The following is a 72,089-nucleotide window of genomic DNA, read 5'->3' as shown; positions in this document are numbered from 1 at the left end:
GTTAAAAGATAAACCTAAATGGATGGGAGCATCTAATGAAAATTCTTTCAAAAGAACAAAAACTTCAACTAGTGGAGCATACTCATCATCGCCTAACCCTGATACATATTCCAGTTATGAATATAACTCAACATCTGCACTGGAGCATCTGATGGGACAAAAGGCGACAAAAGGAAGGGAAACATGAAGGAAAATGCAACTACAATTGAACAATTGTCTACGTCGGTGCATGGAACAAGGGGTAAAAGAGTACCAGTCATGGAAAAAATAGCACAATTTAGGGGGGAAGAAAACATGTTAAAGAAGGAAGAGAAAGAGCATAAGGCAAGGAAATTCATCAATTGAGACACATCCAAGATGAATGAGAGTCAACGTCAGGTTCATGAAAAATATTGTCATATTATAGTATGATTAAAATTAATATTATGTACTACATATTATGTATCAACTTTTTTGTAAAATGGTCATTAGTATCACTTTAGTTCATAATAAATATAGTCGTTATTCAAACTAGTCGCTAGTCAAATTAGCCGTTAATCAAACGAATCGCTATTCAAACTAGTCGTTAGTCAAACTAGTCATTATTAAAACTAGCCGTTAGTCAAGCTAGCTGTTAGTCAAGTATCTTTATATACATTATCATTCTTAAGAGTTTATTCTCTCATTATAACAATCTCTTCTCACTTTAATGGATCCAAATAATTCAGATGATCTCAACAGATTGTTTTAGGAGTTGATTAAATATGAGTTTATGGATGAAACTGATGAGCAATTATTATTAATAATGCTCGAGAAGGAAGAACAGTCTGGAAGTTTGGATATGGATCGTCTCCAATTTATTCTCAACTGCCTTAGGAACAACACTAATTGTAGCCTTTAGATTACTTTCTGATTTTATCTTTCTCCTAAATCAATAGTATTTTATTATTTCTTAACCATTAGATTTGGAACAGCGGGGAAAGCTGAAGACAATGGCAGGAGAAGATCCAAACACGAAAGTTCTACTAGGCCTAAAAGAAGAAGAGTAGTGATAGATCAAAGTCATGAAGAAGGGCATAGACTGTTATTCAATGACTATTTCTCTAATAATCGAGTATACACAGATGCCCAATTCCGACAAAGGTTTCAAAAGCATAGGCATAAGTTTCTTCGAATTGTAACCGCCAATGGAAACCATGAAGGGTATTTCCAAATAAGGAACAATTCAATTGGTAAAATGGGCCTTTTTTCATTGCAAAAATGCACAACTGTTATTCGTATGTTAGTAGATGGATCTCCTATTGACATTGTAGAAGAATATGTTCACATTGGTGAAAACACAACGGTTGAGTGCTTAAAAGATATCCGTAAGGGGTATGAACGAGGTATTTGGAGATACGTATCTGAGAAGGCCAAACAAAAATGATGTTGATCTTCTATTACAAATAGGGAGGCACGTGGATTTCCAGATATATTAGTTTCCATTGATTGTATGCATTGGGAATGGAAAAATTGTCCAGTTGCATGGAAATGTCAGTTTTTTGAGGTGATCATGGTAAACCCATGATCATGCTAGAAGCAATGGCATCACAAGATTTATGGATTTGGCATGCATTTTTTAGTATTTCAGATTCAAACAATGACATTAACGTGCTAAACCAATCAAATGTGTTTAACGATGTCTTGGAAGGACAAGCACCCACAGTACAATATACTATTAATGGAACTCCATATAATATGGGGTATTATCTAGCTGATGTTATATATCTTGAGTGGGACACATTTGTCAAGATCATTCCAATGCCTCAAGGAGAAAATTGAAAATTATTTTCCCAACTTCAAAAATCATCCGAAAAGGATGCAGAGTGGGTATTTGGAGTGTTTTAGTCTCAATTTGCAATTATATGTGGTACAGAGCATGCTTGGCACATGGAAACCCTAAAACTTACAATATATGCTTGCATCATATTATACAACATGATTGTTTAAGATGAGAGACACACACATATATATATATATATATATATATATATATATATATATTTGATTTTGATTACGCTTTATGATAATATGGATAACAACATTTCACCAAATGAAACATTTAATAATCCTCATCCTAATCTCACAACAAGGCTATAAAGAAGAGCACGTCTTCCTTAGAAATGAGTTCGTGGAAAACTTCAAGCAGAATTAGTGGAGTATATTTGCAAACGTTTTGGATTCAGGCATGATGAAGTTTAATTTTTACTAATTATGTGATGTTATTTATTTGGCTTAAATGCACTTTTAGTCCCCCTATTTTTATGTTTTTGAAGTTTTAATCCCTCTATTTTAAAAGTCATCTTTGTGGTCCCTAAACTTCAAGGCACTTGGGATTTTCATGGTCCCCTTCATGCGGTTGCCTCAATAATGATGCGGCATGATGATTAGGATAAAAAAATATAATTACTTGACAATATTAATTAGGATAGTTAATTTATCAATATTTTTAATTAATTAAATATTATTTTAATTAAGTTTTCTTAGAATTTTGTTTAGAAATTTATTTAGAGGATTTCAAGATCATAAATTTGGGCCTCTAGACCATTCATTTGCAAAGTCTCTTCACTGCAGTCCACAACCATTTTAGTTACAGTGTTTGTTTAATCAATATATACACCAAATGTTCCAAGAAATTTTGTTTGGGAAGAGCTGTTAATACTCATGGATGAAACAGCAAACTCGAGTGAACCTTTGTAAGTTTTGTTGTCATAGATAATTTGGTTAATGTATGATCCTTAGTATTTGAAGAAATAATAATAATTGATTTGCAAATTGTTTAGCAGCTTAGATTTGATCGGTAATTGTCTTAGCTGCGTGATTTTCTATCAAGTGATAGGTTAGAAAGAAAATATTGATACTGGTTCATTTGAGGTTTTATAGATACACCATGAAGGTACTCTAAAATTTGCATTTCATTTCATGTTTCTAAACATTTGCATTTCATTTCAAGTTTCCAAAATTTGCATTTTAACTCAAGCTTCTAAATTTTGCATTTCATTTTAAGTTTCTAAATATTTGCATTTCATTTCAAACTAACTGCTAACCAACTCAACAAACTTTGGCTCCACTTTTCATCTATAAAAACCATTCATCAACTTCATTCACCTTCATGGAATCTATCTTCAACCATAATTCACCAACTTCACTTCACAACTTTGAGATTCACCACAACCTTCACTCCCAAAAATCATTCTTCATCTTCAATCTTTCACCATATTCTTCATTCACATCCATCTTCATCATTCATCAATCTTTCAACAAACTTCATACTTCACTATCTAATCTTCATCTTCATTCATCAATTTTTCAATCAACTCCACCTTCATTCAATATTTTTCAACCACCCGAACCTGCTCTAAAGTTGTCTGAAAAAATCTGTTTTAATTGAGTTTGAGTTTTTCCTAATTACAAAATATGGAGACGGTTAGGTAATTGAGACACTAATACCCACCACAAACCTGTCCTCGGATCCGTCCCATTTATTTTATTATGTATATTAGTATTATTTATTTTTGATAATTTATAATATTAAATAAGTGATCAATATTTTAATAATTTGATTTGTATTTATTATTTAAAATATTTTAAATGTATGTATGAAATTGTTTTATTTTATTATTTAAAATATAATTTTATTTTGGAAAAATAAATATTTTTATTAAAAAAATTGATTTCACTAAATGGATGGTGGCGGGGCGGGAATATCCGAACTCGTTTGGGTCAAATTTGAGTTTTCGTTTTCCATCTACATTTGGGTTTGGGACGGAGAACGGAAATTGTTTAGAGACTCGAATTTGGATTTGGGAAGGTAATAATCGTCTCTGACTCGCCCCGTTGTCATTCCTAAAGTGAATTTGGTATTTTAAGCCCATGCTCATTGCAACCCCTGTATTATATGCTGTTGGGCCTTAAGCCCACAAATTCATAACGCCATAAGAATTACTCAACATATTTCACATTTCTCCATTTACACTCCATTTGCACTCCATGTTTACTTGTTATATTTGCTTCTCTTTATTTTTGTTTTTCGTTATTTTTTTACTCATTCATATATTTGATTCTACTCTATTTGAATTAATTTTTGTAATTCTAATTATGGACTTTGGAGAGTTTGGGATGAGTCGTGTATGTCCATTTGGGCTCATTATTTGCTTTATCATGTATACTTGCTTGTTAGAATTAGACATGGCACAAGAAAAATCTCAAATCAATCAATTAGTTAGATTTATCCCATGAACGATTCGAGCACTTTGAGTGTCGCTTTCTTCTTTATTTTTTAAGCTAAATATTATATAAAAAAGGTTGATCGGATATACATATGTTTTGTCCTCAAATAACCGAATGTAAGGTGTACACTTTGTTTAAAGTTAATTATTTGTCTTCCGTTTAAGAATCATTAATCAAAACTTTGATGAAATACGATAGTTTGATGTACATCCGTTTTGTCCTCAAATAATCAGATACAAGGTGTACACCTTATTTAAGGCCGATTATTCGTCTTCCACCAAAAGCATTTTAATTAAAACTCTGACGGAAAAGGGTAATCATATGTACATCCGCTTTGTCCTCGAATAATAGGACGCAAAGTGTACACCTTGTTTAAGGTCGATTATTCGTCTTCCACCAAAAGTGTTTTAATTAAAACTCGAATGGAAAAAGATAATCAGATGTACATCTGCTTTGTCATTGAATAATCATACGTAAGGTGTAAACCTTGTTTAAGGTCGATTATTCGTCTTCCACCTAAAAATAATTTGAATCCATAAAAATCTATTTTCCGCCTGTGCGCGACCAAGAAATTTCTCAAGCAAGCGTTTACTTCCCAAGTGCGAATCTTTTATCAACAAGCATTTATCACTTAAGTACGAGTTTTTTTTATAATAGATGAGTCTTTTTTACCGCCCAAACACACCTAAATTCATTTTCACAATTAAAATCAACCAAAAAAATAAACTTTTTCTACCCAGAAGTACGTAGCTTTGAGTTCCCATTGCATTTGGGGATACGTAGGAGCGAAATCTAACATCTCGTGAAGCACCCTAATTAAAAACTTATTTTTTCCCTTTACTCTTTTCTATAAATAAGTCGTAATAAGTTAGAAGAAATTCAAATACCTTAGGCTAACACTATTATTCGCAAAACTAATTTGACGGTTCTCGTAGGTTATAACGGATGTTGCGGGATGCTAATACCTTCCCCGCGCATAATTGATTCCTGAACTTGAATTTTGTTGCGATGACCATATGTTTATTCTTTTAGGGTTTTGACATTTTCCCTTTTAAATAAACTTCGGTGGCGACTTCATTGAATTTCAGGCGTTCATTAGCTCGAGTATTTTTCGTGCCTCGACACCTTCAAATACTCCATCCATCTTCGCTGATGCTTGCTCAATTTTTTCTAATCAAATAGATATTCCAGACTCTTGCCATCACTAAACATCTCAAAATATACTCCATTTAAGTAATGTCGCCACACCTTGAGTGCAAAGATAATTGCAGTCAATTCAAGATCATGTGTTGGATAATTTTCTTCACGGGGCTTCAACTACCAAGATGCAGAGCTACGACTTGGCTATTCTGTATAAACACACATCATAATCCTTTCTTCGAAGCATCACAAAACACCTTATATGGCTTATTAGGATCATGAATTATTAAAACGAGAGCCGTTTTAAATTTTTCTCTAAACTTCTAAAAACACCATTCGCACTCTGAATACCAACGGAAAAGGAGCTTTCGTTCAAGTGAGTTGAGTCAATGACAACTCCAACTGAAAAAATCCCCTGATAAAATTTTGATAATACCTAGTTAACCCTAAGAAGTTTCTAACCTAATACGCGTTCTTAGTCTTTCCTAATAATTCACAACTTCCACTTCGAAGGGTCCACCGTCACACCTCCTTGGGATATAACATGACCAATGAACTTCACTTTTGACATCCCGAACTCAAACTTATTGAATTTTACGAAAAGATGCTTTTCTCACAGAACTGATAGCATAATTCTCAAATGCTCCTCGTGCTCTGGTGGAGTACGAGAGCAAATTAGGATATTGTCTATAAAGATTACCACCAACTGATCAAGATATGGTTGGAAAATTCGGTTCATGCAATCCATAAATAAAGCAGGAGTACTGGTCACTCTGAAGGGCATATTACTAGAAATTCATAATGATCATATTGAGTCATGAATGCAGTTTTTGGTGCATTAGAATTTTTCACTCGAATTTGATGGTACCCTTATTATAAATCAATCTTTGAGAACATGCATGTTTCTTTCAATTGATCTAGGAGGTTAGGATTCATAACTATTTAATTGATATTTTTATTTTTAATATTAATAAATATTTTTTATTAAAAAAATTATAAATATTAAAAAAAATCTAAAATAAAATTTTGTAAATGTATGTGACCCTCACATATCTTCAAGTCTGATGTACTGTCATTAAAATTTGGTATCAAATCTTATTAATTAAAGTTGTTAAATCTCTTAAAAAAAAAATTTGGAGCCAAAATTAATGATGAATTTGTAATTTTATGAATTATTTAATTATTAATTTATTGTTATTTCTTTCAATTTCATAAATTTATAAGATTATATTTGAGAAAAGGGGTGATGCACTGACACTGTCAACCAATCACCGCCCATGTATCCAATTAAACCATTTTTTTATTTAAAAAACACTTAATGACATGGCATATTTATAATTTTCTATTGGATGACAGTGTAAAATTATTTTACACTGTCAGTGCACTACCTTTTAACTCATTATATTTTATTAATTATCTAGATTCATTTTATCCCACTAACTTCTAATTTTATTAGTCTTTTTTAATTTTTCTTAAAACTAACTTTATTCCACTAACTCACTATTTTATTTTATTTTTAATTTTTCTTACCCACGTTTTCAAATTAACTCTCTCTTTATTCCACTAACTTATTATTTTATTTTATTTTTAATTTTCTTAACCCACGTTTTCAAATTAACTCCCTCTTTTTTCTATGTAATTAATTATTTAAAATGATAATTTATCCCACTAATTCAATTTAGTTAATTAAATAATTAAAAGAAAATTTCTTTGGCCACCTCCCTATGGGGGTCACCCCCGAAAATACCAAAATACCCCTGCTTCGGAAGTTCATTTCCGAAAGCGTTTTTTTTTGAAAAAATTGACTTATTTCGGAAGTTCATTTCCGAAAACATTATTTCGGAAGTGAACTTCCGAAATACTGCGATTTCTGCAGATTTATCAAAACACTCCCCCTCCCCCAATCATTTACCCTAAATCAAAACAAAAAGTGGCAAAGGCGAAAATTTGTGCAAACAGAATTCCAAAGCTGCATCAAGGCTCCAATCACACTGCTAAACAACATTCAAAAGCCCTCAATCCTAACACTTTGTAAGTTTTGAAATTTTTAGATCTATTATTGAAATGCATGTTATTTAGGGTTTTAATTGCATAAATGATATATGGTTAGGTTGTTAGTAGTATTTAGGTTGTTTAGAAGCATTTTGATTTGGTTTGAAGTTTGGTTTAGGGGTCTGCCATGGAAGTTGCAGAAAAGTGCATCGCAGGGGTGTTTCGGAAGTTCATTTCCGAAAACACCTCCCTCCCAGTTTTCGGAAATGAACTTCCGAATTGTATCAGAAGTTCAAATTTTTTTGTTTTTTATTTTGTCTCGCATATTAATCGATTTCAACTGTTTACAGGAACATGTCAGACAACCAACAAGCACGCAGGACTGCGTCTTCTAAAGAGGGCGCTAAGGGAAGAAAGGGTTCTTCAAAGAAGGAGGTGAAAGAGGTGAAGGAGGTGAAGGAGAAGAAGAAGCTTTTGACTGGTTCTGCTTCTCGTCCCCTGGGAGTCCATGGCTCGGACGCGCAGGCTCAGCCTTCAGGCGTGAACAACGCTGATGGTTCTGATACTGAGTGGGATGAAGATTGGTATAATTATCTTCATTCGGAGGAGTTCGCTCGTCGAGAAGAATAACGTGTTTTTATTTTGTTTGATGTGTATTTTGTAACGCTCGTCGGGCAGAATAACATGTTTTTGTTTTGTTTGACGTGTTTTGTTTTGTTTTGTTCGGATTTCGGATTGTATCGCACAATGTTTTTGTATTGGATTTATCATGTTAATAAAAATACGTACTACTGTAAGTAACAAATGACGGAGGAGGTGTAACCGGGGCCGGAACATATGACGGAGGAGGTGGATGTCCGGAGGAAGAAGAACCGGAGGTACGTCCACCGCGAGACAAAGGAGCCAATCATTGTAAGCTATAGTTTATCATTATCATCTGGGGACGTCATTTCTAAAAAATCAAGATTAAAAATAATAAGATGTTTTTCCCAATTTTTTGTAATGACGTCCCCTGATGATAATGATAAATTATAGCTTACATTGATTGGCTCCTTTGTCTCGCGGTGGACGTACCTCCGGTTCTTCTTCCTCCGGACATCCACCTCCTCCGTTATATGTTCCGGCCCCGGTTACACCTCCTCCGTCATTTGTTACTTACAGTAGTACACCTTTTGAAATTTGGAAGCTTTTTTTTCTCCCCACCACTCTCTCATCCCCACCTACCCGTGTTCAACAATATGTAACTTTAATTTTATGTAATATTATCGTTGTAATATTCACCCGATTAAATAAAGCGAATTGTTGTTGTTTTTCATTTTATTCTGTCCAGACATATTTTCGGAGGTTCATTTCCGAATTCTCCAAGGGGGGTGCGTTCGGAAATGAACTTCCGAAACACCACATTTTCTGAAAAGTAACTTTATTTCCGAGATGCATCTCCGAAATCAATATTTTATATTAAAAAAAACACGTTTTCGGAGATACATTTCCGAAAACACCTTTTTTAAGAAAAAAAGTATAGTTTCAGAAATGAACTTCCGAAACAAGGGGTATTGTGGTAAATTCACCAGGGGTGGGCAAGAAGGTTAGGAGGTGGGTGAAGAAAAATTCTAATTAAAATTAGGGTAATGCTAACATGTGCACTAAGGGCACATGTTAAGAGCTAAATGTAGAAATTTTTTATTGGAAATTGTGTAATATTTTTATTAAAAGTTTATAATTAATATTTTCATTGCTTTGTTTCAATACAAACTTTCTATTAATGTGTTTCTTAACATGTGCCCTAAGGGCACATGTTAGCTTTACCCTTAAAATTATATTTGTTTAAGAAACCCACACGTTTGTGAGGAAAACCGTTCAACACCTCAAATGCAAGTAGCGTAACATGTATCACGTTCATCCCTCCCACTATTTACAACTCAAATTAAATGAATTTTATGGGAGAAAACATATTGGAATTTCCTTGAAGTTTTAAACAAAAGATTATCACATGCTCTTCACCTATTGAAATGGTAAAACCGCCCTCCACTATTTTCTATACCTTTTCTTATGCTTTAATTTTTATTATTGTTTGTTAATTCTTAATTGAATTTGTTTTAGATGTGAATTTAAATCATTGTCAAAAGAGATTTTTAGAATTAGAACATAGAAGATGGTGGGTTAAAAGAAGTATTTTCTTCTTTAAATATGTTTTTTATTTTCTCTTCATGTGTTTTTAAGTTTTTCTCTCTTCAAATTTATGATTTTATAATTTGTATTTTCTCTATTTTTTTGTGTTATGTATTTTAAATTAGATTATCGGTGAATTTCTCTCCTTCGTTTTACTTTCTTTCTTAATTTCTAATTCTCTTTCATGTAAAAAAAAATTAAATGACAACCGAAATGCTAAAAGTGTGCTCCACCATTTTCTATATCTCTCCATATGTTTTAATTTACGAAAATTCTTAACCCACCTCTCAACCTTCTAGGTCACCTCTGGTGAAAAATCACTTATACCCCTGACTTCGAAAATGCATTTCCGAAATGCAAGAAAAAGGTGTTTTCGGAGATGCATCTCCGAAAGCGCCTTTTTTTTTAAAAAAATTTGACTTATTTCGGAAATGCATTTCCAAAAACACCATTTCGGAAGTTCATTTCCGCAATATTGCGCGTTTTGCAGATTTAGCAAAACAACCCCCTCCCCCAATTCATTTACCCTAAATCAACTTCAAACTCAACCCCAAAGAGATTTTTCTGCAAACCACTTCCAAGGCTACATTATATTCCACATCAAGTTGCTCTACTACATTCAAAAGCTCTCCAATCTATTGAATCAGTAAGCATTTTGATTTTAAGATCTATGATTAAAATTTATATTAGGGTGTTTACAAATAGAAAAAATGTATTAGGTTAGGTTTGTACTATTATTTAGGATGTTTAGAATGTGTAAGCATAGGTTTGAAGTAGGATTTTGGGGTCTGCCATGGAAGTTGCAGAAAACTTCCTCGTAGGGGTGTTTCGGAAGTTCATTTCCGAAAACACCTCCATTCCCAGTTTCGGAAATGAACTTCCGAATTGTATCAGAAGTGCAATTTTTTTAGTTCTTTATGTTGTCTCGCATATTAATCGATTTCAATTGCTTACAGGAACATGTCAGGCAACCAACCAGCACGCATCAGACAGGGTAGAGAGACTCAGACTGCGTCGGCTAGACGCGAGCGGGCGGCGGTGCAGCTGGCGTCGACACAGGGACGGGGGCAGGGCCGGGGACGACGTGTGCGAGTTCCCGTGGAGATGGGCGAGGGTACCTCTACATCTGAATCGAGGAGTCGACTGGCTCGGGTATCTTCTTCCCGCCAGCGAGAGGAGGAGGAGGAGGAGGTGGCAGTGCCATACCACGAGGCGGAGGGGGTACTGGATGTTGACCCTCCACTCGGGGAGGAGGATGAGCAGGAGGACAGCTACCCGGGAGGGCCCATTGACACTTCCGTGCTGATTACCTACCACGATCACGTCGCTCGGCGTATTTGTGAGGGAGAGGTATTTTTTATAATTTGCCCGACTACATTATTTAACTATTTATAATTTAGACGTTTATTCGATATTTTCTTAACGGTCTATTTAACATACGCTTTTATTTGTTTTTTTTGTAACAGGAGAGAGATCCGTTGAAAATGGTGAACCACACCCGAAAGATTTTCAGTCTGTTTAAACCGACTGCTGAGTGGTTTAACGACTTGGTGAGAGCTTCAGGGCTTAGTGGGCTCTGCATGACGGGGTACACCACCATCAGCCACGGCATGCAGGGGGCCTTTGTGGAGCGCTGGCACAAGGAGACGTCTTCTTTCCACTTGCCGGTTGGGGAGATGACGATCACCTTGCATGACGTGCAGTGTCTTCTCCACCTGCCGATCAGGGGTCCGATGTTGACCCACTCCCGCATCCAGAGGGTCGAAGCCAGTCAGTGGATGGCGCTCTATTTGAGCGTGGAGCCCGAAGCTGCTGACTACGAGTGCATCACGACATCTGGGTCTTATATCCGGTTCACCACACTGAGCCGCTATTTCGAGCACCACCTGGACGCGGCGGCCGATGCCGAGGAGGCGGGTGACGAGCTATTTACACAGTATCACAGTGGCTGCGCTCTCCGGTGCTGGTACATGCATGTGGTAGGCGCTGCAGTCTTTGTGGACAAGAGTGTGAGGTACGTCGACGTGACCTACCTCCGCTACTTCATGGACCTCACTACCGTTCACCAGTGGAACTGGGGGGCAGCTACTCTGGCATACCTATACCAGAAGCTGAATGAGGCCTCCAACTGGAGGACGAGGCAGTTGGTCGGATCCTGCACACTACTTACGGTACGTTTCATTTTAATTGTTTTGTATTTATTTATGTTTCGTATTTATTTTTAATACATTATCGTGTTTGTGTTTCAGAGCTGGATCATCTCCTACTTCTCCCGCATCCACGGCTTCCACATCGATCCTGCGCACGTTGACGCCATGCCCAGGGCCGCCAGATACGTTCTCCAGAGGGGGAACAATGCGGTGGGACCATACTGTGGGTACTTGGACCGCACGATGCACGATGACGTCACCTGGAGGCCGTTCAGCGACTACACTCATATTGTCCCCTTTGACGGCATATCTCTATATTCTGGCTGGTTGGCATGCGGGACTACCATCATGGTCCGGTATCTCCCTGAGCGGTGCATGCGGCAGTTCGGATTTGTGCAGATGATACCCAGGTCACCCTTTGAGGCTGCTCCCGACACAGTGATCCGAGTGGAGCTCACTGCCATATGGGAGGATTGGGAGCGTCATGTGGTACCGGAGGAGTACCGTCGCACTCGGGTCACCCAGGACTGGCATAATGTGGAGGCATATGTCACATGGTTCTACCGGGTGTCACATCCTCTGCTGAGACCCGACGTTCCCGGCGCTCCTAGGCCAGCACACGAGGAGATCCTGGAGAACCAGCAGGCCGAGGATGACCACGCCATTGATCTCCTGCCGATCTGCCAACGGATAGAGATGCTTGGGCGGGACGCGTTGGATCGAGTTGTCGTTCATCAGGGCGGTCCAGAGGCAGTCGCCGTGATGGAGATGATTGTCACTGATGCGGGCCGTGCGGCGGCATACAAGCGGCAGAGGAGGTCCCAGGGAGAAAGGGTTAGGCATACCCAGTAGTGGTCGGGTTTATTTTTTTTTTGTTTTCGGATTGTATCTTTAGCACACTATTATTATTTGGATTTGGATCGGTTTGTATATATTACTATTTTTATCATATTAGTAGAATTCTGTTTATATGCGCTTATTTTATTTCCCGGCTTCCTTTAATTAAAAATACGAGACTATTTCCAAAAACATAAAAAAAACACAGTTTCTGCATAATTCGGAAGTTCATTTCCGAAACCCCCCAAAATCTGAAAAAAGGTGTTTTCGGAAGTGCATCTCCGAAAACATCCCCCATGAGGGGTTTTCGGAGATGCACTTCCGAAGTCTGAATTTTTTTTTAAAAAAAAAAAACTTCGAAAATGAACTTCCGAAGCAGGAGTAATCTGGGGTTTTCGCCGGGGGTGACCCCCCATAGGGAGGTGGGTAAAGAAATTTTCTTTAATTTATTATTGTTTAGTAATTTTCTGCTATATATACATATTTTTTTAGATGTGGATTTAAAGCATCCCAAAAAAAGGTTTTTAGAAGTTGGAATGTAGGCAATTGATTAGAACTTAGAACAAGTATCTCCCTCTTTAAATTTATGTTTTTACTTTTCTCTTCATTTCTTCGTTATGTATTTTAAATTAGAGGTCAGTATCTCATGTAATGGCGAATTTCTCTTTTTTATTTTCTCTTCATATTTTTTTTTACGAATGTTGAATTAGAGATCACAAGCTCATGTAATTGTGAATTTTTCTCTCATACTTTATGATTTTTACTTATACAAATATTTAAAGAAATAATAACTATAATTTTTTATTTTATGTAGAAGATTTTATTATTTGTTGTTTTTATAGTTCTTACTTTCTTATAATCTAATCTAATGTTATATCATTTTACTTTTTTTTATAAATAATTGTAGGAGAAATTGGTTATTGAAGAGGAAGATGACAAAATGAATAAAAGTATCTTATTCTTTAAATCTATGAGTTTTTCTCTTTCTCTCTCATAAAATATATAATTCATATAATAATTTAAAGGTTGTGAAAATATATGAAAATATGTAGAAGATTCTACTATCGGTTGTTTTTATAATTCTTACTTTCATATTATCAAATAAGTATATCATTTTTTAAAAATTTTAGAGTGAAGACCCATTTTGGTCCCTCACAAAAATCGCACAACCCAAATTAGTCCCTCACCAAAAAAATACTCGATTTAATCCCTTACAAAATTTAACCGGACCATATTAGTCCTTCTGTTAATATTTGTATCAAATCGGTTTTTTTTCATATTTTTAAACTGTGACTGGACTGCCACGTTGGCTTTTATTTTTTATTTTCATTTTTTAAATACTAAATTAATTTTTAATTATAATTTCATTTATAAACAATTCTGATTTAATAATATCAAAAAGGAAAAATTGTTTTTTATAAAGAATCGAACTCAATACTATTAAACAATATCTTAAGTCTTTACCACTAGGCCAATATATATTCATGAAAAATAGTTTCCAAGATTTTTAATAATATTAAATAATTATGAATTTAAAAAAAAAATTATAAAATTTATATCAATGGGGTTTCAAAACTCTTTGATTTACTAATTTCAAATAATACACCAATTTAAAAATAAAATATATTAAATGTAAAACCTCAATATATTTAATTAACTAGAAATAAATTAAATTATATGTAATTGAAATTAAATAACACACAAATAAATATTTATTTATTTCAAATTAAATAATAACTAATTAATTTAATAGTAATTTAACAAATTATTAAAATATTTAATAAATTTAAATTAAATAATTAATTAATTTTTAAAATTATTTAGTTAATACAAACTAAACGATAATCAATTAATTTAATAGTAATTCAATTATATATAAATTTATTTATTGTTATTTGATTAATTTTATTTAGGATTTATATTTTATTAATTTTATTTTTAAATTTTTGTATTATTTAAAATTAGTAAATATTTATTTTTTTGTTATTTGAAATAAGTAAATATTTGTTCTGAATTATTAACTCAAGTATTCATTATTAATAATAATATTAACAATATAAATTGACTTGTTTAATTGTAAAGTGACTATCATTTAACTTGAACGGATTTGAATTTGAGACCCCGTTGATACAAATTTTAACTTTTTTTGGTTTTAAATTATATATTATTTAATATTTCTAAAAATTATAAGAATAATTTGTCATCAATATACATTGGACTAATGGTAAGGACTTAAGATATTAGTTAAAAGTCATAGGTTCAATTCTATATAAAAAATAATTTTGGCTTTTTTTGATATTATTAATTCATAATTGTTTAAAAATGAAATTATAATTAAAAATTAATTTAGTATTTAAAAAATAAAAAATAAAAGCCAACGTGGCAGTCCAGTCACGGTTTAAAAGTATGAAAAAAACCGATTTGATAAAAATATTAACATAAGGACTAATATGGTCCGGTTAAATTTTGTAAGGGATTAAATCGAGTCATGTTTTTTATGAGGGACTAATTTGGGTTGTGTGATTTTTGTGAGGGACCAAAATGGGTCTTCAGTCAAAATTTTATTGATGTTTCTTATGAATATGTATTTTACTGATTATAAGTTGAAGTTGATAAAAAATTGACCAATCCCTATACAATAATTTTCATAGTTGAGTGATGTCACAATTTTATTTAAAAATTTCACAATTTTACCTCTATTTAATTCTAATGCTTTAAAGTCTTCAATCATAAAAAAATTGAAATATGAAATATTGCTATAAAATATTAAAATAAATAACTTATATTTTAAATTTAAAATACAATCAATATAAAAATATTTATATTAATATACTTTATTTTTTGTCTTCAATTATAATAATTATCAATAATATTTTAATATAAAATATCATCGTGCATCGCACGGGTGAACGTCTAGTTGAAAGAAAAATTAAAATTCCAAAGAATAAAATATGGATGGAACCAAAAAACTGAATTTTAAAATAGATGGACAAAATTTAAAAAATAAATAAATAAAAAGATCAAATGTACAATTAAACCTAATATAAAATCAAACTTCAACTCATATTAAATTAGAAGTCACAAAGTGGTTGATTTTAGGACATGAATACTGAAAAAGGTGCTGTAAAGGTATGATGGTGGACTCATAGTCTACTTGGACACCAATGACAATTTAAGCTAAGAAACAAACTTCACATGGCAAGCATATTTTAAGTACAACCTGCGTTACACATCACCATCAACTCATTGCACAGAAACTTCACTTACCCTCTCAACTCAATGCAAAGAAACTTCACTTACCACTCATCTTTTTTAACCTTTTTGAATCACCACTTTACTAAGTTTAGATTCCATTCAAAGGGAAACATAATTATTTTAAACCCTTAAAATCAACTTATAATTGTTTTGTAATGGCCAATGAGCCCACCCGAGATTTTAAATGACGGGTAAAGATTTTAGCGATTTTAATCAATATAGAAATAGTGATGTTGAACGTGATCGCTATGTTATAGTGTGAATTAATTACAAAAATAGTGAATGATGATATCAATATCGGTATTTTTTAATATCGTTCTGCCACGACCGTTTTTGCCGTAACCGACTTTTTTAAAAAACTTAGTCCACCATTTACCAATTACCTTTCCAAAAAGTAGTATTCTTGCCTTGCCCTTCAAGTAATAGGTACATATATACAAGTCAAATTGTCAACTAAACTACCTACTTTCATCAAACATAAATAACCAACCATTCCATACTTTTCTTTTCCACACACATAAGCCTACTACCAACATTCTAACTATGATAACAAACAATAACTTTGAGCTTGATTGCAAGAAAATTCATGATTCTTTAAGTGGTTTAACCCAACTAATTCCATCACTTGCTTCCTTAACCATCCTTGAAAGAAAACAACTAAGAGAAACTTATAAGGAAGTGTATGGTGAAGACTTGATAAACCAACTACAAAAATATGATGAAGATGATTTCTTTTCTTCTATGAAATTCTCTACTTTGTCTCTATGGATGCTTTGTCCACATGATAGAGATGCTTTTATAGCTAGAGAAGCTCTTCAACAAGATGAAACCAATTTCAAGGCTCTTGTGGAAATTTTTGTAGGTAGAAAATCAAGTCATGTTGGTCTCATCACACAAGCTTATCATAAAATGTTTAGAAGACAATTGGATCAAGATATTATGAACTTAGACCCACCACATCCATTTCAAAAGGTAAGGTTTTTCATGTTAATATTTTTCTTTTGCTAGGGTTTTAGCTCGATTCTTTAACTCTTAACTCGATTCTTTAACGCTATCTTAGAAGAAAATGAGATTTGATTTTGAATGTGTAGATTCTTATGGCATTGTCAGCATCACATAAAGCTCACCAAGTAGATATTAGCCATCATATATCAAAATGTGATGCAAGGAGGCTATATGAAACTGGAGAGGGAAGCTTAGGAGCCATAGATGAAGCTGTTGTACTAGAAATTTTAAGCAAGAGGAGTATTCAACAATTGAAGTTAACATTTTTGAGTTATAAACACATTTATGGACATGACTATACAAAGGTACTAAATAGTTATATTATGTTAATCAATATTTTTTAATTTGTTTGAAAAAAAATTATTTTATGTATCTACAATGCATTTTGTGTTTTAGTCTATCAAGAGAGGAAACTATGGACAATTTGGTAAAGCTCTAATGGTGGTTGTGAAGTGTATTTGCAATGAAGCACATTATTATGCAAAGGTGACCCTTTTTATCTTTGTTTCTTCTTGAAAACAAAATTAATTTTATTCCTAAAAGAAAGTTAATTTCCATTTAATTCAATAAAAGAATAGTGTGTTTTTAGTCTCCGAAAAGATACAGACGATCGACTAAAAACACACTAATTTCATGAAAATCAAGTTGTATCGATCTTAATGAGATAAAAATATATTTAACCTAGTTGAATATTAGAAATGAGCTTACAATTTGAGTTAATAATGGTAGGGTATATATACAAGCATCAAAAAGGTGAAAAGAGACATTGGAACTTTGGCAAGAACACTTGTGTGCAGGGCAGATATAGACATGGATGAGATTAGAAGTGTTTTCAAGGAAAAGTATGAGAAAGAACTTGGTGATGTTATATTTGAAAGCATTCCATGTGGAGACTATAGAGACTTTTTAGTTGCATTGGCTACAAAATCCTCTACCCCTTCTTACATCTTTACCAATTAGCAAGAAAACTTGTTAAGAACAATGTAATTCATATGTGTTTTCTTTTTAGTATTTAGACAAAGTCGGCCATAATTATTATGCATATAACTGTGAGGTTCTGGATAACTGTGAGGTTATGGATTCGAACTCAGGAAAGAATATTAGTATTTCAGGTGAACTAGGTCATGCCGACTTTTGACTTTTGAGTTGTATTGTATGACTTGAAAAACTTGTTTACCATAATTAATTGTATTATATAGTTGTATAATTGACAATATTAAAAAACTATGTCTCTTTTTAAGAAGTAAAGTGAAATTTACTATCTTTGAAGTACTTTATGTGCAAACCATATTGTAACTTTTGTTGTTATGTCTTTTTGGCTATTTCTTTTAGTTTTTATGCAGCTATTATACATAGGGTTGAGTCAGAAACATAGGATTTGTTTGGTTATTTAGGGTCTACTTGTCAATGTCTTAACAAAAGGTGAATAATAAATGGATTAAATGTTGTTTTGAGTTTAACTTATCTACAATATAAGAAAGTTTACTGATCTGGAAAATACATTATTGCCCCTTTGCTTCTACAATCTGCCACGTGGACAGGTTCTTTGCCTTCCTTTTTCGTTCTCTGCTTTTCTAATTTTCTAAAACCTATTTCTACCTTTCTAAAACATATCAACACACGTGAACTCAACAAATCCAACAACTACCTTTTTCCAAATATTTGAACTATCTTTCTTGGAAATAGAGATATGACTTTTCTCCTACTCAGACTCTAAAGTCTTTTCATTTACTTTCACTCATCTAAAGGGTTTTTGCGTTTCCGAAAGACATATGATTTCGGCGTAGTGAAAATCGTTGCTCGGTGGATCTGCTTCTCCTCTTTTTGCTTTTTAGGTATGTTCTTCTTTTTGGATTAACAAGTTTGATTATTTACATTACTTTTTGTCAGAGATATTGAGATTTGAAGCATATTGTGTTGTTGCAGATGAAACAACAAGAAGACAAGTTCTCATGGTCTTTAACGATAGTGTCAAGAATGATTTTGTCAAGGATGATTGTGTCCATATCTATTTCTCTTCTTCAAATATATTGATTTTTGTAAATCTATGATTTATTTTCTTATCCAATCTGTACTCATTTCCTCTTTTGCATCCCAGATTCAAATTTATAGTATATTTTTTCTTTTTCAATTTGTAGTCATTTCCTTTTCTGAAACCTATTTTTTTTAGGTATCATTAAGCAAAACAAAACGATGAGAACTCCGGAAACAAAAACACGGGTAAGCATTCAAACTTGATTTTCGTTTCTGATTCGTACATCCTTTTACTTATAAGATTCTTCTACGATTTTTGCAAGTTGATGTTGTTCTTGGATGTGGTTGAATCCGTTGCAGATCGAAGGAGATAATGGCTGTATGATGGCTGTATGATTCATTATCTGAAGGAAGTGGTACTTTCCCTATTTCATTCCTTCTGTAAATCATAAAAGATCGAAATGCTCCCCATAGGAAATTATTCCTGCAAAGGAAAAATCTTAAAGTTCATGATTCCAACTCAAGCGATAGGAACTTTTTAGAATATGAATTGGTAAATGAGAAAAGGATGCTTAAATTATTCTCATGGAGACCAGTTGTGCTTTTTTTTTTGTTCTAGGCTTTGTCGTGGTCATCCTACGTTTTAATCCTACCATTGCAGATCACAAGTGTTGGAATAAATCTGAGTCAATTACCGAGGAACGACCTCTCTTACGAACACATCCTATCCCGTATCAGATGTTGCAGGTGAAACTGCAACATCCATGGCATCAACGTCTTTGGTTTTCAAAAAGATGAATCCTACATATTCAATGGACAAGTAAGCATATTGCTATTTTCATTTGGAATAATTTTTATGCGAATTTCTAATGACAACGTTGAACAGGTTCATGGCTGTGAAAGATCAAACCGAGTATATAACTACACATTGGATCCATGCGGTCCTGTTCATATCACGGTTGGTGGCGGTAGTAACTGGGAAAACATAACCATCACTCACGCGGATTAACCAGGAAATTGTAAAGGATTCTGCTTTTTTATTAGCTGTCTACCTTTGTGTAGTTTCTCAGTTTTTTTATATGGTCTACTATTCTTGATAGTGTTTAATAGAGACGTAAAGTTGTTGTTGTTACTATACAAAAGCAAATAAAAGCAGTGTTTGTAAGAAACAAAGTTTGGACTGTTTAAGATGCTACTTTTGTTTGAGATAAGTGCTTCTTTGATTATTAAGCATATGCATCTGCATGCTTATTCTTGAATTTTTCTTTTTTGTAGCATCTGTTGAAGCTTGCAGAAGGAATATTCAATTCAATGACAAGGAGATAATTTCAATAGTGGAGTCTCATCTCTCGCGTCTATATGCTAGAAAACCCTAAAGAATTCGACGTTGAAAGGCGATGGTTGCTACTAATATTCAAATTTTATTCACCTTTTCATCAATGATGTCAATCGCAGAAGATCTTTAGCCGAAGATCTGTAATTGGTGATTTATAACGCAACATAAAGTTTTATGAAAAGGTGACATTCCAATCTGTTTCAATCTTCTATTGTAGTCATACCGATTGTGTTCTTTTATTCTGCTTCTAATAAACAGAAGACATCTTAATCTGCTTTCATACCATTGGTCTTGCAAGTATTGCAACATTATTCAATTATAATTTCTTCTTATTGTTACCATGTCCCAATTTTATTGCATTAATCTGTTTTATATCGTTCGTTGTAGATTAAGGAAAGCATTGACTAAGCAGATGATGTTTTATTACTTGTGGAATCTGTGAAAAGATTAATATAAACCAAAAACAATGTTACTTTGAACCAGAAAGCAGTGGATCAGCAGTCGCAGTAAACACCGCTGTCGGTCTTGTCAGTTGCGAGGACATCTTAGACATAGCCAGAAACCAACGCGTGAGCATCTCCGAAATCAAAGTTGGTGGAAACCACGTGATTACCGAGTCGATTGGGTCATAAGTTGTAGTACATCCTGTTGAACCTGATGTGCCAATGAAGGATCCTGGTTTGGTTATAGACAAGAATGATATAACCATTGGAGAGGCGCTGGAAGCTTCTGCTTTAACTCCAGCTGGTGATTTGCTATTTATTTGTCTATTCATTGAATGTTGTTTAATGACTTAAAACCATTCATTGCCTTTCTACCTTATCACATGTAATAATTGTGGCCATGCTTCTGACTGATAAAAGCTGCTTGGGTGCTTAGCCATGACTTTTCAATAAAATTCATTTTAAAAGTTTGAGGTTAAAAGTGTCAATGTTGGTATGATGTCCACTTATTTAAGTTTATTATCAGTATGCTTTCTGTTTCAATATTAATAATACATAGGTTCCATTTTTATGTTTGAGATTGAGATTTTCTTTACATGCTCAACCAAGCTAGGTTCGACTTGAATGGATAAAATTGAAAGCTGAAAATAATCATGTGACTCGTCTGCTTGTCCGAGAAGTTTTAGAGAACCTTGTGTTGAGATTGGTTCATCATATTGGTTATGTTAATTTTTTTCTCATTCATGGGGAGTATCATTCCATCTATAAGTATTGCACTTAACTCTGAATATTCTGTCTTTTTATGCTAAGAACTTAAATCATGTTAGGTTAATTTCTCAATTAGATAATAAACAAAATGTATCAGAATAAAATAATATTGAACATTTCAAAGGACAAAATAAAATGTTGTCAACCTTATTTCTATTATTTTCATAGTTGATGATATTAAACAGGTAGGGTGATATCATTACTCGCACGTATATTCTTCTGAATACCAGTAGGACAAGTTTTGTATTTAATCCCATCAGACACAAAAACACACTCTTATCTCCAAAATATAAATTATCAAAATGCTGTCCAAAATTGGTAGTGGTTAAAATATATTTTAATAAGAAAATATAAATTTTATTGGATGTCATCATATCATGTTGATTTTATAACTTCAAACACTACTATTTTATATTTTCATTGTATAATAGGATTGGACTACTTTAATAAAATCTCTTTTTAATACTATTAATTTAATTAAAATATAAAATATATATATATAGGATTAAATACATATGGTAGTTGTTTTAATAATATGTTTATATATATATATATATATATATATATATATATATATATATATATATATATATATATATTAATATAATCCTCTATATATATATATATATATATATATATATATATATATATATATATATATATATATATATATATATATATATATATATATATATATATATATATATATATATATATATATATATATATATATATATATATATATATTGTCTTGTCCAAATTAATTATTTTAATGTGTCATAAAGTCTAATAAAAGTAAATGTTTGATTTAATTGTTGCAGCCTATTACAAAGTATCACAAGTTTCTTCTTTTGTGTTGAGTATTCAAATTATTGTCTTTTGTTGTGCTACATTCACGCACCTATTCTATTCTCTATGTTCAATGCATTAGAATTACCTATCAAATTAATTTTTTATATTTTAGAATTGTAAAAAGTTTTTCAATAAGTTTAAAATTATAAAAATAACTAATAATGTTTTAATATTTTCTAATTTGTTTGAATTCTCCATTTTTTTTCTTTCAATAATATTTTAATATTTTTTAATTTATTTGAATTCTCATGACAAATTGGTGACAATTCCGTAGTCTACGGGTACCAGACATTTTTCTATACATTTAATTATTTTTTTTACGGGTACCAGACATTTTTCTATACATTTAATTATTATTTTTTTACCAATATCAAACATTTTTCTATTAAAAAAATGTACATCTGAAACAAATGTGCATCCCGTACGAGAACCCGTGCGAATGCACGGGTTTGTTACTAGTTCATTTAAAAAGTTAGTGGGATCACATATTCCATCAAACATAGTTCTTTCCACTTGTTATGATATTGCCATGCTGGTCACCTCTTAAACTATAGTGTTACTTATTCTATTTATTTATTATGCTTTATATGAAGTGATCTAACACATGGAAATTATATATAAATTATAGTTTTTATTTCTAGTATGTTTGTGCATGTTAAATTGCTAACATTGTAATTTTTGTCATGAGCTTAGGTTCCTATTCCTTGGTCTCACCTCCACAATTCCTTCTTCTGTAGGCTTCATGTGATTAGGTCTTTGCTCCTTATCTTGTCCCATATATATAGGCTCTTGATAGCCTTTTGCCCTTTTCATATGCTTAGATTACTATTCTTAAGATACTCTCTTAATTCTAGGTTTGGGATCATTTCCCTTAACCGGACACTAGAATGTACTACCTCCGTTTTTTATTATAAGTCGTTTTAGACTTTTCACACAGATTAAGAAAAATAATAATTGTTGTATGAAAATGAGAAATTATGAAAGTTTTTACAAAATTATCTTTCATTAATGACATGTGGAAGATAAATTTATATAATTGAAAGGAGAGAGAATAATAAATATTTAAGGATAAAATAGGAAAAATAGCATTAATTATTCATTGGAATTGTAAAACGACTTATATTTAAATACAACTTTTTTATCTGAAAATTTGATATCCGACTTTAAGACTAATTAATATAATGGAATATTGTCAGTTTGATATCCGACTTTAAGACTAATTAATATAATGGAATATTGTCAATTTTCAATAGAAGACGCTCATTTAAAGACAAAAAGATTTGTAAAGATATTTGAGGACGCTCATTTAAAGACAAAAAGATTTGTAAAGATATTTGATGCAAAAAACAATTTTGATCACTGATTTGAGAATCGACAACCGATATTGATTACAACGTAATGCTTGTCGTAGGAAATCATTATCCTAACCAACATTGTTTGATAAAAAAATGTCTTCCTCCCCTAATTGTAACTATCATAAGTTATTAGAGAAAATCGCATTCCCTTTATTCTCTATTTGAAACAAAGCAACTACAAATAGTAAGATTGAGATTTGAGAGTTAGTGAGTATTTGGAACTGCGTTTGCAATGTCAATTTCACATCCCAATGCACATTTTAACATGATTTTCAAAAGCTACAAAGGTTAGCTTCCACGTTAACGTGAATAGCAAACGTGCTTTTGGCATTTTTGATGGTTTACCAAACATATACTTAATTTTCCCCTTCGTTTAAGATGAGGTAAAGAGAATAAAAAATTAAATTCTTCTCACAATAAATGTCTTATTAAAATTATCAATAATTCTTAAGAAAATGTGTCTTTATCAATAATTCTTAAGAAAATGTGTCTTATTTGAGGGCAGGGAAACATATAATATATAACTGAGTGAGCCGGTGAGCTAGCTAGCTAGCTATCAAGTCTTGAAACAAATGCCGGGGCGCGGGTTCAAAACTGCGACATTCCAATTGTTCATCTTTAAAAAGGTGAATTATAAACTCTAGACTTCATGACCAAAAGAGTCTTGAAGCAAATAAAAAGTACAAAAAGTAATGTATATAGTTATCAGAGTGCTTATAAGCATTAATCCCAAATTGCCACAAAATACCATTCAGACAAGAAGCTTGCAGCTTTTCAATCATCTTGACGAGAATAGGAGTAAGCAGCCCACTTGTCGTCGCTGATCTGCATCAAAGCACCACCATTTTCAATATCAACATTTGTCTTTTTTGCATAAACAATGACCTTTTTTGGGCGCAAAGGGGGGCTGTCGTCTTCTGCAGTTGCCATATTACTAGTCCCAACATCAACATTGTCGCGGTCAAAGTATGAAGGAATAGGCTTGCACTCTGTTGAGGAAGAAACTACTGAGAAGCCATTCATATTTCCAGATGAATGCGATTTTTTCTCCTCTGTAACAAAAACAATATCAGAATATAGAATTGCAGTATCATGTGTTTTAAGTTCAAACTTTATCTCCTTCAAACGCATAATGTTAGCAGAGACATGATTATCATCAATACATTGCAAACTAAATATTGAAATTACACCTTATTCTCACCTTAGACTAATGCCATTCAAAGTTGACAGTTTAACAGTAGTAGATAATTTCCAAATATAAAGGCAAAGCGCAGAATAGAGTATATTTATAGAAAGCATGAGGCACGTAAAATATTGGCATATGATTTCTTAATTAAACTTTTGCTCTTTTCATTCCCTGAGGCAAACAAACAAATAATAGATCAGGGTCATGTAGATCCTCTTGTTAGAGATGTACTTGCCAAGTTTGCCACCGAACTGTGTAAAAACTTGGTCAGAAATACAGCTTCGTGTAGCTTATAGTGATACAGTTAACATCCTAAAAAAGCGTAAGAGAAACCCGGCTTTGAAAAGCTGAAGGCAATGGTCATGGCATCTCATCCAAAAAGATTAGGTACTCAAGAATTCATCTTGAGGCTGGTCCATGTTCGTTTCAGCCTGATAAACACCCAAGATATTGGCTTTTTGGATTACACCCTATCAGATAGAGCGCAAGAGAAATCAGTAATTGAAAAGCTGAAGGCATTTGTCATGGCAGTCAAGAAATGAAGACCTTATTTGTTAGGGGAACATTTTATTATTCGAAAAGACCATCACAACTTGAAGTTTCTGACAGAACAACAATTCTGCAGCAGTTTGGTAGGTTCCCATTATGAGAAGCTGTAGTATCAACTTCTGTCACTTTCACATTATGAGGAATAGGGGACAAAGTGACACTAGTGAACTACACAACCGTACAAAAAATATGGAGCTAGATATCTTTTTTCCGAGAAAAGGTATTAAGCAAGAGTTTGGTAGGTTCCCATGTACCAGCACAAGATCAGTGGGCTGAGGCCCTTACAAAACTTCTCTCTGCTGCGTGACAAGCTTCAAGTGTTTGACATACTCAGCCTTATCAAGACAGACTCAACTTGTAAGGGGGAATGTTAGAGATGGTTCACTATCGGATATAGTTAGTTTCAACTGGCGTTCTTTCTAGATATAGTTATTTGCAACTGTATTGAGATTTATTGAGGTTTATGGCATATTTTGCTTTATCTTCCACTGGTGGAAGTTATTGTTATTATTGCACAATTATAGATTTATTGAGGTTTATGGCATATTTTGCTCTATCTTCCACTGGTGGAGGTTATTGTTATTATTGCACAATTATGTGTTGTTATTGGCTGTTGCAGTTGCCTTATATTTAGGAGTCATTTATGATTGGAATTCTGAAGATTAGTAGATTTTGTAACAGATTGTAAAGAGGTAGTCTTGTAATGTGTATATATAGTGACTCTAAAGAATGAATAGATAAATTTTCACATGTTACATCTGTGGTGAATTTAACAAACTATCTATTGACAGCTAGCATTGTAGATGCTTTTAGCCAGTTAGAGTTAGTTTCTCTAACTGATTCTATAAATACTAATCTGTACTCCATTAATCATTCAAGAAATATAATGCACAAGGGCGTGTGCGAGTGACATGGGAAGAGAAAGTATCAATGAACGACCTTAAACTATATAAACAATAAAATGGTTTGAACAACATGAAAAGCACTCAGAAAGCGAGAAAGAAACCCCCAAAAGTCAGAAGGCGTCTGTTAGACCTCTTATTCGAAATGTGTGTAAGAGGAAAGGGCAAAATTGATTATGTCAGTTATGGGAAAATTACAAAATTACTGCTAGTCATGGTTGTTGGGATCTAGCTCTAACTCCCAAAATCTTACGATCTTACGCTCCAGCAACTGGCCACCGATTTAAGTGCCACAAAGATCTTTAATTTGGCTGGAGCTTTGAACTCCTAGAGAAAGATCTTTAAATCGTGGGATCTTGAGATCCCAACGATCCATTATTTGTTTTTACCCGCTTTAGACCTGTTTCGACCAGGTCATTAAACAATTGGGATCGGCCCATAAACTGACCCATAATTAACCCCGACTATTATGCACACATATTGTAGGGTTTTGGGACTTGCTATGTTTTAAATGACCTTCTATTATGTTTTTTTGTATAAAATATTTGCTATTAATGATTAAATGAATGAGAATTTTATTTTAAAGTAATTTTTTCTAGTTATTTTTATAATTTTGTCTATTTTTGGGATCTTACGATCCGTGTTACGATCCTACGCTTTACGCTTTTTCTATACCCTAACGATCTTTATCGAGATCCCGATTTTAACAACCATGCTGCTAGTTATGGGGCAGTTTCTTTATGGGACAATGACTGCTAGTTATGGGGCATTACTGCTGTGAGCAGTAATTAATTATGTAATTATCTATGTCTATTCAGTTCTGGGTGGTGTGTAACAATAGAAAGGAAAGACACTGAACAGGTGCAGTTTATCTTAGAAATTCATAGTGGAATTTGGAAAGGGGAGTTCCAAGGCTATCGAACTACTTGGTGGAACCGTATCCTCATACTGCTCTATCTTAGAAACTGTGTACTCTTTCATTGTCTGACTTTATTAAGTCAGCAATGAATATGTAAGTTGTTAATTGTTTTTGACTTGGTTTAACCCCTTACACAAATAAACAAGACAACACAAGAAAGAGGAGTAACAATCACGAGATTAGTGTAAAGGGTGAGGATACTTCTCTTACGTCTCGTGACTGTTACTTCTCAACCTCAAAACACAGTGCAAGGGGTGAGGATACTTCTTTTCCTTTTTTTAAAATTCTCTTCAACTTGTGCTCTAGATTATAGACTTTACACAAACGACAGCCTACAAAATGCTGCCAGAAAAGATAAATAATTGACAATTTCGTTGCAGAAGTGAGCACACGGTAGAAATGACAAGGGCTTTGATGACTCACCATTATCTATGTTAGGTGGACTCTGGACGACTAATCCAGGGCTTACAGATGTTTCTCCATTAGAATGGTGTTGCAAACCAGTTATGACATTTTCCTTTGAGCAGTTAGGTAAAGACTCGGGAGCTTGTCCATCATGAGCTGACAAACAAAAGTACTGTGAGTATTATTATGTCTACTAGATAGAAAAAAAAAAAAAAGTCTCTTTTATCTTAATATGATGATGATGATGGTGATAATGATGATAACAAAAAAATGATGTAGATCAGTAGATGTCACTATAATTGAAAAGTGTACTCTTATTATTTTGATTCTACAGAGGAAGAAAACAGTAAAGTCCAATAACTAGATAAACAAAACAAAACTACAGTTCAAGAGTTCTAGTCAAGATTATGCTTTAGTAGTTTAAATCTTTTTAATATTTTTGTTTATTTTGATTATTTAGCTAGAGCGTAATGCAAAAACATTTGAGGATAATTTTCTGCCTTTATTGCATTGATGGGATAGGGCGAACTCTCTGTTTTATTCCTGGTGTTCATCCTACAAAAAAGTTCAAAAAGTTTGCAACCAGGCTATATTTTGCCATGTTCACTTTACTACGTTGTACTTTTTGTACATTTTTTTCCTAAAAAAGGATGCAATATCTATTTTTGAATAGCTCAAAGGTTATCCAGTGATTTCTTAATACTGAAGATGGTATTAATTGTCACTAGTCTACAATCAGAGCCACCGGCAACAGGACACTTGGAAAGGCACAAAGTAAATAGAAGATAAAGAAGGTAAAGTGCAAAGAAGAAACATGTACATATAATTAAGTAGGCTAATTATGGATATTTAGCAATCATACACGGTTCTAATTGGTCAACACCAAAGACTACACAATCTTGTTTAGTTATTTTCAGTTAACATTGTACTACTAGACCATTAACACAAAGATATCAAGCCAAATAAGATCTGATTTATGAGTACTCAATAACAAGGTAAACAAATATACGAGTACAAAAATAAAAATCTACAGATACCCTAGACTACACTACCCCGTACTTCCTATTACATTGTTTTATGGTAAAGAGTAAGATCAACAATCAAATGCATGTTGGGATGGATATAAATAAGATCCTTTACCCCCCATAACCATACTCTTATACGTCAAATTCAACTTTCAAGAAACTAGGCCTCAGGGACTCGGATTTTTTATTATCCATATTTATGGGCATATGTCAGAATGGAACACTATGACACTAATATTATAAAAATACCTTTACGTTTTTTCAAAGTTGTATAAGCAACCTTGGCTGCAGCCATCTCTGCCTGCTTCTTGGATTTAGATTCCTGACCTGTAAATACCGCCCCTTCTACCTCCACTTGCGAGATAAATGTAGGCTTGTGAGCCTCACCAGATCTATTGGTACTATAAACAGGCAATCGAAATCCTTCCTTTTGAACTAACTCTTGCAAGAGATTCTTGTATACCACAAGTTCATCCTGAAATTCAGACAACCATGGATGTAAAGAGATCTAAACAAAAGAGTTTAAGTTATATAGTGAGAAAGTTATCTAATTGGTCATAAATGATTAAGCCTAACCTCTTGAACTCCATTTGGTGATAATGATTTAAAAGCAATTTCAGCTGCTGCGTGTTCAGCTTCCTTCACTGTAGGATAGAACTTAGGACTCTGGAAGGTCTGTCCATCAATTGTAACTTTGCACCTGAAACGTTTGGCATGAGGTGGACCCTCCCACTCAGGAGCATACTCCGGAAGACGTAAGCCTCTCTTTTGTGCATAAGTGTGGAGCTGATTCTTGTACAAATGAACCATAACTACGACAAAGTTGAACGTCAAAAAGTCAAACCCATGAGTAATATAATCAATATGATTAACTATAAACAAAAGAATATAAACCCATTGTAGTGGAAGGATAAGTAACGAAAAAGACCAAATATGTTATGTTGGTATTGTCAACTTCCTCTTTCTCGGTTTCTCTCACTATCGCTTGGATGATCTATGTATCCAAGTATCCAACCCTACCTAAAGCATTAAGGACCATTGCTTTTTAATGTTTTCTAAAGTTCACATATCAACATTGCCATTCAACAAACCATTGAGATTGTAACACATGTTATGTTCTTTAGAGCAAGGGCACATGCCGATATGAAAATTGTTCCAATGCACAGAGGAAACATGTTCATCATGTATTTGATTTTTTAACTCGACATTAGGATTAAACTCGTACATGGCTAATTAGGGTCTGGTTTCTAAATACTAAGTATTATTGACACGGAACACATGTCATAATATTGTAAATCTTGAAGCTAGGTGTGTTAGAAAGGTATCTAGATATGCATCATGATTCCTTCTCTAAAATTTTCAATTATGTGTGTACACTCTACCATGTCATACAATTTTTGAAATTTGATGTATATAGTATATATATTCAATGAAGAATCAAATACTATAATTATAATGATAAAATACTATAATTTTTGAACTTTGATGTTTCTCCATGCCTATTTTGTCACTTGTCAAATTCAATGTCAATGCTTCATAAGTTATAGTAAATACATAGTATATTCAATGAAGAATCAAATATCATAATTATAATGATAAAATACAAGATGGAGCACAAAAACAATGAAAAATACATTTACGGAGTTGTGAATAGAGGCATCAAGTAACTAGATATTTTAAATAGTTATTGATAGCGGCCGCTATTCCGGGATATCGGCCCGGAGCAGTGACCCTCCGCTATTTGATGTTTAGCGGCCGCTATTTGATTTTTAGCGGGTAGCGGAAACGAGTCGCTTCCCAGCCCGAGCGGGTTTGAGCTGTTTTGAACGCCAAAACCCAAATTTACCCTTAAAGTAAATAAATCTGGTTTGATTATATATATGTTTTTCATTACCTATGTTTTTTTAAGTAATAGTCATTTAATAACTCTATTCCTCTTCTTTGTTTGGTTTTACATTAAATATATGTTTAATATATTATTCATATAATTAGTCTAAAAAATAGTCAAATAGCGGTTATCCCGCTATCCGCTATCCCATTTTTGGGGTCGGCCACTCCACTCCGCTATCCGGGATTAATAACTCTGATTTTAAAGATGAAAATGGGGGCCTTTAAACTTCTAAATCCCCAGCATAGTGTCTGTACTCTGTTGGTATACCAATAATCACTGGGCTGAAAGTAGAAAGTTCCAATGGCCAATTCACGATGGTAAAAAATAATAAAAATTGAAAGAAGAAAAAAAAAGGCGGGGGAACTGAGGTTGGTAAATATCACTTGCACCAATAACAAAGAGATTTTCACAAGCATTCAAATGAAAACTCATATTGGATAAAGGAAACTATCTCATGAAGATGAAAAATGTCCTACGGTTTTAGATTTGCATAAATCAGGGTTTTGAAAAACGGTCCGCGACCGCGAATACGGCCGCGACAAAACGGTTTTGGCAAATCCCGATATCGATACCGTTATCACCGTTTTCTATATTAAAAAACAAATTGTCATTAATTCACATTGCGACGACCGTAATACACCTGTACCGACCGAAATCGCGAAAACCTTTACGCGACCGCGACCGTTTTTTAAAACCTTGGCATAAATCATGCTAAAAGTAACTCAAATTCCATATTCCAAAAATCTCCTCTCTCTTATAAAATAAAAAATCTGCATACCACTCAACTGAATGTCAAATTAATCAAATAAACAAAAGACAGAAATCAAATTACATTTCAGGTCTTCTTCGTTCGGAACATCCGTAACAGTTGCAACAGTGCTATTGATCTGAGCAGTCTGGCATGCTGGTGGTTCAGAACTCGGTTGCAAAACGCTGTTAGTCGGAAGTGTATTACCAACATCAGGACTGCAAACAGGTGAACCTGAACCTGCATGTCCAACTGAAAATAAACATGAAGCTTTCGTAAAGATTAAAATCTAGAATAACAAAAATCAGTGTATACAAATCAAATCCCTAATACAACGATAAAACCTCATCACAACGTAATGCATGTGCGAAAAAAAGCTAAATCCCTAAAACAGCAACGAAATCGAAAACGTACCTTGCGAAACAGCTGCATTGAGAGGAGCGGGGAAGCTAGGTTGAGGAAAAGAAGCGAGATTAGGAAGAAACGGCGAAGCGATAGGGTTTTGTTCCGAGAAATGATTAAACGCGATCATTGCAGCGTCGTTTTGCGACAACTTGAGGGTTCGCAACGGCGTGGATGAAGTGAACGGGATGGAATTGACGGTAACCTTAGTGGTGAAAACTGGATTGTGCGGTGGTCCGTCTCTTGTGGTGTCGTATGATGGTAAACTCCATGCTTTCTTCTGGCACAGTTCTTGAAGCTTGTTCTTGTACATTGCTGAAGAAGAAGAAGAAGGTGCTGAAGAAGAAGATGAAGAATAGTGTGTAGGTTTTTTTTGAGAGTGATATCAATTTGAACCAAAATGATGCGTTTTATTATGTCGGAATATTGAGTGTGATTTCATGATGGAAAAAGTGAGGTACTATTAATACCACATTAGGAATTCATAGGATAAAAATAATTCAATGTATAGATTTTTTTACTTTATAAAATTTTTTTTTTTGTTTTTATTAAAATAGGATTATGACATATCTTCAAATTGAGTATGAGATTTGAGATTTTGAAGTAAAATTATTATGAAAAGATGAGGAAAATATGGTTAAAGATGGTGTGTTTTTGTAATCATAAATGATTTTGGATGTTTTATTGATTTTGGAAAATGAATATAATTATTTTCTTTAAAGATTTAATATCTTATTGTTAAACAATAAAAGTACCACAAATTTTAGAAAACAAAAATAGAAAATGAGTATGGTTAATATTGACTGCGATTCGATGACCTTGGAAATATGGTGGTTACGTGTTGTAACTGATATTAAAGATAATTTGGTTCCTTTAAAATAAATTGCTCATAAAATAAATTGGTCTTTTAACGTCATCTAGTTTATTGATCAACATAGAACTCAGGACGTTATATGTTAGTACATGTATAAGAACAAAGTCAACTCCCTTTTTGGCGAGTTAATATCGAAGATGTCGCCTAAAATATTGTCAACTTTAAAAAGACTTTATTTTTATTTGTAGTGGTGTAATTGGAAGGGATCGTTTGATAAGTTTCATTTATCGTTCTTTCTAGATCGTCCATTTGTTGGTTGAGCGTTCTTCTTCTAGATATGACGCCCTTTTTCAAGGTTCATTATGGTCCATTAACTTTTTAAAAGACTAATTTGATACCTTGTGTCTTCAAACAGCGTCACACTAGTCTTTTTTTGTTAGCTTTATTAATCAAAATCAAAATAACTAGCCATGTGACATATACTTGGCGCTAATGTGGTTTACAAATTTAAACAACAAAATTTTAAGGGGAAATTAGAAGAAGAACGGTTGAAAGCGAAACAATGGCAAAAGATGGCGATTACAAATCAAAGAAGAGAAAGAGTGAAGGCGAAATCGAAGGCGAAAAACTATTACTTTTAGGTTTATGGTTTGCACAGACGAGTGTGAAGGCGTCATTGTTAACAACAAATAGTAATTAGTTTTAGGTTTAAGGTTTGCAACTGTTATGTGTTTTAAATTTTAGGGTTTTATTATTTTCAAATGTTAAATGGTGTTCAAGATTAATGAAGTGTTATCTATTTTAGATTTTAGGGTTCTTAAAATGTCTCAACAAATATCTACCAATAACAAAAATTGAAAAAGTACCTTGAAAAATTGTTGCATTAAAAGAATGGGTGAGGCTAGGCTGAGGAAAAGTAGAGAGATTGGGAAGAAAGGGTGAAGAAATATTGTTTTGTTCAGAGAAATGATTAAACGCAAGCAAAGCAGCGTCGTTTTGGGATAACTTTACGGTTCGCAATGGTGTTGATGAAGTAAAGGGGATGGAATTGACGGTAACGGTAGTTAAGAAAAGAGGATTGTGTGGTGGTCCGTCTCTTGTGGTTTCGTATGATGGTAAACTCCATGATTTCTTCTGACACAATTCTTGAAGCTTGGTTTTGTACATTGCTGAAGAAAAAAATGAAGATGATGAATTCCAGTTAAAGTATTATAGTGTATAGTTTTTTGGGAGTGATTTCATTTTCAACCTAAATGATACATTTTATATTATGTCGAAAAATTGAGTGTGAATTGATGATGGAAAGAGTTAGGTGATATTAATATGGTTAGTGTCTTACCATGTTAGAAATTCATAAGATAAAAATAATTCAATGTATAGATTTTTTACTTTATATATTTTTTTATTTTTTGTTTTTACTTTTTTATTAAAATAGGATTATGACATATCTCCAAACCGATTATATAAACCGATTATATAGTAGTATTTTTAAAAATAATTATAGATTATCCATATAGAAAATCTCACATCAATGACCGAAGTTAAATCTAAGATTTTTTGAATATGAAATGTGAGACTTTAAAATAAAAAATTATTATGAAAAGATAATAAAAATCTTGTTAAAGATGACACATTTTTAAAAATAATAAATAGTTTAGATGTTTTATTGATTATAAGAAAATTATTTTCTTTAAAAATATATATTATCTTATTCTTAAACAATAATATTAACACAAATTTTTAGAAATGAAAATAGAAGATTATTTCTTAAAGTAGTGATTATATTAGTATTTTTTATAGATAAAACATTAATTATTGAGTCGGTGAATCCACAATAGGCAGCAAAACTCCCCTTTAAGAAATTTAACATTGTTGCAAATTCAAGACTATGGTTGAACTCATGACCTCTAGATAAGAGGAAAGAGACTCTTATCATCTCATTCAAGTGTTTTTTGGTACTTTATTTGATGTTTTAATAATGGTGTTCTGGGTCGACCAGAAGAAACAACAATTGCATTACATAGAAGGCAATAATTTGTCAGTTCATTCGTAGGATATGAGTGTTATCCTGAGGAAGAGCTAAGAAGATCTAGGTACAAGATATATCCAATGACTTTATGCATCATACATTTGAAGAATTACAGGTTATTACAATCGTCCCACTATATAAATGGAAAGTACATCCTTCTCTAGGTACACAATTCAAATTCAATCTCCATTCACTCTTATTACTCACATACTGACTTGATAGAGTTCTAACCTTACAAGCCAGTTTATCTCTCTCCCTCTCTCTGCATCGGAAACTCAAGTCCATTTTTGCATTGCACAACCTCCAATCTCCTATCAATTCTAGTTGCATAATGGAACAGTGGCGTTGTCTATGGGAAATAAGATATGATTCTTGTGTTTTCCACGAATGAACACCCACATTTGAATTATCCATTTCAAAGTTTCTCAACCTAACAATTTTTTGGAGATCAAACCATAAATCTTCTATTTTCAATCTACTTCAATAGTAGATCAACTCTAATTTTCAACATCTCAAATCTCTAACCTCCAAATCTTTCGATAATAACAGGATCTAGAGTCACATGTTCCGCTTCTTTACACGAAGCAGCTACCACTGTTGCTCAAACCACAAGAGATTCACTGCCTCCTATTAAACTCTAATTTATACTTTGAGTAAAAAAAATTAACCTAGTTTGTCATATTTCAAATATACTACTTGTGGTGTTGTTTTTTTTACCTCCCCGTTTCACTTGGGAGGACGGCACGCTAGACCCTTCACGCGAAATTTGGAAGGAGAATGCGCCCGTGGCAGGATGAATTTTGTTTCAGTTCTTCCTACGATATCACACGAACTTTTTAATTATCCTACGAGTAGGAAAGGGGAAAAAGATCTCAAATAAACCCTAGGTGTTTGCTAAGTGTGGGGATTCACCTAGACTAGAAATTCTGGAGTCCGGGAGGTCCGTTATACATAGGGAAGAGTTTAAGCACCCTACATATCCGTAGTACTCTACGAGAACCTTCTCTGTGTCTATGTGTTTGTGTTTGTTGCTTAATGATTGGGAAAGTTTCTCCTTTGTGTTAGGAGAGAGAATTGAATTGAATTAAAAGAAAGACAGACAGACTGACTATTTTTTGGTTTTTTATTAGCTCGCTGAGATTCCTTGTGAACCTCATGCCTACATATCCCTAATGGAAGTCAGAGCTTTTTGTAGTTCGGAGAACTAACTAGGGAAATTACTTATTTTTGGTGCCTTGCTTGAAGCTCAAGGTTGAAGCTTGAATTAAATCTCTGTTTACAGTAAAGAGACATGAAATCATCTTTACAGAGAGGTATTTCTACTATTCCACCACAAACATTAAAAGAGTGACAGAATAAATGAATTCATTTCATTCAAGAGGGGGACCTTACTTGTGTATGTGCAAGTATACCAGTCAACTGCGTCTTGAATGAAAGAAAGGTGCTCAACCAAATTAGGGAAAGTTACCTCATGCCTGGGTTTACTGCCAGAGCATGCCTTTCAAAATCCTAAATGGGAGACTGATTAAAATTAAAAGGTAATGTAATGTTTGTTTGTTTGAATGTGGTGAGATAGGAGAAAGATCTCTCTATAGAGAGAAGCTATATTTATCTACTGTATAAAAGATCTGACTTTAGCTGGCTTGTATGAGGCCCAAGCTTGAGGCTTTTGATTGATTTATTATTTTATTGACTCAGGGAGATGATTCCACTGGGGAATTTGTCTTTTACTGACTGAGACTGGGGAGATTATCTTTTTGAAGAGCTTAATTTTTGGAAGCTAACCCTTTCTAGGGAATTTAGATTTAAAGGAGTGATTTTGGAGGCTAACCCTTTCCAGGGGTTTTACTCTGCTGGAGAGTTTATCTTTTGAAAGAATGAATAAATGGAGGCTGACCCTTTCCAGAGAATTTGGATTTAAAGGCGTGATTTTGGAGGCTAACCCTTTCCAGGGGTTTTACTCTGCTGCAGAGTTTATCTTTTGAAAGAATGAATGAATGGAGGCTGACCCTTTCCAGGGAAATTATGGATAAATGGCAGAAGGATTATCTAGTTGAGACTTCTTGTTTAAAGCCCAAGATTTAAGGCTGACATTGACTGAAAAGAAACAATTATGGATCCTAGACTCTGCTAAGGGAAATTAATGAAGATAAGGGTGACAGGGACTGTCCATGTCTCCCATTACAAAAGGTGTACTCAATGTGAGATTGAGATATTCTTAGCTTGTTTAAAGTATGGTTTTAAGAGTGGAAGAAACTCACCAGGGTAGGCTAGAAGGTGGCTAAAGACCTGTTCCTATGTTTATAAGAAACCTGATGGGTCCTTGTATACAAGCTCAAGAGAAAGCTGGGAATGCTTTTAAGAAGCCTGTGGGTCCTTGTACAAAGCCCAAGAGGAGGCTAATCGAGGGTCATCGAGGGTCCTTATTATAGCACAAGAGAAAGCTATGTGGTTTTGAACTTATTTTGGCTCTAAGCAAATGGGTAAGAGGTTTCACCGGGAATAATTCCTCTTGGGTGGATGTGTCCTATTTTTGGGTTCTAAGGCTTTTTCAAGATGTTTCACCGGGAATAATTCATCTTGAGGGTTTGAACTAAAGATCTCTAATTAGGAAAGAGCCTTCACCGGGAAGACATTCTCAATCCTAGGCCATAGTCCTATAATATATATATATATATATATATATATATATATATATATATATATATATATATATATATATATATCGTTTAACTGTCCTAAGGTTTACACTCAGAAGTAGTCCTAATATATAAATAGTTTATATTTGATAGTAATTTAAATAGAGACTGTAAATTGAAAGCTTGTAAAGCCTAACCTGGATGGAGTGGAGGCCTTTGAAGAAGTATGTACAAAGCCTCACCAGCAATTTTTTTGTTTATTGATAACAGTTGAATATTTATGATAAACAGTTAAAGGTTTTTGAAAACAGAAGAAGTGAATATGGACATAGGTCACATAGGTATCTGAAGAGTTTCACCGGGAATAATGCCCTTCAAATACCAGAAGAATATTTTGAAAACAGGAAGAACATTTTGTAAATACAGTTTTGAAAACAAACTAAGAAAAGAAAAAGGTGTTGGGTCTTACACTCTATTAGAGGCCCAAAGATTTATTTACTGTTTATAATAAACAGTTAACTGGAATGAAATACTGTGGTGAAAATAGTTTTATTGACTGTATTTAAAAATAAAATGAAAAGGGGTTGGGACTTACACTCTATTAGAGGCCCAAAGATTTATTTATTGTTTATAAGAAACAGTGGAAAATGATTTGAAATGATACAAGGTTTTGTTGTCCGAAAACTTTGATCGTCTGTTTAATCGAAGTTTGAAAACAGTTTGAAAATTGACAAAAAAAACAACTTAATTAGGATAAAGACAAAGTCTATACCTAATTAAGACCTAAATGATTAGGGTTTTATCACAAAAATATTTACAAGAGATTAGGTTTTGGAAATCAAGTGAAAACCATATTTAAAGTATTTTAAAACACTTAAAAATATGTTATTTTAAACCTAAAAATATATCAAATAAATAATGTTTTTTTTTTTTGTGATTTTTTTGGTTTTTTCAAAAAATAGATATATTAAATGAAGAATGTGTGAAAAATCAAGTGAAAATGATTTAATTTGAAGTATGAATCAAATGGTTAAAGTTGTGAAGAAATTGAGTGGGAAAAGTGATAAAAAATATGGTTTTGTCTCCCAAAGGGTTTGAACTCACGCCCTCTAGGTCACCACTCAAAACACTTACCATCTGGACCACGCGTGCGGCTTGTTAAACAAACACCTCTAGCTTATTATATTTGAAAACAAATGCCTAAAAATGAGTTAAAAATAAAATCAAAACAAAAGGTCTGAGGGGGGGGGGGGGGTTCGAACCCCAGACCTTGGGCAAGGCAAAGGCTTTTGGATGCGCGTTGTAACCATTGGGACACTACGATGAATTCGTAGGTTAAACACAAACCATTCAAAATATAATAAACTTAGACCTGGGAATTTTGAAAAATGGCGTCATCACCATCATCGTCTTCAACCTTAAGCTCTCCCATTTTTTAATTTCCAACTCTCTCAAATCTCAACCATTTTCAAAGATGTAAAGAGCAAACTTGCTCCAAATTCACTCACGGTTCCAGATATATGACTAATATAAATTTATATTAACTATATCTACTGAATTAAACAAAATACATGAAGAACCCTAAAAATTAAAAATAAAATTAAATGATGATGCTGATGAATAAATGCATGAGAGTAGAGGGCTTTTGATCCTCTAGGGACACTGAATGAACTGGTATCGAGATAAATTGCAAAGAGTACTTAAATAAGAGTGTTAGAGTCTGAAAAAATACCTCTGAAAATTGAGGTCGTGTGAATGATGGAAAGCTTCTGGCTTTGAATGGATGATTACAAAAGCTTCCTGGGACCTTGTTGATGTTATCTGGGCACTTGAATTACTTTGAGAACCTCTGAATTGTTCTACTCGACCCCTCTTGCTTGAGCTTCAAGTGAACATGGAGGTTGATGAATCTGCACCTACAGATGAGCTGCGACCATCTGGGTAGCTTCACTACACCCTAAGGAATGTGTCTGAATACTTAGGCTTGCTTGACACCTTCTAATTTGTTCTACAGACCTCCAACTGCTCGAGCTCCAAAATGAATGTGACTATGGTGTTCTTGCCCTTACAGAAATGATCCAGGTGCTTGGATCATCTCCAATGAACCTCCTTGAGATGTCAGAGAGCTTACTTTCAAAAGAAAAGCTTTGGTTTGAAGAATTCGATTCTTCTTGCCAAAGAACTCTTGAAAACTATAAGCAAGAGGGAGAGAAGGAGAAAGCAAGAATTAGAGTTGCTTTGGTGTGTTGAATACTGAGGAATGCACTTGTATTTATAGGCAAAGGTCTCTGCACAGATTGAGGGAGTGAGCTTGCTTAATGAGGGAGTTTTGGTTTCTTGGCCATGAAGAAATTCAAAGAATCTCCAAAATGCAATGATGGCCAAACCGAGCTAGCTCCCTATCCATTGATCTTATCTGATCTTGGGGAACATTTCTGATATGTAGAGGCTTTCTGTTGGCTTAGGAGAAGATTCCAATTGATGAATCATTGCTTACCATAAATTCTCAAAAGTAATGATTACATAATCACATGTTCTTGTTTTTGGGAATCTTCTTCAATCCTTATGCCATGGTGGAAATGGATGCATGGTATGTTTACTGATGTATTATGGGTCGTGTAGCATTCATTAGTGAAGCCGTTTGCATAAAATTGCAAAGTTTCAAATTGTACATGACCTATAATTTCACTTCATGAGGCCAACTTTAAACAAGCATAACTCCTAGCTCAAAATGAATTTGGAGAAGTTTGAGCTCAATTTGGAAAGCCCTTAACATGTACTTCAATTCATTAGTTTGGAGTTTCTTCAGAATTATTTGGGAAATTTGTGAAAAAAGGGCCTAAAGTTAGGAGAAAACTAGATTAAAAAACACTTAGAATTTTTCTAAGTTTTTATGACCTATAACTTCCAAAGCCAAAATCTCTCAAATGATTGATCTCTTGAAAAAAGTTGCAATGTAAGAAGTTGTTTTATTTCAAGAGATCTACAACTTTCATGTTGGAAGTTTTTTGAGTTGTGTAGGTGAAATTTTGAGATCCATGGACTAGGTCAAAATGCACTTAGTTTGACTTTTGTTGACTTTTTGATCCTTGATGAATTTTCTTGATTTTCTTTGGCTAAATGACTTCAATAATCATATATTGATGATATTGGTCCTCAAAAGTCATGGTTTGACCAAAAAACTTGAAAGTCAAAGGTGATCTTGTACAGTTGACTTTTTCTAGATGAAGTGAAATTTTGGACTTTGGTAATGAATCAAGTCCTTCTCCTCAAATGAGTGATATGAATGGATTATATTGAGGTGATAGAAGTTCTTGAGTCATGTTTTGAGTTTTGGATCCATGTCCTGATTAAAAGTCAATTGCCCAGGTGAATTAGGTCAAAAACCCTAATTGTCGACCAGATGAAATTAATGACTGTAGATATTGAATTGAAGTGTAATGCCCAATGGATATTGTCATATGGATCATTTGATGATGTTTGAAGCCTTTGAGTGATGCCCTGGAGCTTTTTAGGGTTTCCCAAATGTGGTTCCTGATTGTAGCCCCTAATGGGCTCAAAACCCTAGATTGGTGAACTAAGCAAACCTGAGCCCAGATGATTGGTGTCTAATCAATCATAGGTGAATAGAATGAAGCTTTTGAGTCCTATGATTGTATTGGAGACTAATCCTTTTATTGATTGATCCTTTGCCTGAGCTTTTTTGTCCTTGAACATCCTCGATTAAGTACCAGAGGAATAAGTGACTGCTCTGAGTATCTGTTTTGAATTTGATGAAAAGTCTGGAGATGTGACATCTCAGGGGGGGTCAAAATTAGGTTATGACACTACTATTAAAAGGTGTTGTATGTTTAAAAAAGATCTTCCTCTTAGATGTATGTTGGAAGTTATCTTTCTCCTTAGACGATATATCTTTAAATATTGGTTAATCTCTTATGCCACTTGTTGAACATGTGACTTCACAAATAAGAGAGGGTGGTGGATTGTGTGTTTCAAAAAAAAAATTAATTTTAAAAAACTTTTTGGATTAAAATAAGAGTTGAAAACATGTTAGAAGAGTTTTCTAAATAAGCGACAACAAATAAAATTGCAGAAGGTAAAATACAAAAAATATAAAGAATATAAGGAAAGAAAGAGGAACACCCAGTGTTGTTCTATGTGATTAGCTACATTATACAAAACAATAAGAAGTGTACAAGATATTTTGGTGAAAAAAGGACACATGTGAGTAGGGCTGGCAATGAACCAAACTAACTCGAAAATAGTTTGAAATTCGATTCAAAAATTAAATCGTTGAATCAGGTTCATGAACCAAATGAGCTGAATATGAGCTAAAAATTAAGTTCGTTAACTAAATGAGCTGAACTTGAACTATACATAGTTTGTCTCGTTAAGTTCATGAGTCAATTCGATTATATATGAGATAGATTATATTGCCTTTAAGAGTAGGTTTAAAGATTTGCTCTAAATCTTAGTGTCATATTTTTTTTTAATCTAACGGTTTTAATTGATAATTTATACTCTCGAGTGAGCAAAATATTTCTAAAAATAATCATACAAATAAAATTAACATCGTAGAAATTTCAATCTTATAACTTTTTTTATTTCTATATTTTTTATTTAAAAAATATTAATTTAAAATGTCAAATATATACCTAACGAGTTGAACCGAGTTGTTCGTGAACTTCTAACAAATCGAATTTGAGCTGAAAAAAAGTCTGTGATGAGCTCAATCTCGAACTCGGTTAATTCTTAACGAGTCATACTGAGCTGGGGCGAGTTCGACTTGACTCGACTCATTTCCAGTCCTACATGTGAGATATAATGTTCAAGCATGTTGGTTTGATGGTCCAGATGGTAAGCGCATTAGCTTTTAAGGTGTGTTTGGTTAGAAGGAGAAGTTGTGAAGAGAGAAAGAGATGAGAAAGGGAGTGAGAAGAGAGAAATAAATGAGAAATATAGATGATTTGATGTATTGTTTGGTATAAGAGAGAGATAGAAGAAATAGAAGAGAAAGAAATATTGATTAGTTTTTAAAGTACTAAAATATCCCCTAATTAAAAATTCTTAAATTAAAACTAAGTTATATTTATTTAATTTATTTATATTTCTAATAATAATTTTTAGAAAATATATTCTACCGAAAAATGTGTTTTGACAAATATAATAAAAGAGAAAAATATAGAAAAATTATTTATTAAATAATAATAATGTTCCTTTAAAAAAATACTTATTATAATTTTCTTAATCTATTTTTGTTTTATACCATTTATTTTCAGCACATATAGTTAACATGCTTCAATTAATTATAATTGATTTCGTAATTAGAACATGAAGAAGGCTTTAACTATGGTTCCCCAACCAATTGTGTATGCATAATGAAAACAAAGAATATTAAATACTACTAATACTCCTAATCTCCACTTCATTTCTTTGCTGATTTGAATAGAGAAAAAATAGGCGTGGGACCCACAAATTATAGTCAAACCAAGCAAGTGAAATTCAATCTTTCTTTCAAACTTCTCTCTCTCCACTATCTGTCCTTCTTACTTCTCTCATACCAAACACAGTGTGTATGTTGTGGGTTCGAATGAATCTCACTATTATGAAAACTTTATTTTGTAAATTTTCAATGACATGTGGGACTTTAAATATTTAATAAATATTCAATTTATTAATTATATATTAATATTATAAAATTAGAGAATTTCTCAACCAACCACATACCCTTCTTACGCATAATCGAATTGACCATTTTGCCTTTGTGCTTCTATAGATGCATCTCCAAAAGTACCCCTTTTTTTGTTTAACGTTGCTTTGTTCCGTAGATGCATCTACGGAAGTCTTCCTTAGGTGGATCTACGGAAAGGGTTGGTGTTATAACTCGCGCCAAACTTTTTTCCTCCCTCATTCTCTTAATTTCAAACTCAAACTCAAACTCTCCTCATACTCTCTCAACCCCAAACTATCTTTCCACTACCTCAAAAGCGATATCAAGTTCGACTACATTGTCAACATCAACATCAAATCTCTATCAAGTTCAAAGCGATATTTTAATCAGTAAGTTTTTCGAATTTTTAGTTAATTTAGAGTAGTTTTGAAATTGAATTAGAATGTGATATTTAGGAGTATAAATGAATTGTTAGGTTTAGTAATAGTGTTTAGAGACAATGTAGGGTTTGTTTGACGTTTTAAACGGACAATCAAGCCACCAAAAATAGAGTTTGTAGTGGCTAGACTGACTCAGACGCCATTGTTGTGTTTCTGAGTTTCAGTTGCTTTCGTAAATCTATCTACAGAAGAGATGGACGTTGGGGCGTTCTGTAGATTCATCTACGGAAGCCCCCAATGTATTTGACAACTAACATGCTTCCGTAGGTCCATCTACGGAAGCACCCAAGGTTTTAGAAACTAACATACTTCTGCAGGTGCATCTACGGAAATAGTATTTTTATTTTTAATTTCTTGTTTATTTATATTTCATTGTTCATGTACGGTTACCTATGCAGACATTATGACTCACGGGTCAGATAGAGATATACATGAGAGGACTGCGCAGCACGCATCTATGTGTCGCGAACGGGCGCATGTTATATCTCAGGTGACTGATGGAGCTGTTGTTCCACCTGATACACCCGTTACAGCCGGGCATTCTACACCTGTCCCAGTTGATGGGCTCCCAGCTGCTGTTCCAGTTCATACACCCACTACAGCCGGGCATTCTACACATGTCCCAGTTGAGGGGCCTTCTCCGTCTACTACTACTTCATAGAGGCCCTGGGATGATGCTGAGGGTTCCTTATAGATGCCACCCCCCGCAGACGTTGTCGTGGCACTACTTCTACTTCTACTCATGTGCCTTCTACTCCTACTCTTGTGCATGTGCCAGTGACGGGCAATGTAGGATCTGTTGTGTCACCTCCACAGGGACACGAGGATGAGTTGGTGCCAGAGTCTAGATGGCACCTTGGGGGTCCTATAGACGCATTCCTTTTGACAGGGTATGACGATCATGCAGCTAGGCGTATATGGGATGGAGAGATAAATTTTATTTGTTAATTACTATTTATTTACGTCAGTTCTGACCTTGCTTATTACTAATCATTTAATTTTTTAAAAATTTCAGAATAGGGATTCCCAGAGGTTCTACAACCATGGGCGAAAGATTAAAGATCTCGCGCAGCCTAACGAGCCATGGTTTCAGGAGGTACTGGCAGCTTCAGGCATGAGGGACTGTATGCTCTGCTACCATACTATACATAATGGTATGCTTGTGGCCTTTGCGGAGAGATGGCATCCTGAGACATCCTTATTTCATTTACCCCACAGTGAGATTACCATCACCCTAGATGATGTGGCATGCCTACTTCATCTACCTATCAGGGGTACCCTATTTCGTCATGGTAGGATGACGGAGGCGAAAGCTCAAGAGATGTTGATTGTTGAGCTAGGGGCTGATCCCGATGACGCCCTTGAGGAGGTGGAGAGGGCACGAGGGGCCCACGTCCGGTTTAGCTTCCTGCAGAGACAGTATGACGCGGAGCTCACTGCGGCACACCAGGCTGAGGGAGACGAGTTGGAGCAGGCTACACTCAGAGAGTGGGTGCTGAGATGCTACTTCTTATATTTGATAGACACTCAGCTATTTGTGGACACGAGCTTGACGTACACAAACGCCGTCTACCTGACGTACTTATCAGATACAACATGTATCCATGAGTACAATTGGGGAGCGGTTGTATTGGCGTACGGTTACCACAAACTTGAAGATGGGTGTCTGTGGAAGACAAGGACAGTTGCGGGCAACTGTACTCTATTGGTGGTAACAATCTTATACTCTTCTACTTTTTTATAGTACTTTAAAATAACCGTGTTTTTTTCAGGGTTGGATACTACAACACTTCCCGGACATTATTGGCTGGGGAGAGGTAGAGGAGTACACAGAGGTCATGTTGTGTGCCAGTTCTTTCACCCCCCTTAGAGGGAACCAGGTGCCAGATCCCTACAGGCGCGGTCTTAACCGCATGGCCGCGGAGGACATCAGATATTGCTGCTATGATGAACACTTGGAGACGGTTTTGTTTGATGAGATAGCTCTATATTCTGAATGGTTGGCCGCCAACTCGACCATTATAGTACGCTATCTTCCAGAGCGCGTCATGCGTCAGTTTGGATATGAGCAGACAATACCCCGCGATCCTATTGTTTCAATTCCTATCGCCATGACCCGCATGCAGTTACAGGAGGTCTTTGCAGACTGGAAGCATCACCTGGTCCCTGAGGAGGCACGGGCGACGAGAGCAGAGCACGACTGGAGCTGTGCCGAAGGGTACATCACTTGGTACTACAGTCTCACATACATGCTTCCAGCTGCAGAGGGAGGTCCGTCCAAACCAGCCCACGAGGAGATTCTCCGTGCGCATCAGGCTCAGTTGGACCACACTCAGAATCTTCTACCTCTGTGTCGTCAGATAGTTGACAGGGGCATCAGAGCCATTGCAGAGGGTTTATTCCTTGAGGGGACTGCTTCTAGGCGTGTGCTGGATGATATGATCAGGCTGATAGAGAGTGCATTTCTGTACCGTCGACATCGTAGTGGATGGTACGCAGGATGACACCCGACATACTCAGTAGTTATATTAGATGATTTATTTATATTTTTTTTATGTATTTGATAATGTACTCGACACTTTGACTTTCATTATTTATATATTGTATTTTTATTGGTCTACCTACTGTTGTCTTTTATTAGAACTTAGCAGTGTATATTTATGAACAATAAAGCACCAAGAAAACATTGGGTGATCTACGATACATTCAAAAAATTCATAAAATAGCAAACTGTTTCGTAGATGGATCTACGGAAGTACCTTTGTTCCAAAAACATTGGGTGCTTCCATAAATGCATCTACGGAAGTATTGCTAAACTGAATATAAGATGAAATTAACTGTGTTTTATACGCTTCTATAGATACATCTATGGAAGGAATCAAATTTTTTCAAAATATGAGGTGCTTCCGGATGTACATCTACGGAAGTTGGGGGCAAAATTGAAATTTTGCATGTTGTGTAAGATAACCATGGGACGGATTGAGAAATAGTCTAAAATTATATTATTTAACTTTTTAATTAAATAATGATACAAAATCAATGTTTTATTTTTAAAAAATGTGATATGGCGTAAAATGTGTGACGTGATCATTGTCATGTCAGCACCACATCACAAAATAAAGTGCCAACTGAACAAATTAGAAAGAAAAACTAAAAAAAATCAACAAATATGAAAAAGAGGGATCGGAAAACTGGTTTCTTTAAGGGGAATAAAAATTTGAAAAAACCAACTACCTAACTAATAATAAGACATGCCTATTAACACCCTAAATTACCTTTATTTCAAAATTAAATTACACTAAGAAATGCCCTTTATTGTAATTTGCTAAATCGAATTTTATTTAAACCAATCAGCTTTTACCATTCTTCCAAGTGGCACCCATTTCTCAATTTTCCTATTGGATGTTTGGTAATACCTATTGGATGTTTGCTAATACATGCATTACGGCTTTGGCTAATATGCATAAGGATTTTACTTATGCACCATGCATAAGCCTACATAAGCCATTGGATCATGATTTTAATCCAGTATTAAGTATTAAGTATTGAGTATTGAATATTGAGTGGTGAGTATTGAGCAAAGTTGTCAGAATCGAGTTTTTACCTTAACTCGTTTTACCTAGGTAAAATCGAAACGTAAAATCGAAACGTAAAATCATGGAGTTTACCTCATATTAAAATTATATTAAATTTATATATACGATATATATGTATACTAATGTAATATTCTAAATGCATTAATTATTTAAAATTTTAACTTAATTAAAACAAAAATATACTATATCATCATAATAAAGTGTAATATTCACTAACATGTATCAAATTACATAAATTGTCCACCAAATCATAAAATGTAACATCCAAAAGATTATAAAAAAAACAATAGTCTCATAAGTTTTTCAAGTTCAAAAAAACAAATCTTTTCACCTTAATCTAAAGTTCAATCCATCTACAACATCATCTTCATTAATTAGAACATTCATATTCGACTTGATTAAATCCATCTCCAAATGTTAAAAATTCTTTAGTATTATAATCAAGATATGAATGTGAATAAAATTAAAAATCCATAGAGAAAATTTATGAGCCAAAATATAACATGTGATTTTATAACTTTGACAAAAAAAAAGTAAAATCATGTCAAAGAGTAAAATCCAACGATTTTACATGATTTTACACGATTTCACCGATTTTAGAAAGATTTAAATCACGTAAAATCGTTCCAGAATACGATTTTACATAAAAAGGTTTTTACCTGCGATTTAACACGAAATGCTGACCTAGAAACGTGAAATCTATAGAGTTTAGGTTTTAAATCGAGATTTTAACAACCTTGGTATTGAGTATTGAGTAATAACAATTGATGTCTAGAATTTGATCCAATGATCCAAGGGTCCATAATAATCTATGCATGGTGCATAGATTTTTATCTATGCACGGTAACTGCACCCCATGCATTACCGATGGATATTTCCCTCCACCCTTTGAAATCTGAAACACTGTATTAACTCACATTGCTAATTAAAAAAACAAGTAAAGTGGTCTATTGCAGAAACTGGTTCTTAACTCACACTGCTTTGAAAACTGCACAGCAAGGATAACAGTCTACTAAAGAAATACAATTATCCATATCTATGCAAAACAGACTACGATAGCAAATGCAACATATTTGTATCTCTTACCCATTGGTTTCAAGAAACATTACACCTTGGATTTATCTAACTTACTGCCTAATTCAGATACATCTAGAGCCTATGTACTGTGTTTTGCTACACTTACGCAAAGACATGTCTACATCAATAGCTTGTATTATTCCTTTACTCTCTAGCATGCTTTCTTGCACAAACTACCATAAAGATGTTGTCAATCACACTAATAAATGCATGTCATAAAAATGTTGTTGCATCTCAATTCTGTCCAACTAACTACCAATTCAAATTTCACTTTTCTGTAATGTCCACACATATGTAAGACATGCCTAGAAAGACAATAGTTGGACATTTGTTTTATTATAACTCAAAATTAGTTTTTGAATGTTCTTATTACTTATTAGTATGTGGCAGATCTATTATGTCAATATTGGAAAGAACACATACCTATTGGAAGCGCTTAATGATTTGTCTCATAATATTCCTGGTGATTATGAGTTGCTTTCATCCAATAAAGTAGAAAGATCATGGTCTGAAAATTGTGGATCATTAAGTTATCATTATTATCAAAACCTAGAAATCAAATAAATAATTTCCATTCGATCATATTGGTAGTTGATTCATATGTTTAAATTTGGATCTGACATGGTTTCAATTTGGATCTGATATTCTTGTGAAAGTTCTTTATGCCGAGATAGGAAGGATTTCGTTGACGCTCTCTTTAGTTTCTTAAAGTTTCCTTTAGGGACTATTACTAGACTTGTATCTAAGGATTTCGTGGACTATTACTAGACTATTCCATGTACACATACATGTAAGGAAATCCTACTCAATCCAAGAAACTCAATGGAAGCTTATTGCCACCAACTTAAATTGAATATCGATGACACTAAACCTATGCAGTATTTTCTTTAAAGTTGATAGATCCTAAGTTTTTTAGCTTTAAATTCATCAATTTCGGGAAAAGTTGCAGAAGGTCAGTCCATGTTTATGGTGACAAATGATTTGGCTGTGACTCCATTGTCAACCTTCAATGCTATTTCACTGTGTAATACTCCTAAAATTGTTCTTCATTTTGCATTCATTATTACAATGTTAGGATTGTTTATATATTGCAGAGTCTCAGAATTCTAAAAGCTTCTTTGACATCAACTTCTGCTTTAACAAAAGGTCTCAGCAATGTTTTTAATTTGCGGATGCTGTCGTAGACACAACTGTGGTGGCAATAATTTGATTGTGTTAGTTGCTTTTGCGGTTATTGGTCGCATTGTAGCTATTATGGAGGAAACTCATTTGAAATTTTCACAAAATCACTATGTTGTCATACTATTTACCCATCTTAGTAGTCTTATTTAGAGAAAGATTTGAAGTAGCTTAAATTTTGAGGTTACTGCGTTTTAATTTTTGCTAAAGTTTTGGACAAGCATAGCTAAAGTTGAATGTATTGCACAGTTTGATACATTAAAAAGTTGGAAATTTCTTTACCCACCTCCTAACCTTCTTGGTCACCTTTGGTGAATTTACAAAAATACCCTTTGTTTCGGAAGTTCATTTCCGAAAACGTACTTTTATTGAAAAAAAAGGTGTTTTCGGAAATGCATCTTCGAAAAGGTGAATATTTTAATGAAAAATATTGATTTCGGAGATGCATCTCCGAAATAAAGTTGTTTTTCAGAAAATTGGTGTATTCGGAAGTGCATCTCCGAATTCACCCCCTTGGAGGAATTTAGAAATGCACTTCCGAAATAAGGTCTGGACAGAAGAAAAATAACAAACAAGAACGATCCGCTTTATTTAATCGGATGAAGATTACATCTATCACATTACATAAGATTAAAGTTATATATTGTTAAACACGGGTAGGTGAGGATGAGTCAACATTTTGATAACGTCGGCCCCCGATCTTTGAACTCAACATCACTGAACCAAACCCAACCCTTGTTCACCTACCTCCTCCTTTTCATATTCCCGATAATTACACTTTCTTTACTTTTACTGTTTTTTTGTTCTTACATTCACTCATATTACTCTCATGATCATGAAACCCTCGCATTACTCTCATGATCATGAAACCCTAATGGGAAAATACACCTAATTTAGGGTTTGTTTTGATTATTCATCCAATGTTTTTACCAAGAGGTGTAGAAATTGTTGCCCTTTTGTTAACACAGTTGTTATCATTTAAACATGTTGTAAAATATCTTGTAGGATACTGTATGAGTACAGTTAATGAGTACTAGTACATTCATATATATGAAGCGTGCTTTAGTCAAGTTTAACCCGATTGACTCTCATATGAGTGGGAATTTGAAAAGTCCCGATCCTGATGATAAAAGAATGAGGTTAGAAAGACGATGGAGGAGACGCTGCAACAGGTTAGAAAGTCCTGATCCTCTAGAAATCCATACCACATTGTAACTTACCAACATAATAAACAACAACAAAAACTATACACTTAAAGTTCAAAAAACTTATGAGCAAACTATACTTACATCATAGTGGTGTAGATCCTTATCAGCCACTCGCAATTGAAAATGATTAGCACGAACTTGAATTTTCCTTCCCAATTGACCGTAACCAGGTCAGTTAGGGAACCTAACCGCCTTCTGAGACGACGGAGCCGACTCTAGAGTAGTCTTCTGTTTAACTTCGGCAGTCAGGCTCTCGATGGAAATCGGAGCCGAACTCAAGGAAGCAACCGGCGCAGCAACAGATGGAGTAACAACCGGCGCTGCAACAGATGGAACAAACAGCGCTGCAACAGGTGGACGAACAACCAGAGCTGCAACATATGGAGGAAAAATGGGTGAGAGAGCAGGCTTTTAAGTAGGAAGAAAAGGCACTTCGAAATTTCAAATCAGGTTGATTACAACTCGTTCTGCATTTACTATCATTTAAGAGACTTCCCAATTTACTATCAATGCGATTACAATTTTTGTCCTGTAATGGTGAATAATTAAGAGACGAAAAATGGTTTGATTTTAATGGAAGTTTTGGAGAGGGTTTGGGTTTGTTTTGGAGAAAAATGATGAAATAGTGAAGGAGGGAAAATGGTATATGAACACTTTTCCGAAAGGTTACCTGATTGTAAATTTTTTGAATTTTCATGCATTTCGGAAATGCATCTCCGAAAACACCAATTTTTTGGTGTTTTCGGAAATACATTTCCGAAGTCTAATAAAATCTATAAAAAAAAATTACTTAGGAGATGCATCTCCGAAGCAGGGGTAAGTTGGGGATTTCGCTAGGGGTGACCCCCATAGGGAGGTGGGTAAAGAAAAAACCAAAAAGTTTCTTCTCAAGAAGGTTGAAAAACTCAGGAGTGTCAACCTAAGTATCAATACATTTCATTTTATTATTAATTTATACTCTAACAATTATAATTACCCATGCGGACGCACGGGTATCTAACCGGTTAATATAAAAGGAATAACATCTTCAAGAGCTTTCACTGTGTCATCGTTTATAGTAGTTGTACCAACATATTCAAGTTCAGCTACAACTACAACCTCTTCTTTAGAGTTGTTTTCAACTTTAACTACACTTCCACCCCTCACAATCCTCATATTGATTGGAATCAAATTTACTTGTTACTCTTCTAATGAATTGAAAGAGTTGACACTTAATTTTCCACTTTTTAGAGAGTATGTGACAAGTTCTTGCACCAGGTCACAACAAACTTCTAAAGCTCTAGATAAAATCAACATAGGCCTCAACAACTAAATTGCACCAAATTTACAGTGAGAAATTCATAATTAAAGATTCAAGGTTTGTCAAAATCCAAAGTGGCAGCAAAATTTGTATCAAAATTGACAACAAAACAAAGTGCACAACTAGCATGAAATTTTGGCCAAAATTTCTAAGTGTTTTTCGGAAAAAAATAAATAACAAATACTTAATCTTAGAATAGAAGTGTGCACTTTTTAGTAACAGGCTGTCACATTATTTGCTCAGGAGGCAAAGATTCAATATAATGGCTCTAACTTTACCCTATAAAAATCACCAATCGCCTCTTCCGAATCTCTGCATGGATTCCTCTTTCTTTTGTTTAACAATTTCAAGTATCTTGGGATTGAAGAATCGATCGCGAACATATCTCCTCTCCTCAGCTTGGATCTCCTTGATAGGACAAGGATATGGGTTTGGAGGCAGTCTCTTTCCTTGGAGGCGCGCAATTTGCTTAAGACGGGCATACGCTTTCTTTTTTGCCTTTTTCTCCGCTAGATATTCCATCTATGAAGCAAAAGTAAAAAGGCAAAAAGTGACTATTAGACGGCAAAAGGTTAAATCAAATTGCAGAGAGAAAATAAGGGTCAATCAAATTGCAGAGAGAAAATATTCAGGAACCAATTTAGATTACGTACATCTGCTACTTCCATTGCTTCTTCCTCAATAATGCCTTGCTCTTTCAACTCAAGAACCCTTAAGGCGAATAAACGAGATGGAGGAGGATCGATAGCATTAAACCTGATTTTGAACTTGAAACATTAATCATCATACATATTTATAGGTAAATAATGCATTTTATATTTCAATTTTACTATTACCACGGACAAGTAGACAAGGAATATGGAAAATATACGAATTTTCTCAAGTGGGCGGAAACATCTTGAGAGGAAAAAAACACACCACTTTGCAATCTTGAGTGTGTGTGTGTGCGCTCTATCAACTAGTAACAGCTATTGTATTGACATATTCTTAGTGAATTGATAAATCATACCCTATTTTGCAGAAAAATAACTTGAGGACCGCGTGTCCATCGTCAGAACATACAAATAAGCTAAGAATTAACAGATAGCAAAAGGAAACAGATTCGCAAGACATACATTCTTTTCATACGAGCGTGAAGTTGTGAAACAGTTAACTAAGAATTCACAACACGACAAGTTTGATATTTAAGAACTCAGTCCAGCCACTAAAAGCGCAGGTCCACAAGATTGAAGGAAGAAAAATGAGAGAAATTTTAGTTATTTCTACTTTTAACCCTGCCTTGAAATTATAGACTCAAATCCAAGTAAAAAGTAGCTATGTATGAGAGAAACACTCATTACAACTAGAGAACATAACTAAATTCCAAATGCTACTGAAAAATAACAGGATGGATCTAATTCATAACAGTTTTTGTGTCACACAAGGGGCAAGTAACAATCATACAGAAACAGACCTGAAATTTGTTAACAAATATTTTAGCTATTAACAATAGGCATTGAACCAAACTAAGTAGTTAACATGCTTATTTAGAAATTTAGATAAATAAATGAGTTTAAAGAGGAAGAACCAATCTATAAATTCTCATCCAGAAGCTATATAGTTAGGAAAAAGCACTAAAGTTCTTTCTTAGTAATATACCAAGAATCAAATTGGATTGGATCCAGTGTTATCCATGGCAGGGAGCCAAAATCCCACCATACAAGGCGCTTTGCGGCATTGTTATAGAAGATTATAGCGGAAAAACCCACAATATCGGCCGATTTTTACCATTTCGGCGAGCGCGAAAACCGCCATGTTAATCCGCCATGGCGGATATTTGATAATACTGATTGGATCTTAAAGTCCAACATTTCCCCATTCATGAATTCATATTTCAGAATACCAACTACAAATATCCTTAATGATCATATCATATCACTAGAACCAAACTCATAAAACTTAACAAGCCAGCAAAGTTCACAGCAATAGAAAAACTGCAATAACATGCTTGAAGATTGTATAAGAAAAAACAAGAGAGACGAGAAAAAGGACAATACTTGATGGGATCATGGTATTTAGATTCTGGATATTTTTTATAAAATCTCTTTACATAAACATCTTCAGGAAGCGTGATGGTCGGAATTTTCCCCTCAGGTCGTGGAAACGTTGCTGGCGGTGCCCTGGAATTCACAATAAAAACAAAATATTACACAATTTTCACCCCTTCGTGAAATGATAAAAACGCCATAGAAATATTAATACTGCTTAACTAGTTGTTGGAAAAAAACGCAGGTGAAAATCACAAGAACCAATAGTGAGATTCAGGAAAAATGAAAAAAATTCAGAAAGAGAAACAAACATTGAAGGAAAATACCATTGTGCAGCAAAGAGTAAACCATCAATTTGTCCATAAAATATCAGTCTCTCCTAATCCGATATGATTTCCTCCACTTTCTAGCCTCAAACTTAAAATAATCATCCGGAATGTTCACACCAACTCCATACTCTACAAACTTAATCACATTCCATTTCATTAACCATAGCACTCAGCATCTATAAATAACTATTTGTTCCCTGAACTATCACTCTCCCCCACTTGGTTTCAGAACTATAGAAACATAACAGAACAGATAGTCTCTAAACTATTTTCAATCTATTATATTAGTCATTGAATTATCACACTCTCTTATATGGTTTAGGGATATCGCGATAAATTATGGACGAAATTCCCAAATAACACAATAAAAAACTAAAATTAACATTAAAGGAACCAATATTGAATCTGAAATGAGTGCAAAAATGAAAGAGCAGAAGATTAACTGTTCCATGGCTTTGAGCCACACAGGTTCAGCCTTGGCTAAACCCTTGACGAGCTTTCTTGTTCGAGAAAGCAAATTTCCTTTCATAAACGACATTGTTAGCCCTTTGTTTTTCGGTCTCTCTCGTTTCTACAATGCACCCTTTACTGCTGCAGACAACAAGAACCAAAATCAGAATAATAATCATAATAAAAAGTAAAACTTTATACTAAAATCTGAACTGTCCCATCTCAAACCAACCTCAATCCAATTAAACCCTAATACCCATCAATTAACAGTACAATTAAAAATACAATTAAACCTAATACCATCAATTAACAGTTCAATTAACCCTAATATTTATCAATTAACAATTCAATTAACCCTAATACCTATCAATTAACAGTAACACACTACGATTCAGGGACAAAACAGATTGTAAATAAAAGACCTAGTTCACTATGAACAGACAGAATCTGAACTGCAGAATAAAACGAAGACAGGAAACAGAATAGCAATGAATTGGTTTGAGAATTGAGATACCTTATGTTGTTGTGCGATGAAGAAGCCAAGTGTTATGCCTTGTGATTTTTTCTTTCGTTTTGTTTGGTTTAAAATTGAACCGGACGGTTCATCCGGTTTGAACCCGACCCACGGCTATTTCATAAGTTTTAAAATGAACTTAAATTATCTTATGTTTTTCATAATGCTATTGCATACTTATTCGTCCTTATAAATATTTTTTGTCCCACAAAACTTTTATTCATATGGTTTTAGTTTTATTATTTTCTAGAATTTTAAATATTGTTTAAATTTTTGAATCATTTTTTTATATTTATTTAAAATACTGTAAAATATTTATTATCAAATTTTAGAATATTTTAAAATGAGAAGAATTAAATATGAATTTTTAAATTTAAAAAAATAATAATAAAAGTAATGAAAATCTCGACTTAGAAATCGAATTTTGAGTTCATTATTTTAAGTAACTTTTTATAATGTTCTAAACATATCTATAAAACAATCATTTAAAAATACAAATTGCTTTAACAACAAAGACTAAAACTACATACATAATAATTTTTTAGGGCCAAAACATGTTATTTTTTATAAGGACCAAAAGTAAAATTTAGTAATTTTATAGGAGGCAAAAACATATTTAACCCTTAATAATTTTATAATATTACAAGAGATTAATTATTATACAATATCAACATTTGTTTTCATTACTTTATAGGTTGTTAAAATAAAAGTCAAGCTTAAATAAAAATCTAACTATGATTAACTGACAGTGTAAAATTTCTTTATATTTTGTTGTTGATTAAATGTAGGGCATAAGCCCAAAGAAAAGAAAGATTACAAGGGAATAACACACAGGGTAGCAACCCTAGACAAATCCTTAACAAACAAATTAAATAAATCCTGCAGACATTCATCAAAAATATGAGGACCGTGATCAAGATGAAAACTCAGTTTAGGTGAAGCATTGACACACCAATTAGCTTCTCTATAAACATGGATGAAGTTAGTCAAGATGTCGTTCGTCAACTCGTGCTTAATTTGACTTATCAGTTTTTTAGTTGCTCCTATGAGAGACTTCTTCCCACTAATACTATCAATCACTAGTTTATTGTTTGATTGAACCATAATCCTTTTGAAACCTCCACTTATAGCAAACTTTATACCCTTCAATACTCTCATATTTCAGTTGCTTCAATGTTGCATATTCCAATATATTTGGAGAACCCTCCGCACCATGCCTCATTATGGTCTCTTAAAATACCTTCACAAACTGCCATAGATGACTCATTGATTGTTCCATTCAAATTCACAAAAATTTAAAATTTCTTTACATTGTCGGTACATATCAATTAATTCATATTATAAATTTAAATATATTTTCAATTAATTAATATTATTTTATTTATAAGGAGTACTAGGGTATTATATTTTTTTTAATTCTAAGTTTAATAATTTTACTTGAAAGTCTTTTTTTATAATTAAAATATTTACTTTTAAAAAATAATTAATTCATACATTTGAAAAATGCATTTTTAACTTAAATAAGTAAACTAGAGTCTCTAAGTTGAGATGCTCATGGTTGGTTTATTAACATAATCAATCCATATCCAATATATAACAATTTGTCATAACTGATTATTATAACCAATTCATATAACTAGTTTTATTTTTATAAAACCGATTATATCTATAACCAAATTTTATAACCGGTTATAGATTTCATAATCGATTTTAAAGTTTATATCCAGTTTTCAATTTAAAACCATATTTGCATATAAAAATCAGTTTTTAAAACTGGATATTGATTTTTTTACAACTGGTTTTTAACATAAAAATCCAGTTTTAATAAATGGATTTTACTCTAATAAAATGTTTTTTTTTCATATTCTTAAAAATAACACAAAAGCTCAAAGTATTTCCAGCATGTTCAAGATGAATTAACTATACAATGCTTATTGTAGTAAAAGAGAGCGTAAAATCTCAGTAATTTCAACATGTTCTTTGAAATATGAACTGCAATGTTAAACACACAAGTTGAAGTTGATTTATACAATGATACATGTAGTGAAACAAAACACAAAAGCTCAAATATACTAGTAATTTACAAGATCATAACATGTTTACATATGCATGTAGGTTATTATAAAACAAAGTTTGATCTCAAAAGTTAAAAGAGGTCCAACTAGCATCAACATCATCTATGGTCTTTTCATGTAATGTGATTCCAACACAAGCAACTATCCAAGATCAATCCCTTCTTGTATTATGATAACACCAAAATAAGCATCATGCACATAATGTTAAAAAAAATATGAAGTTACAATTTCATGCTATTACATTCAGGCAAATTCAATACAATTTCAGACCTAAACTCTAAACAATCACACAACAAATGCATCAGTTACAGGAAGAAACAAAAAATACTTCAAAATCATAACCTAAACTTTAATTATTCAATATTGCAATATAAAAGTTTGTAACATGATAACAATTTTAGAGTAATTTTTATCATGTATATTACTTTCATAACCTTATTAATATTAATTCTAGAATCCTATTTTTTTTTTTTTTTTTACAAAATCCAACAACTAGAATGAAGAATTTGTAGGCAAACACATGAAGAAAAAAACCAATCAAATTTAAAGAGCCGTAGTTCCAACTCAAGTCCCATCTAGACAATACTTTCTAATGACTTTGCAATATTGCAATGATTTCTCTCATAGATTCAATGATAAGCATTAAACACAATAATACTTGACATGTTTACATGTTGTCTACATAATATCAAGAGACATATTTAACAATCAGTACACCATGTTTATGTACATATTAACAAAGTGAGAGGTATCCACACAAACCCCCAAAAAAGGAAAACAAAATAACATTTCTATAGGAGTATACAATACAAAACAGAGGCTTTTGAGCAATTCAATCCATAAATGAGACTAGAAACATACTTGGTTATACATCAAAAACAAAAAATTAAATGTTAAGTAACCTAGATGATTATGAACATAGGAACACATTTCTCAATGTATCATATAAGGCCCAACTAGATAGAACAAATAATTGTTGTAAGGAATGAGAAAACTAACACCAAAGAATAAGACCAACAATTCATAAAGGAATAATATTTTACTCCTTGTTCCAAAAACATCCATGTTCAAAAGGGGAACAACCACACAAGTATCTACATTATTGTCGTAGTGGTAGGAGGTACAATTCATAAATTAGAAATTTTATAGGAGGTATATTATTCTAACTCTTATTTATTTGATTGAATATGAAACTCAATGTCAACAATTTTACTAGTCCATATCCTTTGATCTTGTGTGTGATGAGACCTCCTTGTTTATCTTTGACTTATGTACATGATGACCTTCATTGGGTTTTTGTTCTTACCATGTTTATATGATCATGTCTTATATGATTGTTGCTTGATCTTGATTTTCCTTGATTTAAATTTGTGACACATATTGATACTTTATCTTAAGACATTTCCTTAAATGATGTTTATTGGCAAATTAGTCTTTGAGTTTGATTGCTTGATATTGTGCATGGCTAACTTGTTTGATTGTTGTGAATGATCTCAAATTTAAACCCTAATGCATAATCCCTTGAAGTTTGCATGAGTCTCTTTGACTTTTTGTATTTATAATCTTGAGTGTAATGATTATGATGGTTGATTCTTATTCTATATTGTTAGATACCTTATGCATTAATGTTTGTGTTCAAATCCAAGGAAAGGGATTGTAATGTTAACTTGATATTCACGTGTGTGTGCTGATCTTTATTTGTTTGTCTTTGTGTATATGTTTTATCACATTTGTGGACCTTAACCCTAATTTCAAACGTGAATCTCTTTCATTATAATATTTGACCTTATGTCAAGATACTTAAGCATATTAGACTATTTCATAAGGCTAAGAAAATTCAACCTTATTCAAATCTTCTTGCTACTTGGTTTCTCCTATCCTCATAGTATTGATTGAAATGTTATTGATTCTTTTCCACATAGGGAGTTATTGGCATACTTGCTGATTTATATTCAAGTTGGAGCCCTTCCCTCATGATGATGTAAAGATTCATCTTCTCATAACTTGTGGGTGGTCATTTGAACATTCTCCTTAAGATGATAAAATGTCTCTTCTAACTAAAAACAATCATAACAAATCCTTTTGTTATTTTTACCACGAATTCGAACTACGAGGTTTTGATCCTTCATGGGTACGTAGGTATAAGACTTTATGTCTTTTCAAACACAAAAATCATAAAAAACATTTCTTTTCTTATCTCCAAATATTTTTTCAAACAAATAATTTTAGCCTTAATATAGATATAACAAGAGGTTCCTATAGAGTACTATAGATACATAGGGTACTAATACTTTCCCTTTGTATAACCAACCCCCGTATCTTTGATCTCTTTTTTGTGCTTTGCTTCTAGTATTGCTTATTGCATTGTACGTTTATTTAGGGTTTTGATCGTTTCCCTTTTCTTGGAAATAATAAAGTTTGGTGGTGACTTCTTATTTTGTGAGTCAAGTTAGTCAATAGTTTGGTCTCCGATTTTTCACCGCGATAATCCCTAACATACAACAACAGTCTTAGGAGACCAAAACACATCATAAGCAATACCTGCAATAACAAGAATTTAAAAAAAACCCATTCATAGATTCACTGTAGGTAATATCACACTAACCCATTCAACATGCAATCCAGCCCCCATTCCTACCTAAGTATCTAACTATGGAACTCACATTAAGATGAAGATTCTGATTTTTCATGACCGAATGATGGAGATGATGATGATGATGATGATGATGATAATGAGGATGTACTTGATATTGGTTCTTCATACAGCTTCATGCATGCATTCATGGGAAGCACTTGAGTCCAGTATTCCTTCTCTAATCTTCCACCCACATTTTCTCTTTCCTTCTTTCCAAATTCCGATTTCTTGAATGCAAAGTGTGGATAATGAAAGGAGAAAAGAGGCAAAACACTTAAATAGAACTTTGGGTGGGAATCACAATTTTTTCCTTTCCAGCTTAGAAGTAATTTGTAACATCCCGTACATATACATCTAGAATAATATGCGGTGATGTGATAGTATGGTACATGAAAACATACAAAATCAAGAAAATGACATAAATAAAATTGTATACATTGTAATAATAGAGATACGAGTGTATACAATACATACGTCTACAACAATGCACAGCGGAAAGATAAGATTTGATAAGGTCTTTCTGTCATTTGCCCATCAACATTCTTCAATCCAGACCTCCTAGCAATTTGTTTACTTCTAACATGTGCCTGAAAAAGATAATTGGAATGGGGTGAGATAACTAAAGCTTAGTGAGTCCCCTATCCTATGGGTCCTCTCATCTCTACAGGGTATATGCATCAAAACTGATCCACCATTGATCCGGGGTTTCCTCACTGCCAGGTACAAGAAATTCAAACAACACAGAGCATCACAATTAGGGAGTCCCTTAACCTTCCTAATTGGGATATTCATATCACACAACATGCAAACAGATTATTGGATGTACGTTTCCTTCAGAATACGTCTTCCAGGTTTACCTGCTTTTCGCCCGGAGCTACCCTCAAGGTCAGGTCTTCTGGGTTTACCTACCTATCTGCTATTGGAAATTACCCCCAATTCACACAAGGTTAGCACAAATGAGTATGCAGACCCGTACCCGCGTAAGAGGAATCTAGAATTAGTATATGCCATCCAAACTAGGCCACACAAGCACACCATTGGTGAGTATCCAAGTGTATAACGCCAGAAGACTACACAAGAAGACCACTTTCAATGAGTTAGGTGAGTATCCAAGTGATTTAGGACGACATGGCTACACAAGCACACCTGTGGTGAGTATCCAAATGTAACACGCCTATATGGTTACACAAGCACAACAATCAATATGTCGATAAGCCACATTAACTTGGGTAGTTCGCTAAACGAAAGTCCAAAAACTCAGAAAAACAAAACTTTCAAATATACACCATAACTAACTAAACTACAGCCATGCATCCATTACTAAGGTCAAAATAGAATTAGTCATGTAAAATACCTAGGCTTGACCTAATGGCATGAAATCAACACAAGGGGTAACATCATATAGACATATTCTCAAGGCCATTATGCTTATTCAACATCATGCAATTAAACATTCATTTCCCATATGTCATAATTGAACTAAAATTATGATATCTAAGCATATTCGTAAGGAGCATTAAAAGACCTTTCCAACGCTTCTGACTGTGCTCCGTTTCGAGTTGTAAAACTCAAGATATGGCCATTTTAGTGGAAACACAATTTGGTTAAGTCTGTTGACTTTCGCTAAGCAAGCCAGAGTTCGCTAAGTGAAGTTTGACAATAACATAACACGAAATTAGGGTTCTACAGTCCCCTCTTTCATTCCAATATGAATCCCAACATGTATCAACATTCCAAGGCATACAAAATCATCATATGAACACGTTTTTAGCATTTAATCAAGCATGCAACATATTAATCGTAATCTAATAGGTCTTGTGGAGTTACTTGACTTCCTTATCTCGGGAGCTACTCTCAAGGTTAGGTCTTCTGGATTAACCTGCCTATCAGCTATCGAAAACTACCTCTAATTCACACAAGGTTAGCACAAACAAGTATGCAGACCTGTACCCGCGTACGAGGAATCCATATGTTATATCTGCCATCTAAACTAGGCCATAAGCATGTTGCTCGATTGCTACGGTGAGTATCCAAGTGATTTACCACCTAGTAACTTAGGCCTACTTCGATGCAAGCACATGTCACAATCTCATTTGAATGTGCAACTGGAACAGACGAGAAACAGGAAAAGCAAGTGATCACATCATAGCATTTATCAACATAGTGCATTACATTAAGCACACATATATAATAAACATAACAAGTGATCGTAACACGCCATTAATCATCTCATAATACATCACATTTTTCATAATGGACAAAAGAGGCATTTGATTCGCATCACGGAACAAAACTGCACTTAAGGGAGAGAAGTTATAAAATTATGTTCAGGGAAGTTTGCTAAGCAAGGTGTAGCAAAGTCCCAGCAAACTCAAACAAAGGCAAACCCATTTATGGGAATTGGGTAGTTCGTTAAACGAAAGTCCTGAAACTCATAAAAACTAGAACTTTCAAATATACACCATAACTAACTAAACCACAAACATGCATCCATTACTCAAGTCAAGAGAGCATTAGTCATGTAGAATACCGAGGCTTGAACTAATGACATGAAATCAACAAAAGGGGTAGCATCATATAAACATATTCTCAAGGCCATTATGCGTATTCAGCCTCATGCAATTAAACATCCATTTTCCATATGTCATAACTGAACTAAAATCATGATATCTAAGCATATTCTTAATTAAGGAGCATTAAAAGACCTTTCTAACGCTTCTGACTGTTCTCCATTTCGAGTTGTAACACTCAAGATATGACCATTTTAGTGGAAACACAATTTGGTTCAATCTGCAGACTTTTGCTAAGTGAGACAGAGTTTGCTAAGCAAAGTTTGATAGTAGCAGAACATGAAATTAGGGTTCTAAAGTCCCCTATTTTATCCCAATCCATGCTAATATGAACCTAAACATGTATCAACATTCCAAGGCATACAAAGTCATTATATGAACACATTTTCAGCATTTAATCAAGCATGCAACATATTAATCACAATCTAAACCCTTAATCATGCAAGGTTCCTAACATCCTACCCAAGTTCCTAACTAATGGAACTCACCTTATTGATGATGATGTTGCTGAAATGGAAAGGGATGATGAGTGTAACACCCCCAATTCTATACTAAACAAATAAGGCATACATTTTCATAAATCAGAGTAAAGAAGCATGCATCTCACGAGGGCGTTACACATAATTCAAAATAAAACAACATTTTATCTTTAAAACATGCAATGGTCATTTCCAAATAACACGGGATTTAAAACAACATGCAAATCACAGTGGAATAATCATCTCATCAAATAAATGGTAAAGTCGAATGATTCCCATACATCATCCACCATATCTCAACATCTCGGCTCATGGCCATTCATCAACAAAATAAGTATTCAAATACGAAATACAGTACGAGTAAATAAATATCTTATAACAACGAGTCATAAAATATAAACCCAACCCCATGTGTTACATATGACCAGAGCACAAGTGACTACTTAGTCACGACACCTTACAAAGATATAAATCTCTAAGCTAAGCCTCCTTCGAAGCATCACTATCCACGAAACCTGCACGTTACCAACAAAGGATAACATTCAAACAGAAGGGTGAGAATTCAACTTCTTATAGATAAACATAATATGGGAAATGTAAAACACATCAAGAATACATTTCAAGAATTCATCACTCTTCACATAAACATGCATCATATGCAATTAATCAAAATTCACATATTCATGTCATACAACTTAGTTCATTCAATTCCACATAATCTAACATGATTTCTAAACAATGTACATAATCATGTTTCACCAACATGTGGATTCTAAGTACATATCATTTTCGACAACATTCACGAAGTAACAATTGAATTCAAACATAATCATATTCTAAATATATAAGTTATCATCACATAATCACATATACATGTTTTTCCAAATATATAGTCATGTATAAGATTCACCGATATATCGCAAGTATGAACATATATCACCAAATGCGCATATTTATCTCTATCCCATTTCACAAAACATCATAGAATATATTTACATCATTGGAATCGTATCATTAATACTACAAGTATACATGTAACCACCTCTCTTACACATGTATCATCCTCAATCAAACATGATTCACATATCCACACATATATACATATATCATTAGTACATATAAATTCACATCTACATCACATATGTTTCAATCACATGTATCACATTCATAACACAACAACTATTCATATCAAATGAATCACAAATCCACATATATGCATATCCACCAACATCATTCCACATAAATCATATCACATAAATCACACCAACAACAACATTTCACACCAACACGTGCGGCTCAAGTGTGACTCAATGCGATATGCATGTGGATCCCATCCGTTATCATTTTCGGTCATGCTGATTGTCTTTCCTCTATAGACTAGATAACCACCTCAAAGCTCCATACGGCGTTAAGCTTTCAAATCCCATTCGGCGTTAGATTTGGGACAAGCAAATAATCTTCGCGAGATTACCCGACATTGCCACTTTCAAAGACTCATGCTTGTGTACGTGTGCAACAAAACAAGACTCATGCATTTAAGACGATCTCTCTATCTATTAAACTACACAATCACATCTCTACAAATTTGCACAACGTTACACAACTTGACTTCTCTTCCAAACAATGCATCAACTAACACACATCAATCAATCACATGTACTCAAGTCTAGCATTATCATTTATTCAATCCACATCTCGATACATACACATTTAAATGATAATTATCAACAAGATACATTCAAATAGTACATATAAATACATATATTCATTCCAACATATCATGGATATCACATCACTTAACACATCTATGAATATTAACCACAAGTCATTAATTCATAATGCACACATAAGTAATCACATGTTATCCATATATTAACATCAAAATTAAACCATTCAACATCAACCAACTCTATCCTATCATATAGATAATCTCATTAGCTTCCTAACGCTTCGAACGACGTATAAAACGGAGTTACGGATCAAAAGTTATGGTCTTTACAAAATCTGCTCAAAATTGAACCCTTAGGTCGACGCAAACTCATTTAGGTCGACTCAAAGCTCCTCTAGGTCGACCTAACTGAAGGAAAAATAGATTTTTGGCATTCTGGACTATTTAGGTTGACTCAGATTCTGCATAGGTCGACCCAAGCTGCGTAAAAACTCATATTTCACCATTTTTCTTCCCTAATCCCCTCATACAACACCCATTAACCCATACACAATCCATACATCATTTGAAAGCAAATTTAGCACACATATAAGGTTCCTAAACATGTTCCTAACCATGGGTCATCCATACAACACATTGAACATGAACAAATCACAAAATCCAATTGGTTTCACATAAACCTTATCATTTTCTAAATTCATGAAATGGAAGAATAGAATGCATACACAATATTACCCAATCATATAAACCTATAAGAACTTGGATTCAAACCCTTACCTCTTGAATTTCTCCTTCTAACTTCAAGAAATCTACAATTCCTCTTCTCTTGTTCTTTCTCCTCTCTTCTCTTCTTTCTCTTCTTTTCCCCAAATTATGTTATCTCTAAAACCCTAGTTTTCCTCTTCTTACTATATTTCTCTTAATGGGCTTAGTTATATTATTACCCACCCATCCAATTATTAATTAGGCCCAATACATAGTATACTACTAATAACCTAATTAAATCATAAAGCACAAATATGCATATAATTAGATATTTCAATTAATTAGTAATACCACATAATAATTAAATAAACAAATAATTAATAAAACACACAATAAGCTAATAAATAAAATATATAATAAAATCGGGCTGTTACAATGAGAAGTCTCAGACTTATATGAGTTCTTGATGCATGGAAAGTGGAACACTTGAAATTGGAGTTAATCTTCCTATCTTTCCCTTGTTTCACATGTTCCTCTCTCTACTCCTCAAAATATGTTTTGCCAAATGAGAATGAATGAGGTTATGCAGCCTAAACAAATCCCAAGTCCTATCATTAGAAGGTGGAAATTACCATTACGCCCTTATTCCATTTACGAGGTGAAAATGACCAATCTACCCTTATTTCTTTGTTTAATCCCAACTTAAGGAAAAATAATATTTTAGTCATTCTCACACATGTAATTATGTTACCATTTAACTATTAGATAATAATTATCGGTGTTAGAAGGTTGGTTTTAAACTAAAAGCTTAATTTCTTTATATATGTATTTTTTTCCAGTTTTTTTCTTGAGATGTTCTAATTTGAATACAATTTTAGGTATATTAATTAATCATTTTAAGTTATAAAATCATTATAAACAATATCTCAAAAATATCTATATTTTATTTTTTTGACTGTGTGGCTAAATTCAATCAATTTACTCTAAATTGAAACTTTAAATTATTCAAATATTGATTTTTATTTCATAAGAACACTAAATAGGTCAACATATTGAACATTTTATCAACATAATATTCATCTTAGTATAGAATAAAGTTTAAATAATAAATAAATTTATCAATATTAAATTATAAAATTAATTTACAAAATTTAAAAATATTTTCTTCAATTATCTAGAATCCCATTTAATTTATGTAACTAATTACTTTTAGAATATATTTTTTGATATATAAACACTAGATTAATCAACAAAGGAAAAAGTACAAACTTTAGAGGCCTCTATGTCACCCTTTTGGTGGGTTGGGGTAGTGTTTCTCTCTACACTCGGTTGCTTATGCTGGTGTAGGCAGGCTCTAGGTAAGGTGATCTGCTTTTTCAAGCTTAGTTTGTTTCTTTTCTTTCTATTTCTTGCTCTTTTTTTTTTTTGAGTTTAGATTTCTTAAAACCTTTGAATTTTTGTCAATTAATATATTTTTTCTTTTAAAAAAACATGACTCAAGGATAATAATAACTTAAGAGTTTTCCATATAAGGTGGGAGAAGTATGAAGGTTACAAATTTCTCATTCCAATTTCTTAATTTTAATTTTTAAAAATTGTCCGTTATTTCCTTGTTGGATCTTTGAGGGATGTCTACAATAGTCGACCTGGTATAGGTTTCAGAGTCGGATTAGTGAGCAGATACATGAGTGAACCAAGGGTATCACACATGATGGCTGCAAGTAGAATCATGAAATACTTAAAAAGATCGATAAAATATAGAATTCTATTTTGAAGAGACTCTGAAAGTAAAGAATCTTCGATAACTTGTTATTCAGATGTTGATTGGTGTGGAGATAAAGAAGATCGAAGAAGCACAAATGGTTATTTCTTTCAAGTCTTTGGTGCCCTAATCACATGGTGCTTGAGAAAGCAACATGTGGTGGCATTGTCATCGTGTGAAGCTGAATATATAGCAGGATCCTATGTTGCATGCCAAGCAATTTGGATCAGATATGTGCTGGAAGAGATCGAGGTTGAAGTGAAGAAACCTCTAGTGTTGTAGATTGACAACAAGTTAGCTATTAATCTTACAAAGAATCCAATTCTGCATGGAAGGAGTATTTATATGTAAAATCAACATTCTACTTCAATTTTGGTATAATACCCAACAGTGGTATCAAAGCCTATCAGTCAGACCATGGGCCTCCCACCATTATTATCAACGCACCAAGCCCAAAATAGTGCTGAGCGTAAGAGGGCGTGTTAGAAAAGATCCTAAAGTCCCACATGGATTGGAGATAGAGCATGGGTGAGTTCACATAGAATGACACCCCTCACCTTACAAGTCAATTTTGTAGGGATGAGTTAGACACAACTCTAATATTAAATATAAAATAACCCTAGCTATATCACATATCATCATATCAACTTTTAATTAGTCGATGACCATCAACTCATCTTTTTCCATGCTTCTTTAACCTCACTTTTGCTATTATAAAGATTTTCTTTTGGGTCATAGAAGTACTCCATAATAAATAAATATCAGTTTGATATATATATATATATATATATATATATATATATATATATATATATATATATATATGAATGTTTTTATAGTTATAAAGTTAATATTATAACAAAGAAGGGTGCACCTTTGATCCTCAATCTATTGAATTAAAGGAAAGACAGTAAAATAAATTAGAATCATGTAATTGTTACCTTATAAACCATGTCAGACTTCATTCCACGTTCTTCTGCCACTCATGTTGTGAGTAACCATTCACAACCAGGTGAAGTATTGTCATGTTATATTTGATTTTTGACAATGTCTTGTTTGTTTCTTCTGAAAAACTTTTGTGGTTTGAATGATCATGTCTACACCATGCACGCTTATACATGTTAGTAAAAAATGTATAATTAATTGAATATTAAAGAAAATGTGCAAGAAAAACACATCTAAATTTGCTAAAGTTATAGTTAATAAAAATTATGAATGGAGATTCAGATGATTCGAAAAGTTTATATACAACTTACCCACAAGTTCTTCCTTTAATTTTTTTTCTTATGTTTTTTTTTAGTGTGAGAGAATGGCATCGGTAACAGGTGAATTTATACCCTAAAAAAATAAATACATAGGTGTGTAGGTGTGTGAGTTTATTTCCTGAGGTCAAAGAAATGTGGTTAGGTAAAGTATATTGCGTGCAAACCTCAATTTGTCGTTTGGTTTTAAAATAAAAGCTAAATTTCTCTTTATATGTATTTTTTCCAGTTTTTTTCTTGGCTTGTTCTTATTTGAATACAATTTTAGGTATATTAATAAATCATTTTAAGTTATAAAATATTATAAACAATAATTTTATATATGTATATATATATATATATATATATATATATATATATATATATATTACTCATTAATTTTAACCATTAGATTGAAAAAAAATAATGGTTAGGATGTGGAGTAAGTGTTGATAAAAATTAAATAGGTCAACACATTGAATATTTTTTCAACATAATATTTAACTTAATATAAGATATAGTTTAAATAATAATTTTTTTAATTAATATTAAATTTTAAAACAAATTTAAAATTTTTCTTCAATTATCTAGAATCTCAATTAATTTACGTAACTAATTATTTTTAGAATATATCTTTTAATATATAAAAATTAGACTAATCAACAAAGAAAAATAATACAAACTTTAGGGGCCTCTACATCACCCTTTGAAAGGATGGGTAGTGTTTTTCTCTGCATGCGGTTACTTGTACCGGTGTAGGCAGGTTCTAGGTGAGGGTGATTTGGTTTTTCAAGTTTAGTTTGTTTATTTCTTTTTATTTCTTGCACTTTTTGTTTTAGTTTAGATTACTTAAACCCTTTAATTTTTTCTCAATTAATATACTTTTCCTTTTAAAAAAACTTGAATCAAGGAGAATTATAACTTTAAGAGTTTTCCTTTAAAGGAGGGAGAAGTGTGAATGTTAAAGATTTCTCATACAATTTTTTTACTTTTATTTAAAATAATGGTCCAATATTTCCTTTGATATATAGTCTTAACCTTGTTTAAGTGACGTTTGTTTCATGGATTGTAAATTTATTATGTGGTCTTAAATATGAACTATTCTCGTGTTCTCCTAAATAATATTAAATATATCAGTCGTTGGTTGGTTCAGTGGTGATTGGCGCTGAATTTGGTAGGGAGAACCATGGTTCGATTCCACACAATTGCGATCGGGAGGGGACTGAAACCACTTGATTTCAGAACTGACCCTCGAACCGGATTATACCGGTGGTGATAAACTAAAAAAATATATAAATAATATTAAATATATTTCATAAATGTTTATTGGAAGCTAAATTACTCCCCAAACAAATAGAGGTGAATAAGTTCCATATAATAATATTCTAAAAAATAATATTTCTAAGATTGTAATTTTAATCCTTAAAATGAATACACCTTAAGAAATTTGATTTGAGAAATATAGTCTTATAATTTTTGAACTAATCATATAATTGACTTGATAAGCATAATGAACATAAATACAACATTCATTAATGAACATCTCTGGTTCATTAACTATTAAAGAAGGGATTATATATAAAATAACACTAGCTATATCATATATCATCATATCAACTTTAATTTAGTCGATGAGCACCAACTCATCTTTCTCCCATGCTGCTTTAACCTCACTCTTGCTTTTATAAATATTTTCTTCTAGATTAAAGAATATTGCACAATTAAAATAAATATATCAAAAGAAAGAAGGATGCACCTTTGATCCTCAATCTATTGAATTGAAGGAAACAACATATAATAAATTAAAAGCATCTAACTGTTACCTTTATAAACCTTCTAGACTTCATTCTACGTTCTTCTGCCACCCATGCTATGAGTAATCATTCATAGCCAGGTGGAGTATTGTCATGGTAAGTACACAAGACAATATTATGAGACAGTCCTCTATTATGTTTGATTTTTGACAATGTCTTATTTGTTTTTTCTGAAATTTTTTTGTTGTTTAAATGATTCATGTATACACCATCCACACTTAACATGTTAGTCAAACATGTAAAATTAATTGAATATTAAAGAAAATACGCATTAGAAAACACATATAAATTTGTTAGAGTTGTAGTTAGTAAAAATTGTGAATGGAAATTCAAGTGAGTCAAAAACTTTATATACAACTTACCCACAAGTTCTTCCTTTATTTTGTTGTTGTGAGATAATGACGTTGGTAAGAGGTGAATTTATATTCTCAAAAATAAATATATAGGAACGTAGGTGTGTGAGTTTATTTTCTGAGGGCGAAAAAAATAAGGTTATGTAAAATATGTTGGGTGCAAACCTCAATTTGCTGTTAGATTTTAAAATAAAAGCTTTATTTTTTTTTTATATATGTGTTCTTTTTCCAGTTTTTTTCTTGGGGTGTTCTAATTTGAATATAATTTAAGATATATTAATAAACCATTTTAAGTTAACAAATCAATAGAAATAAAATTATATATATATATATATATATATATATATATATATATTATTTTCTGAGTTAGTGAATGAATTCAACCAATTTACTCTATATTAAGACTTTAAATAATTACTCAAATAATGATTTTATATTTTTTAAGAATATTAAATAAGTCAACATATTAAATATTTTATGAACATAATATTTATCTTAGTATAGAATACAATTTAAATAATAAATATATTTATACATATTAAAATTTTAAAATATTAATTTTTTTTAATTATCTAGAATCTCATTTAATTTAGGGTTAAATATGTTTTTGATCCCTATAAAATTATCAAATTATGTTTGTTGTCCCGATTAAAAAAATAACATGTTTTGGTCCCTACAAAATTATTATGCATCTAATTTTAGTCCCTACTGTTAAACCGATGTGTATTTTTGGATGATTATTTTACAGACATGTTTAGAACGTTATAAAAAGTTCTTCGAAAAAAAAACTCAAAATTTAATTTCTAAGTCGATATTTACACTACTTTTATCATTACCTTTTGAAATTTAAAAAATTCATACTTAATTCTTCTCATTTTATAAAATTTTATAATTTGGTAAAGAAATATTTTATAGTATTCTAAACAAGTATAAAAAAATTATTAAAAACTTTAAAAGTTTAAGAGTAACTAAATAGTTTTCAAAATTTTAAAAAATAGCAGGGACTAAAATTGAATGCATAAAATTTTCATAGGGAGTAAAATATGTCATTTTTTTAATAGGGACTAAAAATGAAATTTAAGATATTTATAGGGACCAAAAACAAACTTAACCATTTAATTTATGTAACTAATTATTTATAGATAATATTTTTTGATATATAAACTAGATTAATCCAAAAAAAAATACAAAATTTTTGGGGCCTCTTCGTCACCCTTTCAAGAGATGGGTATTGTTTCTTTTTGCACGCGTTTGCTTGTGCCAGTGTAGGCAGGTTCTAAGTGAGAGTGATTTGGTTTTTTAAGCTTAGTTTGTTTTTTTCTTTCTATTTCTCAATTAATATACCTTTTCTTAAAAAAAACGTGACTCAAGGACAATTATGACTTGAGAGTTTTACTTTGAAAGTGGGAGAAGTGTGAATGTTAAGTATTTCTCATACAAAATTCTTAATTTTAATTTAAAATAATTGTCTAATATGTCCTTCCTTGATATATAGTTTTAACCTTGTCTAAGTGGCGTTTGTTCCATGGATTGCAAATTTATTATGTGGTCTTAAATATGAACTATTCTTGTGTTCTCCCAAAAAAACATTAAATATATTTCATAAATGTTTATTGGAAGCTAAATTACTTGCCAAATAAACTAATGTGAATAATTTCCATATAATAATATGCCCAAAAATAATATTTCCAAGATTGTAATTTTAATCCTTCAAACGAACACATCTTAAGAAGTACTACACAATTAATATAAATATATCAAATTTGATATATATATATATATATATATATATATATATATATATATATATATATATATATATATATATATATATATGTTTTGATAAAACAAAGAAGAATGCACGCCTTTGATCCTTAATATATTGGATTGAAGGAAACAAAATAAAATAAATTAAAAACATGTAATTGTTACCTTATAAATCCTGCCAGACTTCATTCTAGT

At 32.9% G+C, this 72,089-nt stretch overlaps 4 protein-coding genes across 14 annotated transcripts; 2 read left to right on the top strand and 2 right to left on the bottom strand.

The window, feature by feature from the left end:
- The first annotated feature begins 16,273 nt into the window (after positions 1 to 16,273).
- Positions 16,274 to 21,436, top strand: LOC131598834 (uncharacterized). 6 transcript variants are annotated; one of them, XM_058871402.1, is made up of 11 exons: positions 16,274 to 16,763; positions 16,883 to 17,101; positions 17,193 to 17,282; positions 17,526 to 18,631; positions 18,723 to 18,835; positions 18,967 to 19,016; positions 19,131 to 19,186; positions 19,390 to 19,590; positions 19,657 to 19,789; positions 20,046 to 20,288; positions 20,494 to 21,434. In XM_058871402.1, exons 1-4 carry the CDS (start codon positions 16,335 to 16,337, stop codon positions 17,754 to 17,756), a joined length of 969 nt encoding a protein of 322 aa, XP_058727385.1. In that variant the 5' UTR covers positions 16,274 to 16,334; the 3' UTR covers positions 17,757 to 18,631; positions 18,723 to 18,835; positions 18,967 to 19,016; positions 19,131 to 19,186; positions 19,390 to 19,590; positions 19,657 to 19,789; positions 20,046 to 20,288; positions 20,494 to 21,434. The 6 variants fall into 6 exon arrangements, with proteins under 6 accessions (XP_058727385.1, XP_058727384.1, XP_058727383.1 ...); XM_058871401.1 differs by having other exon boundaries at positions 19,432 to 19,590; positions 20,494 to 21,433; XM_058871400.1 differs by having other exon boundaries at positions 18,723 to 19,016; positions 19,131 to 19,323; positions 19,432 to 19,590; positions 20,494 to 21,436.
- Positions 21,437 to 24,015: 2,579 nt separating this feature from the next.
- Positions 24,016 to 31,986, bottom strand: LOC131594525 (double-stranded RNA-binding protein 4-like). Of its 3 annotated transcripts, none has more exons than XM_058866689.1 (6): positions 31,564 to 31,986; positions 31,234 to 31,401; positions 29,087 to 29,322; positions 28,760 to 28,985; positions 27,504 to 27,641; positions 24,016 to 24,576 (listed from the first exon to the last, which is right to left on the bottom strand). In XM_058866689.1, exons 1-6 carry the CDS (start codon positions 31,862 to 31,864, stop codon positions 24,299 to 24,301), a joined length of 1,347 nt encoding a protein of 448 aa, XP_058722672.1. In that variant the 5' UTR covers positions 31,865 to 31,986; the 3' UTR covers positions 24,016 to 24,298. The 3 variants fall into 3 exon arrangements, with proteins under 3 accessions (XP_058722672.1, XP_058722673.1, XP_058722674.1); XM_058866690.1 differs by having other exon boundaries at positions 31,234 to 31,389; XM_058866691.1 differs by lacking the exon at positions 27,504 to 27,641.
- A 12,006-nt stretch (positions 31,987 to 43,992) lies between these two features.
- LOC131596789 (protein MAIN-LIKE 1-like) lies at positions 43,993 to 45,648 on the top strand. Its single transcript, XM_058869529.1, has 3 exons — positions 43,993 to 44,034; positions 44,160 to 44,855; positions 44,917 to 45,648. The coding sequence occupies exons 1-3, from the start codon at positions 43,993 to 43,995 to the stop codon at positions 45,646 to 45,648; spliced, it is 1,470 nt and encodes a 489-aa protein (XP_058725512.1).
- A 5,979-nt stretch (positions 45,649 to 51,627) lies between these two features.
- Positions 51,628 to 54,944, bottom strand: LOC131594524 (uncharacterized). 4 transcript variants are annotated; one of them, XM_058866688.1, is made up of 5 exons: positions 54,825 to 54,944; positions 54,304 to 54,451; positions 53,541 to 53,663; positions 52,158 to 52,260; positions 51,628 to 52,026 (listed from the first exon to the last, which is right to left on the bottom strand). In XM_058866688.1, the coding sequence occupies exons 2-5, from the start codon at positions 54,396 to 54,398 to the stop codon at positions 51,793 to 51,795; spliced, it is 555 nt and encodes a 184-aa protein (XP_058722671.1). In that variant the 5' UTR covers positions 54,399 to 54,451; positions 54,825 to 54,944; the 3' UTR covers positions 51,628 to 51,792. The 4 variants fall into 4 exon arrangements, with proteins under 4 accessions (XP_058722671.1, XP_058722670.1, XP_058722668.1 ...); XM_058866687.1 differs by having other exon boundaries at positions 54,304 to 54,448; positions 54,825 to 54,869; XM_058866685.1 differs by lacking the exon at positions 54,825 to 54,944 and adding an exon at positions 54,733 to 54,821.
- Positions 54,945 to 72,089: the final 17,145 nt, after the last annotated feature.

This window comes from Vicia villosa, linkage group LG4 (assembly GCF_029867415.1).
Source record: "Vicia villosa cultivar HV-30 ecotype Madison, WI linkage group LG4, Vvil1.0, whole genome shotgun sequence".
Lineage (NCBI taxonomy): Eukaryota > Viridiplantae > Streptophyta > Magnoliopsida > Fabales > Fabaceae > Vicia > Vicia villosa.
The sequence above is the reverse complement of the archived record's forward strand: the minus strand, read 5'-3'. Positions and strand labels throughout refer to the sequence as shown.

Coding starts and splice junctions, on each gene's coding strand:
- LOC131596789 (XM_058869529.1), top strand. CDS start 43,993: ATGGCACCTTGGGGGTCCTATAGACGCATTCCTTTTGACAGG. Junction 44,035..44,159: donor GACGCATTCCTTTTGACAGG/GTATGACGATCA, acceptor TAAAAATTTCAG/AATAGGGATTCCCAGAGGTT. Junction 44,856..44,916: donor GCAACTGTACTCTATTGGTG/GTAACAATCTTA, acceptor TGTTTTTTTCAG/GGTTGGATACTACAACACTT.
- LOC131594525 (XM_058866689.1), bottom strand. CDS start 31,864: ATGTACAAGAACAAGCTTCAAGAACTGTGCCAGAAGAAAGCATGGAGT. Junction 29,323..31,233: donor GAACGAAGAAGACCTGAAAT/GTAATTTGATTT, acceptor ACTTTGTCGTAG/TTATGGTTCATTTGTACAAG. Junction 28,986..29,086: donor CACCAAATGGAGTTCAAGAG/GTTAGGCTTAAT, acceptor TCTGAATTTCAG/GATGAACTTGTGGTATACAA.
- LOC131594524 (XM_058866688.1), bottom strand. CDS start 54,398: ATGTCGTTTATGAAAGGAAATTTGCTTTCTCGAACAAGAAAGCTCGTC. Junction 53,664..54,303: donor TGGCTCAAAGCCATGGAACA/GTTAATCTTCTG, acceptor TGTGAATTCCAG/GGCACCGCCAGCAACGTTTC. Junction 52,027..52,157: donor AAGCAATGGAAGTAGCAGAT/GTACGTAATCTA, acceptor TTTGCTTCATAG/ATGGAATATCTAGCGGAGAA.
- LOC131598834 (XM_058871400.1), top strand. CDS start 16,335: ATGATAACAAACAATAACTTTGAGCTTGATTGCAAGAAAATTCATGAT. Junction 17,102..17,192: donor ATGGACATGACTATACAAAG/GTACTAAATAGT, acceptor TTTGTGTTTTAG/TCTATCAAGAGAGGAAACTA. Junction 17,283..17,525: donor AAGCACATTATTATGCAAAG/GTGACCCTTTTT, acceptor TAATAATGGTAG/GGTATATATACAAGCATCAA.